Source organism: Vitis vinifera, chromosome 2, assembly GCF_030704535.1.
Source record: "Vitis vinifera cultivar Pinot Noir 40024 chromosome 2, ASM3070453v1".
Lineage (NCBI taxonomy): Eukaryota > Viridiplantae > Streptophyta > Magnoliopsida > Vitales > Vitaceae > Vitis > Vitis vinifera.
Genome location: NC_081806.1, coordinates 5,453,043 through 5,515,398, shown reverse-complemented (window position 1 = coordinate 5,515,398; position 62,356 = coordinate 5,453,043). Strand labels below are relative to the sequence as shown.

At 35.9% G+C, this 62,356-nt stretch overlaps 7 protein-coding genes across 17 annotated transcripts; 5 read left to right on the top strand and 2 right to left on the bottom strand.

Annotated features, from left to right (window-relative positions):
• The first annotated feature begins 3,386 nt into the window (after positions 1-3,386).
• LOC100266068 (uncharacterized) lies at positions 3,387-20,363 on the top strand. 4 transcript variants are annotated; one of them, XM_002267101.4, is made up of 16 exons: positions 3,387-3,795; positions 5,971-7,859; positions 8,298-8,831; positions 9,383-9,541; positions 11,600-11,997; positions 12,202-12,677; positions 13,162-13,214; positions 13,291-13,398; positions 13,478-15,279; positions 15,528-15,636; positions 16,315-16,495; positions 18,125-18,192; positions 18,284-18,399; positions 18,492-19,385; positions 19,762-19,858; positions 20,030-20,363. In XM_002267101.4, exons 2-16 carry the CDS (start codon positions 5,981-5,983, stop codon positions 20,044-20,046), a joined length of 6,891 nt encoding a protein of 2,296 aa, XP_002267137.3. In that variant the 5' UTR covers positions 3,387-3,795; positions 5,971-5,980; the 3' UTR covers positions 20,047-20,363. The 4 variants fall into 4 exon arrangements, with proteins under 4 accessions (XP_002267137.3, XP_019073747.2, XP_059589733.1 ...); XM_019218202.2 differs by having other exon boundaries at positions 11,579-11,997; XM_059733750.1 differs by having other exon boundaries at positions 3,397-3,769.
• A 950-nt stretch (positions 20,364-21,313) lies between these two features.
• Positions 21,314-28,344, bottom strand: LOC100260861 (O-fucosyltransferase 29). The gene is made up of 9 exons (XM_002267149.5): positions 27,830-28,344; positions 26,296-26,386; positions 24,890-24,966; positions 24,635-24,723; positions 24,335-24,524; positions 23,874-24,055; positions 23,650-23,752; positions 23,050-23,378; positions 21,314-22,059 (listed from the first exon to the last, which is right to left on the bottom strand). The coding sequence occupies exons 1-9, from the start codon at positions 28,094-28,096 to the stop codon at positions 21,669-21,671; spliced, it is 1,719 nt and encodes a 572-aa protein (XP_002267185.3). The 5' UTR covers positions 28,097-28,344; the 3' UTR covers positions 21,314-21,668.
• A 7,586-nt stretch (positions 28,345-35,930) lies between these two features.
• LOC100255794 (metalloendoproteinase 4-MMP) lies at positions 35,931-37,636 on the top strand. Its single transcript, XM_059733729.1, has 2 exons — positions 35,931-36,089; positions 36,161-37,636. The coding sequence occupies exon 2, from the start codon at positions 36,442-36,444 to the stop codon at positions 37,504-37,506; it is 1,065 nt and encodes a 354-aa protein (XP_059589712.1). The 5' UTR covers positions 35,931-36,089; positions 36,161-36,441; the 3' UTR covers positions 37,507-37,636.
• A 1,615-nt stretch (positions 37,637-39,251) lies between these two features.
• LOC100854766 (protein NONRESPONDING TO OXYLIPINS 2, mitochondrial) lies at positions 39,252-44,423 on the top strand. Of its 8 annotated transcripts, none has more exons than XR_785303.3 (5): positions 39,252-39,559; positions 40,052-40,170; positions 41,246-41,320; positions 43,780-43,812; positions 44,102-44,263. XR_785303.3 is itself a non-coding variant. In XM_010648733.3 (4 exons), exons 1-3 carry the CDS (start codon positions 39,384-39,386, stop codon positions 43,797-43,799), a joined length of 315 nt encoding a protein of 104 aa, XP_010647035.1. In that variant the 5' UTR covers positions 39,262-39,383; the 3' UTR covers positions 43,800-43,812; positions 44,102-44,263. The 8 variants fall into 8 exon arrangements, 3 of the variants coding, with proteins under 3 accessions (XP_003635355.1, XP_010647035.1, XP_059589708.1); XR_785301.3 differs by having other exon boundaries at positions 39,262-39,559; positions 40,052-40,226; XR_785302.3 differs by lacking the exon at positions 43,780-43,812.
• A 1,736-nt stretch (positions 44,424-46,159) lies between these two features.
• On the bottom strand, positions 46,160-48,308 carry LOC100250609 (putative pentatricopeptide repeat-containing protein At5g47460). The gene has a single exon (XM_003635074.4). The coding sequence runs from the start codon at positions 48,185-48,187 to the stop codon at positions 46,382-46,384; it is 1,806 nt and encodes a 601-aa protein (XP_003635122.2). The 5' UTR covers positions 48,188-48,308; the 3' UTR covers positions 46,160-46,381.
• Positions 48,309-50,207: 1,899 nt separating this feature from the next.
• On the top strand, positions 50,208-54,053 carry LOC100243751 (WAT1-related protein At5g47470). Its single transcript, XM_059733722.1, has 8 exons — positions 50,208-50,833; positions 50,921-50,986; positions 52,003-52,119; positions 52,357-52,570; positions 52,663-52,824; positions 52,918-53,069; positions 53,658-53,797; positions 53,896-54,053. The coding sequence occupies exons 1-8, from the start codon at positions 50,571-50,573 to the stop codon at positions 53,904-53,906; spliced, it is 1,125 nt and encodes a 374-aa protein (XP_059589705.1). The 5' UTR covers positions 50,208-50,570; the 3' UTR covers positions 53,907-54,053.
• An 884-nt stretch (positions 54,054-54,937) lies between these two features.
• LOC100852790 (zinc finger protein ZAT4) lies at positions 54,938-58,097 on the top strand. The gene has a single exon (XM_003635081.4). It carries the CDS (start codon positions 56,810-56,812, stop codon positions 57,941-57,943), a length of 1,134 nt encoding a protein of 377 aa, XP_003635129.3. The 5' UTR covers positions 54,938-56,809; the 3' UTR covers positions 57,944-58,097.
• The last annotated feature ends 4,259 nt before the right edge of the window (positions 58,098-62,356 follow it).

Here is a 62,356-nt window from a genome sequence, read left to right as displayed (position 1 = left end):
AATTGTTGCAGTTTTGAATATGCCGAAAACCATGAAGAATCTCACTGGATAGCCACTGAATAAAGCTCCTCTACATATGATCCATTAAGATTCATTCATCTCATGATTTTATTCTTTACTGCAATATATTTTACGTGTACAAAACGCCAAGATCAGTGCCTAGAGCTCCAGCTCCAGTACTCAAAGGCCACTAACCTCCAGCAGAGTGAAGTTTGCACATGGATAGATTTGTCCAGGCCCTTTAACATTTATGGGTGGAAGCCACCATCTTGCAAAAGCAACACTCTAGTATTATGAGAAAATTTGTAATTATCTCGTGGAAAACGCATCCTTTGTCCTAATATGCAATTACTGAGATCATAGACTCAACACTGCACAACCCATTATGCAAAGATGGCAGGGATGTTGATGGATACCAAACAAAGCCATACAAAAATGGTCATCTGACTTTTAAGTGCCTAGATATAGGGTAGTACCACAACTTCAAGAATCCCATTCTAGAAATGTTTGTCAATACTGGGGGAAAGCTTCATTAAAACCCACCAATAAGAGCATGAAGAAACTTTCTTCTCACTAGTGGGAAGGTGGGCTCAAGAGACTTTCACCATACTCTTATCATGTTGACAATTTTTTCTAATGAAAATGTACCATTAACTTGAATTTGATTCCAGTGCCAGGACCAATGGGGTTCCAGATATGGGGTATCCTTCACTAAACTTGTGCTGGATTTCAGGTCAATTTCATAAAAATCACGTGGCTCCCTTTGTGAAAATGAGGACTAGAGGGCTAAACAGTTAGATAATCCAATCTCCTCCTAACATTATGCCTCGTGGCCCACGTGCTTAACTTCAAGTGCAATATTCAACCTCCTAAGTCCTAACCCTGCATCTTTTTCGTTTCTCTAGTCATGTCGTAACTTTATTTTTCTTGTATTTCTTTTTTGGCTCTACCTAAACTATGAAGAAGGTAGTTTTCTATGATAGCTATAAAAAATACATGACTATTGGAGCAAAGACATAACTATTGGCGCTAAACCAACTGAAATCAGGTTCGTCTAGCTTCGTTGAAGTCAAGTGGACTTATTCCTCACTTCATACTTTTTGAGTAATCCGTCCAATTGTACTAGAGTCAGACGGGCTTCTCTCATGCACAAAATGATGTTTGGACGGGTAGTTCGAGCACGCTCCTTCAAAGCGAATGGATATCTATGTGCGTGCATGCGTACCTTGTTTATACTTTTTGAAGGGTTTATATAGAGTTAATGACACTGCTACTATAGTACTGACTATGTACTCTAACATTTTTTGTAATGATGATTGTCTTTATGATGACTGGACAATCATCTCAGTTAAAGGCGATTGACAGGTGCCAAGATCTCGGACTGTGCAACTGTCTGTTCATTTAGTCTATCAACATCTATAACCAATCACATGATATATGTATACATTTTTATATCATATTATTTGTATCTTAGCCTAATTTATTTGCACGTATATACCTTAATCTTACTTATTTGTATTTTTATATTTTAATTCTATTTATTTATACTTTTATTTAATGAAATAAATTTTACTATACATATTGTCCAAATTTAAGCTTTGATATCTTACCATTTTCCTTTCTCTTATAACTATCTTCCGAGGAGTTTGGATTGTGTCTTAGTCCTAGTGTCACTGCTCTCTCTTCATATATATTTTTGTAATATATTTTACTTTATTCTAAGCACTTTCAAATAAAAGAAGTTTACAAGTTTCAAATCTAAAAGTTCTTTCATAAAACAATGGATGGTACGAAATTGCATTGTTTTTTTTTATACACTTCTTGTTTTATGTTTTCTATATTTTTAAAAAGGAAAATAATGGTAATTTATATATAAAATATAACAACACGTTAAAACTTACTTTGAAAATATAATACTTTTTGAAGCTATTACAAAAAATCGAAACATTAACAAATTTTTATTAACTTAAATGTAAAATAATATTAAAAAAATATAAAGTAATTAAGTTTATATATATATATTACCATATTTTATATAAAAGTTGTTACTATTTCTTATTTTAAGAAAATATAAATCAATCAGAAAACATTCACATTTCTATTTTTTATTTTTAAAAATTGGAAATAGTAGTAACTCTTGTGTGAAATTTGGAAACTCTAATGTAAAAATGTATGAATTTATTATCGTATCCTTTAAAAATCATTTTAAAACTTGAGGTAATAAAAATTTTATCTTATAAAGGTTTTTAAAAACTATTACATTTTTAATACTAAAATTTAATTCTTATATTTTAAAGGGTTATTTGATTAAAATGGTAATTGAAAACCCAATTTTAGAAATCTAACTTTTTATCATTTTTTTGTCATATATCGACAAAAAAGCCCTTATTTATTTCTTGTAAAAATAAGAATTTTTTTTAATTATATGTAAATATTTGAAATAATTAAGAATATTTATTTCAAAAATTGATTATTCTTAAGAAAAAAATAAGAAAAATGTTAAATTCATAGATATGAGAATTATTTTGTTATTTTTAATCAATTAATCATATTTTAAATAAGATTTACTGTTATTTTTGTTTTAAAAAATAAAAAAATAAAAAATCCAAATGACCATTTTTTTTTTTTTTTGGAATAATCTATTTAAAGATACAATAAAACCAATAATAAATCATTACATATTTAAATTTTTTTAAAGATGGACCAAATGATATGACGTAAGTAAATATCAAATAATCATTAAAAATAGAGTCTAAAAAATGAATAAAAATAATCATTAATTATAAATTTTTTCATAAAATTACAATTAATGTTGCTAATGACGTTGGCTGTAGGATGGTTTTAATTGTAACGCAGTGGTTAAATAAATGAATCGATAAGTCGAAATTTCTTATTCACGTACCGTCCTTCGAATACAGGGCATCAGACCCTCTCATAAATCAAAGCTCAAAGGCTAAGAAGACAAGAGGACCTCTGCCGAAAGGCTTAAATACGGGATCCAACGGTTCATAACACTCCAATCATGCTACTTCCTTTCCCTCGATGATTGCCACCTGTGCTTATGCTTTTATGCCACGTCGACTTCAAATGATATGCATCGATCTATTTCTAAAACGATAAAAAGGAACCCACCCTCACAGATTGCTCCCACCATCTCCAATCACAGCCCCATCTCCACCCTTCTTTCCTTCGTTTCACCAAATCAGGAAGTGTAGTGGACGGCGTAAGGAGTGGCTGTTACCATTGCTGTGTGACCGCAGTAGAGTCACACTCAGAAGGTTTTCTCAGTCCGTACTCCTTTCTCCCTAATGGGACGCTAACACGTGTCATATTCCCCAAGTTTATACCCGTCCGATTATATCCAGCTGAGAATGCCCCACTTTTTGAAATTCGATCAGGATCACACATTTTCTCTCTCATTACTTTCCCGAGAGACAAAAAGAAAATTGAAAACAAACCAACCTAGAAAATCCTTTCTCTTTCTCTCTCTTCCTCTCTATCTCTATCTCTCTCTTTCTTGTCGTTTCTTCTTGGCCGGAAAGTCTGTTTCGATCCGCCGGAGAATCTGAGATTCCGGCTGGTACTGTCTCCGTCGACTGTTGACTTTTCCCTATTAGGTCTGGGAATTAGGGTTTCGTCGTACGAGGCTGCGTTCACGTTTTTCGAAGCCCGAGATCAGTCTAACCCTAGGGGTTGTGGAGGCTCGATGAGCGTACGATTGGGGTGCAGTTGAGTCAACTGGAGGGATTTCGTCACCGGATGGAGGGAGGTAGCGTCCTAGACTTACTTCTTCTGGTACTGTTCATTTCCTCTTTTTGTTGATAGGGTTTTTGTTTCCTATACATGTATGTGCGGAGAAGGAGGGTGTGATTAGAGCGAAAAATGAAGTATTTTCTTGTTAATTTGTGTGAAATGGTGTTCCGAGTTCGAAAAAAGTTTTCTTTTTTGGTTTGCACATTTGAATTGGGGTAGATATTGTAATTAAGGCATTGAAGGAGGTTTTTTATTGTTATGCTCTAAAATGATAAGAATATATTGAAAAAAATTGTTTTCTTTTTTTGTTTTTTATAGTGTTTGGAGGGTGGGGTGTATGGGCTTTCCCGATTGGTCCGAATTAGGGTTTTTGGTGCAATATGGTTGCTCTTATAGTTGGAACACACCTGGGGTGCGTCTGATTTTAAGCTTGGCAGTGACAGATTTGCTATGATTCTTGTTTCTCAGCCCTCCCAAACATATTTTTCCTTTGAAAACAAATTTTAATTTTATTGCTAGCGTGTTCAGTTCTCCAATCTCTACTATGATATATGTTTTTTATGCTTGTCTGCTGTTACAGCAGGCAAAGGCCACAAATTGGTATTAACCAGATATCCTTAGTCTGCGAGATTTGAGAAACTTAGTATTAACCTGGAACGATAGAGCTAGTAGTATACTTTATTTGCTGGATAGCACCTGCTGGTTTTTCTTTTTCACGTGCACATTGTATGGTCGATTAGGGTTCTGACCAGCTGTATGGAACACAAATTACCATGTGCGATTGTTCTTGATTTCAGTGACTACAAAATATTTTTTTGTTAAAAAATGTATTTTAAGTGTCATCACTAGTATGTTCGGTTCTGAAGTCCACGTCTTATGCTTATGATATGCATATTTTGTTTTGATTATACTCTTATGATCTGTATTTCTTGTTCCAATTTTATGAGGCAAGTATGAAAATTGGACTGTGCTATCAAATTTCTTTAAAGTTGTAACCTGACCAACTCCAATGCTCAATTCAGCAAATAGAGCTAATTTGTACTTCTTAATTTACTAAATTGCATCTGCGTATGATTGGTCTCATTACTTTGTCTCATGCTCACATGGCATGGTTGACCTAGCAACCTAACAAGCTGTAATGTGGAATGACCTTTCATCTTCCCAATTTTTCAAGAAAGGAGTGATGTAGGTTCACTCTCACAGCATTAGTAAACTTTCGGCAGTATGATGAAAATGAAATATTTGATTATCCAGAGTTGTCCATAACTTTAGTAAATGGGATTATGAAAATCAGATTTGAGTTCAAGATAAGTTCACCCAGCAATTTGTGAATCAAAGACTGATCCGTACTTCTATATATATGCGTTTGTGCATGGCATGTGTTTGTATATATGTATTTATGTATATGTCGCTGTACTTGCTTTGCCTTCTTTAAGGCACTTTTAATACATGTCCTCATTTTGCCTATTTAAAAAAAAAAAAAAAACCTTCAAACATTAATGTTACAGTAATCTGAACCGTTCCCACGCACATATTAAATCAGTAATATGCAGTAATAAAGTATCAACATTCCTATTTGGGTTCATTTCAGATTGATCCCACTGTAGTAGGGATTCTTAGCTGATAATTCTTCTGTTTTTGGAACTGTGATTGAATCTCAGTATCTGATGTCAATGGTTTACTTTGAGCTTTTCCCATGCATAGTACCATGGACCATGGCAAACATGTACTGTTGAGTACATTACTTATAATAATTTATAGATGGAAATAAGTTATGACTCATTAATTTTTGAATATATAATTATAGCAATCTCTGAGTAGTGTAGTGTAAGCTGCATGGTTAAACATTCAATTAGAGGGCGTGTCAATTACATTAGTTTGCTTCTTCCTTTTTGAAGAGATAAATTATGATGGTGGTTCAACATTTATGTCGGTAATAATTTTGACATTATGGTTGAAATGGTTTCTGAAAGGCAATTACTGTTGTTTCATGTTAATAATTAAGAAGTGACATGTTAGCATATAAATCAGTGATATGCAGCAATAAAGTATCAACATCTTTCTTTTGCTGTACACTTCCAGAATTTTGAGATTGACTTATGCATATCTTTACAATACTCTCCATCCCTCTTTCCCTCTATGTTTGTCTCTCACACATGCAAGTGCATGGATGTACCCATGCAAATTTCTCCTCATCTAACCTTTGCTTCCTTGTAGGGATACACCCATGGATTATGATGACAATGATTTTCAAAGCCAAAATCTTCGGTTAGCTGGTGAAGGGAGTGCCAAATTTCCTCCTGTTTTAGGGCCATATGCTCTTCCCAAGTTTGATTTTGATGACAGCCTCCAGGGGCATCTAAGGTTTGATAGTTTGGTTGAAACTGAGGTTTTTCTTGGCATTGAAAGTCAAGAAGACAACCAGTGGATTGAGGATTTCTCTCGGGGAAGTAGTGGGATAGAGTTTAGTTCAAGTGCTGCAGAATCTTGCTCTATATCCAGGCGGAACAATGTTTGGTCTGAGGCCACGTCCTCAGAATCTGTTGAAATGCTATTAAAATCTGTTGGGCAGGAAGAAATTGTTCCAGGTCAAACTACTGTCAAGGACTCAGGTGCCTGTGATGAGTTGGGAAGCATAACTAAGCAAATGGAGCATAATCTGAAACCAGATAATAGCAATCTTTCTAACGTGGGTAATGTTATAGATTCAGGACCTACAATACGCCCAGATGAGTTTCTGGGAAGTTTTTCTGTTCTAAACAAAGATGCAGGAAAAGAACTACCTCAGATTGAGGATACGTCACAAACTCGTGAAGGTGACTCATTGGCTTACAGAAGTTCCACTGACTTACCTGTCACTGAGGGAAATATGTTAATTGATAGCAAAGATGATGATGCAAATCAAGGGGAAATTGATACTTTGGTTAATGAATCCCTGAATAACAATACTCAGGACGATTTTTCTGCTTCTGGGATGCAAGTTGATAATATAATCACCTCTATGCATAATGTCATTACAAGTGCTGAGGAGTTGAACAATCAAAAGGCTCCCCCAGATCATATAAATGATATTAGTCATGGTAGTGGGGATGCCTTATCGAAAGATAATGATGTGGATGGAGAGGAGCACAATGTTTTGAGCAAGGAGGACCAAATGAATGATAAAGTTCTGGAGGGAAATTTAGTTGACAGTGGTGCTGGTAACTTGGAGCACCCTCTCTATTTGGACTCTGAAGAATCTAGGGGAGAAGGAAATGCTGTTGAAACTTGTACTAGTAATGTGGAGGGACCTTCTAGTACGATCGTGAAGAGTGATTCTGAACTGAATGTTGTGGAAGGATGCAGCGAGGGTGTAAAGGAATCTGTTCAGGAGAGCAAATGTGAAGTGGTCTTGTCAAAAGACGCAGAAATGGTTGATCAATTTACAGTAAATATGCATGGGGGCTCACCCATTGCTTCAAAAGGTGAGAGTAGTTTTTCAGGGCATGCTGTTGAGGTCAGCAACAGAAATGCAGAAAATTGTGCCATATTAGAGCAGAAGATGGACTCTCATGTGCAGCTGACTTATGAAAAGAGCAGTTTTGTGAAGAAAAAGGATGATTTGTTGGAAAGTGGGAACCAATTGAATAGTGAGATTTCAACCAGTCACTTGGACACTTCTCTGTTATCTGAGGAAACCAATAAACTTTCTGAAGGTAATTGTGATGGAAGTGGAAGCCATCACGAGGGAGATATTTCTAGTAAGCTTGTGGTATCTTCTTCAGCTGAATTGTGTGGGGAATCACATACAACTGAAAATGTAAAATGTGCAAATGTTGCTTTTGGAGTTCATGGAGAAGATCTAAATGCTGGAGACCATGTTCCAATTTCCACTCCATCTGAGTCTATTCAAATACGCATTCAAAATGCAGTCTCCAGGCAGAGTGGTATTCATAACTTTGATTCAGATGTTCCTGTTGTTGAGGAGGGGAATGTGAAGTTGAGTACTGATTTGAGTAATATGGAACATGAGATTGGTGGATCATTGCCTATTGGTGAATGTAGCAAAGAAAATGAGGTGGTAGTTCCTAGATTACAATCTGATGCTGCTTCTAGGAATGAACCAGGTGCACATGAAATCTTTATTTTTGATCCTTAAAATCTAAGGCTTGTTCGGCAATATTTTCAAAAACAGTTCTTAAAGCACAGTTTTTGAGATCAGTTCTTAGAAACAATTTTCAATTGTTTTGAAGAACAAAATCTTATGTCTTTCTCCATGCAGGTATTGTTGATTTTATGTACAATGCAAAAGTTCCCAAACTCCATATGCCAATTGTTTGTTAGAACACTCTACAAAGGACATTTGAAAAAACCTAAAATTTGTTCTAAGAAAACAACATATTTTCTGCCTTCAGTAAAAAATTTTGTTAAACATGTTTTTAGAATTAGAAAGTGTTTTTTGTTTTAAAAAATAAAAAACTGTGTTCAAGAACAGTTTTCAGACATGCCCTAAATTTGCTGGATCTTCTAACTGTTCTTCTGTTCCTCTTATTTTTCTTCTGCAGCACCAGGTGTAGTCTTGAAAGATACTGACTTGGCATCACATGAAACATTAGATGGTTCTTCCTTGCCTTCTGGTTTAGGTGTTAGCACTATTGATTCTTTTGTCCATAAAGAGGATGGGAAACCACCTTCACTTATAGTGGGGCTTACTCACTTGGATAGAAAGGAAGAAGTTGCAGATGGAGGTTCTGTGGAAGTAAGTTTATCAGCTGGGATCGAGCATTCTCAAGTGGGAAGTAAGACAGTTTCAGCTTCTGATGAAAAAGATGCATGTTGTGACACTGCTGGAGAGAGGCCATCTGAGACAATCGATTCATCTTTGCCAATGATGGAGATTTCTAATGCAGTGAGCCAGAATGAACCTCAAGCAATGATCACTGACAAAGATGATCAAGAGTCTAAGAAGTTGGAAGTCTGCCCTGTTCTGTGTGATTCAACAGTGAAAGAGGGTGATGGTGCTGAAGCAGTACTTGTTAAAATTTCTGAAGAAGCAACCACAAAAGAGGGCTTTGATGAGGCTTCCTTAAAAGTTACAGGTGAACATTTATTTTTATATTTGTTTTTTCTTGTATCATTTTTTCATCTAGTAAATTTGAAATTAAGTTTTTCTGAGATGTGTGGCATCTCTAGTCAATATCTAATAATTACCTCAAATTAAAACCTTATTCCTTACCTATTGAGAACTGCCAGGACATCCTACTTTGCCAAACTACTCCAGCTGTTATGATCCATTCAAGTCATATCCATCCTGCCATTTTTCTCTGGCTCTGCCACATTACTAGTCCTTGTTGCCTTGTTCGTCTAGATATTCTAAACAGCATTGCATTTTTACTTTTAAGTCTTTGTTGCACATGGCCAATCTCAGCTTGCTCTATCTATCGTTTTTAATTGGCACTGTGTTACTTATCCCAAATGCGTGTGGTTATGTTCGTCTATCTGCCCTTCTGCACTGGCCTATTGTGTTTGTTGTTTGAATTGATGTGATATGGAATTTTCTATGGAGAAATATTAGTTTTTCTTCTCAAATTGTTTTCCTTTGTCCTGATATTGAACCTCTGTATGACTGATGCCTACATTTCTTTGTCAGATGTGGAAATTTCAAGAAAAGGACACATGCTTACACCACCTGTGCCTTTCTCCTTGGAGGGTTCTTGCTCTGATATTGGCCAAAAAGTTCAGGAGGAAAATGGAGCTCCTTCAGTGTCTGGAGATAAGCGTCAGCAGACAGCTGTCTCAAGTACTGGAAGTGAGTTGATACATTATGATTTATCCTTCTTATTCATCCTTCTTTAGAACTAAGACTATTAATAGTTTCTGCCTGTCATTTCCTCTGTTCATCTTTGCCTTCATTTTTCTTTACTTTGGTTGTAAGGGGGTGGGATATGACAGAATTTGGGTTTAACTATGTTGATCTTAATATATAAACAGAGACTATGACAAATGCAATCTTTCCACATACACTGTTCATCCATGGATGTTTTTAACCCGATCATCCATTACCAAATACAAAATCTATTTGACCATCAAGTTGAGAACAGTGGAAAGCAACTCTGTCATTGATACAAAATGGGAGAAACAAAAAATGTTCAGTGTCCTCTCTCTGTTCATTGAACTTGTTTACCCATGAATTGTAAAGGGACATAGTGATGACATATTTTGAACCCAATTTCTGTACCCGGTTATATGTCCCATCTCCTACCTAATTCCTAATACAACAAATGAGTACATTCAATTAGTGTAATCTATGTTCATTGAATGAAGGAAACACTTGCATAATATGCTAAAGCTTTATCTAAACTTGAAACTGGTCTATAGACTTGAATCCAGTTACATTTGTTATCAACCTGTTCCAATAAACCAGCCTGGCTTTGTTACCTGATTAAGCTCACCATTGATGTTCCTAGTTTTTCTTAGAAGCCAAATTGGTGTTGCACAATGATGGAAAACTCAGTTGTGGAGAGCTGTGATTTGGTCAATTTATGGACAATTGCAAATGGAAGAAAGGGCTTTTCATCCCTTTTAATTTTGTTTTTGGGGATGTGGGTGTAATTTGACTAAAGTGTTTGACTTAATCATAGGATCTGGAAACCCAATTTTGTGCTATTGTCTATCAAATTTTAATCATTTATGACGCGTATTCCACAAGATAGAGTTTGCGGCACCTTAATTTGTTAAGTTCGTGTTAGTCAAGTTCCAACCAACTTCTGATGACAAATGCACCTTTATGTATGATCTTATTAATAAGTTCTTATTCAAAATTATAACCCATAGCTTCATACAGTTAATTATGAATCGCCTTATTAAATTATTAATCATATTATGATCTAAACATGAAATAGTTATCAAATGGCAGTCAATATCTGAATTGCTCAACTCTATCAAATTACTCAATATTTGGTGTATGTCACCATAGTGGTTTCCTGCTGAAGGGAGGTTCTCTCCCATCTCAAAAAGACTCTCTGGTGCCTATATATATCAAACTTAATTGAGATGATTCCTTATATAGCCTCAGTAGACAGAGTAATGGATCCGTGGATCCCAATAACAAACAGTTTGAAACTATCCTCTTGACCTGTCTACATGCATCCTAGAAAATATCTAACTACCTCTGATATTATTGAATTCTATAGAAGATTCCAGTCAACTGCCATGCAGATCAGTCCATCCCTCTGAATGTATTGTCCATACAAACTCGTCCTGTACTGCATGCGTACAGTGCAGGGTGTGATGTAAAGTCAAAATAATTTATGCAAGGAGCTTCACATTTAGTGCCCTTCGTAGGGGATATTATGCCATTTTGAGCTGTATCTTTTGCTTTGCTGTGTTGATATCTTTTTTACTGTTTTATTTTATGAGATGATTGTCTTTACTGAAACCTGTGATTGGAGCTTTGCTAATTCCATTCACCATCTTGTCGTTACTTAATGAGAAAGGAGAAGGGAAACAAAGAAATCATTACTGTGGAAAAAGAATAAAAAGAGAGCAACACTATGGACAACTTTCGCATGAAAATAGCGGTACTTGGTTCCAAATAAAGCTATAACATTTAACTGGATTAGAGAAACTTAATCGGCCATGGTGGGATTTAGAAAAAGCAAATTGTAGATTTTTTTTTCTTTTTTCCAAATAGGATTCAGATAATGTGTGTGGTGTAAATTCCCTTAGGTAATTGTAGGACTTTAGCAACTGTTTTATTGACCAAACACGTCCTTGGGACTGGGGTAACAATGTTGAATCTCAGCATCAATTGTTCCTTAATTCCATCTTGAATCATTCCAACCAGATTGGAATTCTGATTTTGCAGGTGATGCTTTAAATGGCCATGAAGGTTCCTTCAGTGCTGTGTCAGTCTCAGAACATGATGCTAAGCTTCATGTGACTGAAGGTGGGAAGAACAATGCAGACTCTGATAAGCCTAATTGTGGCTCTCCTACTGTCATTAGTTGCATCGACCTTCCCCAGAGTGAAAAAGAATCCCAGGAGGGAGTCAGGAGTGCTGTAGGTCAGAATGTTCCAGTCCCAGAGATAATTGATGGGGTTCCTGTAAAAGGTTCTTCTATGTCTCAGGATCCTAAAGAAGATGATTCCTCGAAAGATGAGAGAAGCTTCTCCTTTGAGGTGGGTGCATTGGCAGATCTGTCTGAAAGAGAAGCTGGCAAGTGTTGGCAACCATTCTCTACTCAAGCATGCAAAACATCTGTGGTAAATTTCTTTTTTATTTTTGTCGTTATAGTTTTTAAAAGATTGCTTCCTTCGTTATTACCTGAGTATTATCAGAAAATCATTATACCACTTTTCTGAAGAATTAGATGGATCCCATATCATTTAATTCTTTGTTTTACCATTATGTCCTGATTCTTTTCTGATAATCTTCATCAAGAATTTTTTGGTCTTTCTTTTTTGAAGATTGTCGAGGGATCTCCTTCAACATCAGTCTTAGGCCAAATGGATCCTAAGATGGCACAGGAAATTTCTCGTGGAAGCCCTCGAGCATCTGGAGGGATCGCATCTGGCAGTTCTAAAGGTACTGAACGTAAAACAAAGCGCGCATCTGGCAAGGCAACTGGGAAAGAAACTGCTAAGAAAGGCAGCAATGTGAAAGATACAGCTCATGCAAGACAGCCACCAGAGAGAGTGGACAAATCTGGCAATTTGTCTCCAATCCCATCAGGGGCTACTCAGTATGTGCAATCCAAAGAGATGCAACACACTGGAAATATGGAGCGCAGCAGTACAAAATCATGTGGTACTCTTACAACACCCACATCTAACCTTCCGGATTTGAATACTTCAGCTTCTCCATCTGCAATATTTCAACAGCCTTTCACAGACTTACAGCAAGTGCAATTGCGTGCTCAGATCTTTGTTTATGGATCATTGATGTAAGTCATTTTTTTGGTTTTCCATGTATATGATATGTAGCATTAGATAACATTTTGGCATAAAGAGAGCAGGGTTTACCAAGAAGAGTTCTGGGTGCTTTGGCTTTAGATACACCACTGCCAGAACACTGGTGTGCATGAAGGGAGGGAAGAGAACTGGCTGTTTTTGTTCAGTCTATGGGGTCCTGTTATCTTACTCCCACCAAGAGAACTTGATAGATTGATGGCTATTATTATGTGTGCCAATTTCGGGCTGTTTCTATTTTCTTCTTTTTTTTATTGTGTTTTTGGTTGTTGAATAGCATGAAGGGGAAGCTGACCAAAAGTTATAAGATTGTATTTGGGAGGTTGATTGTAATGTTCATCATGATCTCAAGTTACAGATTTGATCATAACAAGGGAATTTTGGAATTTTCCATAGACTATAGAATATATGACTATTATATAAAGAAATATTTAACTGCGTTTTGATTGCCTGTTGCAGCCAAGGAACGGCACCCGATGAAGCATGCATGGCATCAGCCTTTGGAACACCTGGTTAGTTTTTATTCCTAAATTTTCTTTAACTCTCTTAGGCCCCACATGTTGCTGATTCTTGATCTCTTGTGCTCAGATGGTGGAAGGAGCTTGTGGGAGAATGCATGGCATGCTTCTGTAGAAAGGCTTCAAGGACAAAAATCCCATCCCAGCAATCCTGAAACCCCTTTGCAGTCTCGATCAGGTACTTCTTGTTTTAAGGTAAAATTCCCTTTGTGGTTTGCTCAAGTGTCTGACTACATTTTTGGAATTAATATTTGCAGGTGCTAGAACTCCTGATCAAGCATCCATTCAACAAGGTGCACTTCAAGGTAAAGTTATTCCTTCACCAGTTGGTAGAGCCAGCAGCAAGGGTACCCCTTCGACAATTGTAAATCCCATGATGCCTCTTCCATCACCACTTTGGAGTATTTCTACTCAGGGTGATGTTATGCAGTCCAGTGGTTTGCCAAGAGGTGGACTTATGGACCATCATCCGGCACTTTCTCCATTGCATCCTTATCAAACTCCGCCTGTAAGGAACTTTGTTGGACATAACACTTCTTGGATATCTCAGCCTACTTTTCCAGGTCCCTGGGTTCCCTCTCAAACTTCTGGACTTGATGCCAGTGTTCGTTTTCCTGCCCTGCCTGTAACAGAAACAGTTAAATTAACACCTGTTAGAGAGTCAACTGTGCCACATTCTTCCAGTGTGAAGCATGTCTCTTCTGGTCCTATGGGTCATAGTGGAGGTCCTACAAGTGTTTTTGCTGGGACTTCACCTCTTCTTGATGCAAAAAAGGCAACAGCATCCCCTGGCCAACCCAGTACTGACCCAAAGCCTAGAAAGAGGAAAAAGACTCCTGCTTCTGAGGGTCCTAGCCAGATCTCTTTGCCATCTCAATCTCAAACAGAACCAATTCCTGTTGTTACGAGTCATTTTTCTACATCTGTTTCCATCACAACTCCTGCAAGCCTGGTTTCTAAAAGTAATACCGGGAAACTTGTTGCTGCTGCATCTCCTACATTCTTATCTGATCAAATGAAACTAGGGAGTCGAGATGCAGAACAGAGGAGTATGTTGACTGAAGAGACTCTTGGTAAAGTCAAGGAGGCTAAGTTACAGGCAGAGGATGCTGCTGCTCTTGCTGCTGCCGCAGTTAGTCATAGTCAAGGGGTATGGAGTGAGTTGGATAAGCAAAAGAATTCTGGATTGATTTCAGATGTTCAAGCAAAAATAGCTTCTGCTGCTGTTGCCATAGCAGCTGCTGCTTCTGTTGCAAAGGCAGCAGCGGCAGCTGCTAGGATTGCGTCAAATGCTGCATTGCAAGCAAAATTGATGGTTGATGAAGCACTGGTTTCAAGTGCAAATATTCATCCTGGTCAAAGTTCTGATGGCGTTAGTATTTTGGGAAAGGCTACTCCTGCTTCCATATTGAAGGGTGATGATGGAACCAACTGTTCCAGTTCTATTCTTGTTGCTGCAAGGGAGGCTGCAAGGAGGAGGGTTGAAGCTGCTTCGGCTGCCTCAAAGCGAGCTGAAAATTTGGATGCCATAGTAAAAGCTGCTGAACTTGCCGCAGAAGCAGTTTCACAGGCTGGGAAAATTGTTGCTATGGGTGATCCTTTGCCTTTAAGTGAGCTAGTTGAAGCTGGTCCAGAGGGTTACTGGAAAGCTTCCCAAGTATTGTCTGAGCCTGTTGTCAGATTAAACAACACGAACAGAGTACAGGCTGATAATAATGTTGAAGAAGGTCCTGATAAACATCCCAAAGTGACTCCATCTGATAAGAAAGAAACACATATGGTGAACCATGGGAAGCCACTTACTCGAAGGGAAATGTCCAGGGAGTTGGTGGAGGACCACACGAGATTGGTAGATGGCATGCCAAGTTCTGTTACTAGCAGTGAAAAGGATTCTAGAGGGCAAAAGGGACGTAAGGTTTCTGACTTGGCCAAAACCATTGGTGTTGTTCCTGAATCTGAGGTTGGATCAAGATCTAATTCCATTGCTGTCCAGAATGAATATGAAAGGACAACAGAAAATTTGAAAGAGAACAGCATCAAGGAGGGCTCCCTTGTAGAGGTTTGTAACTGGAAAGTGATTAGAATTTTCTACTTGTGCATTGTAATAATTTTGATTGTGGAGTATCATAAGTTCTTTCACTTGACATTGTAGTTTACAAGTGTCATAGTCTTGATTCACTTTGTCATCTCTGAAAATTTTAAATGCATGTTGTTTACCTTTTTTGTTGTTGTGTGTATGGTTTGATGTTGGTTCTACGCAGTTTTATCTTCTCTCTTTTTTATTAAAATAGTGATTTCATGTATTAGGTTTTCAAAGATGGAGATGGTTCTAAGGCAGCGTGGTTCTCGGCAAATGTATTGAGTTTGAAGGATCAAAAAGCTTATGTGTGTTATGTGGAACTTCCATCAGATGAAGGTAAGCTATTGCATTCAATGCACTTTGGGAATCAAATGAATGTGGATTTATATATGCCTGTGAATGCACAAAATTTGGACTATTTTTGATAGGCAAGAGTTAGAGAATTTTTTGCACAAGCCAAATTATAAAGCTGAAAAGTTTCTGTTAGTACTTATGACAATGAGTGGCATGTATTAGGGCCCTATCTTTGTGGGAAGGTTTATCCTGGAATCAGGAAACTCACAAGTCATGTTGTCCTTTTAGATGTTTGTTTCTGGATCTTTGTAGTTATCCATTTAACTGACATGTAACAGTGTGGTTCATTTAGGTCATCCATGTCTAGATCAATTAACCTTGAGGTGCCCATACGAATGGTTTCTAGGTTGGGAGCAATTCAAAGGAGAGCATGTGTATTAGTGCTTCCCTCAACAGCGTTTTGTATGGGCAAATCATGCATATGCCTTGTGTATGTGCAACACCTGTGCTTTTGATCTTCATTGAATATATTACTAAGACAATTATCTTCACTGCTTATGACAGTTTTGGTTTCCTGAGTTCTCCTTCTAGAACATTATCTTCCCCCCAAAAAAAAAAAAAAAAAAAATCCAAATCACTGTTTCATTCATTTGTATCTGTTTGTTGCATTTGATTATTCATTATCAAATTGGCTTGTATGTCTATTTTGTATCTCTGCAGGATCAGGGCAGCTAAAGGAATGGGTAGCACTTGAAAGTGAAGGAGATAAGCCACCCAGAATACGCTTTGCCCATCCTATGACTGCTATACAATTTGAAGGAACAAGGAAGAGACGTAGAGCAGCCATTGGAGACTATGCTTGGTCTGTTGGGGATAGAGTTGATGTATGGGTACAAAATTGGTATGTCAATATGATACTAAATATTATGTTTGTGGGATGGGATAACAATCACAAGCCAGAAATTTCAAGGAATGAAAATCATGATAAATTGTACTAAATAAATAATAAATAAAACATAATAAAAACAAATAAAAGATGATAGAAAAAGAAGCTCCCACTTATTGGGTTTAATTAGGTCCTTCTGCCTGTAGTCCCTGTGTTAAATTTGAAATACAAACTGTCACCAATTGCAATACGAATCCACCTATCCTCTTAAGCAACATTGTAACTAGAAAACTGAATCAATTGTTATAACCCTATGATTGATTCCTCCATTCTTTGAATTGAAAAACATGATTTTAAAGAATCTAGTAGTTATTCCCTCTAAATTATGATGATTGATCCTCTATTATGTCTTCATTAGTAGGATTGTAAATATTACTCTCTTTGATCGAATAAAAATAATAATGATGTACTATTAGTAGAATCAAATGGAATGAGCAAAACATCTATCGAGTGGTTGACCAACAATGCAAGGGATAAGCTATTCTGCCACTATTTAAAGGTGGTTATTTTGGTATATTAATGTGAGAGAAGAAAACAATAATTTTTAAAATGAAAAAAAAAAAAAAGTATTAATAGAATTTTACCTTTTTGTGGAGCAAAAAATATGCAGGGAATTGCTAAATTAAAAGTTTAGTTTAGTTGTCTCGCCAATATCTAGTTACATAGAAAACAGTGACAGTGGATGTCCATGCTGCTTTTTAAAAATAAGTACAAATGTAAAAAAGAACCATGTTCACAGCATTAAATGGTAAATGCAAAGAAAAACAAGAAATCCTTCCAAGATTTTGATTTCATTTCATGGTGTTTAGGATCCATGAAACCTTTATGGTTGATTTTTTTTCTTAATTCTTATTTTTTACTTCATTACTTCTTTGCTATCTCTAGTTCTTATGCATTTTGCTGCATACTCTTTACAGCATGCTTCAAAAAGTTGGTAAAATCTAAGTTTGGTCATATTATTTTTATTTACCCATCAAAAAAGAAAAAATCTAAGTTGGGTCATGAACTTCTATTTTATCATTTATTGATTTTATACTTGATAAAGATAGAACTTTTGAGGATTTTTAGGTCCATGTTTACATGAGATATATCTACTTGGTATTATGTTACATATATATTACTTACAAAGAATTCCTCGGGCCTAGTTTTGTTATGAAAACCTTATTGCCCAAATCTGAGATGAGGCGCAAGGCTTGCTATAATTCCTTATTTTTCTTTTTCTCTCTCTTCTCTTTGCCCTTGGTTATGAAAACTTTATTGCTTACATCTAAGGTGAGGCATGGGGCCTAACACAGTTCTTTTTCTTTCTTTTTCCCCCACTTTTCCCCTTATTCTCTGATAGGGACTCCTTGGCCTTGTCCATTGTTCTTATTTTTTTCCTTATCTATGGTATTTCCATGTGCAATAAAGTAAGTGAGTCTTCTTATATATTAAGCACCTAAACAGAAGTTTACTTCAATGGATATGTTTTACACCAATCATAATCATTGTTTGAAATGGTCTGGTATCATCTACTGTGTCAACTTTTAGTTGTATATCTTCTTCTTTGTATGTTATCTCATTTCTGTTAGCACTATTTGTCAGCTGGTGTGAAGGAGTTGTCACGGAAAAGAGTCGGAAAGATGAAACTATGTTAACTGTCCGTATTTCAGGTATGAACAATTCTTCAACTTCTGTTTCATGAACATTTACACACTTGTTACTTGGTTTTAAAAAATGAATTTTTCTCTGATTCTTTTGCAGCTCAGGGAGAAACATCAGTTGTTAGAGCTTGGCATCTTCGGCCATCTCTCATCTGGAAGGATGGGGAATGGATTGAATGGTCAAGTTCAAGAGAAAATGACCACACTGTCCATGAGGTGTTATATCTAGATGTGCTTATGCTTGAATTCCTTTTGATGCTAGATTGAAACTTCTTAGTTGTTTATTAACTTCAATATCTGGTGCCCAGGGTGATACACCACAGGAAAAGCGATTGAAGTTGGGCAGTCCAGCAGTAGAGGCCAAAGGAAAGGATAAGATGTCAAAGAATATTGATGCAGTGGACAATGAGAAACCTGAAGAGCCAGGATTACTGGCTTTGTCAGGCAATGACAAAATATTTAATGTTGGTAAGAACACCAGAGATGAGAATAAGCCTGATGCACCCAGAATGATTCGGACTGGTTTGCAGAAGGAAGGGTCAAGAGTGATATTTGGCGTTCCTAAGCCTGGAAAGAAAAGGAAATTTATGGAAGTCAGCAAACATTATGTTGCAGACAGAAGCAATAAAATTAGTGAAGCAAATGATTCTGTTAAATTTGCAAAGTACTTGATACCTCAAGGATCAGGACCCCGTGGATGGAAAAATACTTCTAAAATTGATTCCAAGGAGAAGAGGGCGGTTGAATCCAAGCCCAAGGTTATTAGGTCCGGAAAGCCACAGAATGTTTCAAGTAGAACAGTTCCTCGAAAAGACAATCTTTTGGCCTCTGGAACATCTGCTTCAAATGACACCAATGTGACAGATAATCTTCCAAATATTAAGGATTCTGTTAGCCATGATGAGAATGCATCAGGGAAGCAGAATGTGATCGAATTTGAATCCTTTTCTAACACTGAGGGGCAAGCAGAGGGTCCAATCTTGTTTTCTTCTCTACCTCTTCCATCCGACGCTCCATCATCTAAGAAAATGCCCGTATCAAATGTCAAATCTCAACGGGTGAGTAAGGGGAAACTTGCACCCTCTGGTGGTAAGTTGGCTAAAATTGAAGAGGAGAAAGTTTATAATGGTAATCCTGGAAAATCAGTTCCTGAAGCTGTTGAGCCCCGTAGGTCTAATCGCAGAATTCAGCCAACTTCAAGGGTAAGATTTAGACCTTTTAACTTTTTATTTCCTTCTAGTAAATGTTTATATGACACGGTGTACGGTATTTATGCTGCCTCTTGTTGCATCAAGTGCTCATGACTGGACGTGATTATTATTTCATAGAAACAATCATGATGTAAGCATTAGCCTAATTTCTATCACAAAAATAGGCCATGTTTAAAAAAACATGTTTTCATAATGAAATGTATCAATCTTCATTAGTAACTATTATTGCATGGATATAAGATCAATCAGAGGCTTATCTTTATATTTTCTTTTATGCGAAGTTATTTTGAGATTTTGATACTTATATCTTCTGTCTACTCTAATTAACTTTCAGTATAGCATACTTACTGATCTTTTTTGTTGACAGCTATTGGAAGGACTGCAAAGCTCATTGATCATCTCAAAGATTCCTTCTGTTTCACATGACAAAGGACACAAAAGCCAGAACCGGAGTGCTTCTAGAGGTAAGATCTTAAAATTCAGTTTTTTCAATTGGGTCTTGTCCAAGTGCACAGAAATGCTTAATTGGTGCTCGGCCATGTGGTATTCATGCATGGACACATCTCCGAAGCACATGTACCTACTTGGTTGTAACAGGGAATGACCCTGAAATTGACTACTGCTTTGTTTAACAGGAAATAACCATGGTTGAGGGGAGCTTCACAGTGAGGGAATCCAATCTGAAGAACTCAAATGGGAACTTGATGACAAATACACCCACCATAGTTTTCCTGTATATTTAAAATAGAGGAGCAAACAAACTAGGAATGGAAATTCTCACTTCCTTGGGCTTAAGTTGTAAAATCTAGTTAGCAGATGTTCATATTGATTTTTAGTTAAAACAATTATGATTTGATCTGCCTTAGGTTCCATCCTACTAGGTTGTATATGGAAACATTCCATGTAGGCTTCAGATCTGTAGGCTAGCTTTTCAGATAATCCATCATAACATTTGCTGCTTTGTTTTCCCATATTCTTGCAAATCTCTTCCCCCCCCACCCCCCCGGCTCTACCTCCGTGCTCAATTTTTATTTTCTCCAAAGTTCATGGCAAGGCCTAATATTTAATCTGCATGATTTATTGAAGCCCATGGCAGGTCACACTGTTATTCCTATGTGGATACAGAGACTGAAGGTGGCTCATTTTACGCATTAGGCCAAAAGAAAAATTAAAGACTCCCGTTTTAACTGCTATAGGTCCGGGTGAATAAAATTGCAATTGTGTATTCAGCCATACAGTTGCTAAAGGAAAAGGAGTGGTGAATGACTGTCGGATGGTGGATTATTTTGTCAAAATGGCAAGAACCGCACCACCGAGCGGCATAGAAACTAGCAGGCATGACTATAGTGGCGGTTACATGGAGCTGGATGATCATCATGAATGACAATCTGCTCGGAATGCTGTGATGTGTTTTGTTTAGGGATTGTTTGGGTGGGGTGGGATGGGATGGGGGGAGGTCGAATGAAATAGAGCTATAAGGCATTGCTGATGCCATGAAGTTCATTCACACCCAATAACCTGGCTATCAAATAAAAGGCTTTATTGATTCCAATTCACCATTTTTCCGAGGAATCAGAAAACGGCATCATACAGCATACCCTATGAGATCCACATTCTATATAGGTTAGAAAGATGGCCAATTCGATTGGCTCTTTCCTATATACATTGCTTACAAGTTACACCAAATTGCCTTATAGTTGACACAAACTATAGTATGTGCACAGCATTAACCAAAGGTGGGTAACAACTGGCGCTTGGCCAGTTCTACAGCCTTTGTGTTTCAGTAGCACAACTGATGCGGTCTGTGTCCCGAGTATCAGCGCCAAGACAGACTGCAGCAGATTAATAGTTCATTTTCAAGAAGACATGCGTGGTAATCGAGTATGAGACAACAAAGCACCTATCGGAGGCCAATGCAATTTCCGGAAACAATAATATGATTTAAAATTAAAAATAAATTAAAATAAAACATCCCAATTGTTTGTTCGACGAGAAAGAAGCTATTTTGGCATACCTACATAGCTATGTACTAAGCAAAAATGTTTATAGACAATTGAAGCTGGGTAGAAGTTTCCTTCTTTTCTATACACAGATTCAGTGATCTAGCCAGATATATTAAACGAAACCAGAGTCCACTTCTTGGTCTGGCTTCACTCAAATGCCACAGCTGAGTAAAATTTTGTGCTACCATTAACACACAGGAGCCTCAATGTCTGAGCCAACACTGACTCAAATAAGAAAACATATTCTGGCCACAGCATTACCTGAGGATTTTCAGTCTGCCAAAAAGCCATCATCGTTAGTGTCGCCTAAAGTCACTGGTCCTTCTCCTGGGTTTTCTTTTAGTCTCTGCAAACTGTTTGAACCTTTATTCTCCCATTCAGATCCAGATCCAATATATGCTCTAGAGACTAGAGTAACTTGTTCGTTATTATTGTTTTCATCATCAGGGTATTTGAATGGTTTGTGGCAGACACAAGAATATGGAAATTCATGGAACTCGCCTCTTCCTGATCTCATCTCATCTGGCTCTCCCATGAATCCTCTCTGGTATGATTTTACCTTCTTGGCAAATGTATCCCAGTCCATCTTATTCCGAGCCATGAACAAAGCACTGAGCTTTTTTGCATTTGGCCTGATGGTCCTCTTATGCCCCATGTACCTCCTTTAATCAATAGCAAGAATAAACCGATTTAATGAAGTGGAACAGTCCCAAAAGAAAGAAGAAAAAGGGTGCATATCATGAACAGAAATGTCCAAAAATAATAATAATGATAATAAATCATTGAGTTCTACATGGTCACGCATGGGAAACCATCCAGCAGAGGATTCATAGTTCCAAACAGGACTAATTTTTATACTTATCCCATACAGTGCATAATAATTACAAGATAACCTTCCCGGTGTTATGGACTTTCAAATGGTGTTTAATATGATCTTTCCTGGTGCTTTTATCTCATCTCTTATCCAACATAAACTTTCCTGCATGTTGTTACTACTAGACATACCAAAATTCAAGTGATCTACTTTATTCAGGACTCCACTACATCTCCATTCTATGTATGGTCACTTTCCCATTTGTCGTTTAGACCACATCCACCATACATAAGAGTAACAGAGAGTATTGAGGTTTGAAGTGAATATCAAATGGAGGTATTTATATGCTTCCAAGGAGCAAAGATCACCTTAAACCTCAAAACTCAAAACACTCCACCTAAAAAGAGGATTAACAAAGGATTTAACCCAGAGGAGAATCAATGAAAAACGTTGCCAGGGGCCATTTTAATTACTAGAATTGAAATAGAATGCAGCATAAATTTAAAATTTTCAATCTCATAATCTCTATCCTAAATTTTGTAGATCTTTCTCTAAAATAAACTTTAAATGACCCAAGGTTATTTTGTATAACAAAAAAGTGAGGGCAGTTGTTTAGTTAGTTTCTGTGGAGTAAATTGTCATTCCTTGGGTATGTCAATGGTGTCCTGTCCATAACTCCCTGCTTAGTTAGCTTACTGAACAAAACCAGGATTCCTGAGATGCTAAAGATTTAGATGAAAAATTATTTTCTATGCTTTTATTCTTGAAAAATTAAGATGTTTGTTCAAACTTCAACTCATAAAAGCAGTTTTAGCAAAAGAGTGTCTGGATTTATTACCTTCTTCCTGCAAGAATCTTGGCCATATTTCCGTTATTATTGGTGACAAACACATCGCTCTCATCTGAGACAATGTAATCAATGGCAGCAAGGCGAGAAGAGTAGGGAAGGAAGGGTTTGAGTTCTTCACTGGCAAGCATCTCCTTTGTATAGAAGTTTGGGAAAAGTTCTCTGAGAGGCTGCAAAGTCTCTTCTCCACCATATATTTCTCCTGATGCAACATAGAGATATGTTTCATTTCCAAAGCCAAGTGCCCGCAGCATCAAACCCACCTCATGAGGAGTCAGTGGACATTTTCCTCGCTTTCGTTCCCCCTCAGGGGTTAGATCCTGTAAGAAGAAATAAGTAAAGGGGAGTACAAAATTTGCTTCTGGTTGCAGGATATATGGTTATAATGACTATGGTTTGATCTTCATAAGCATGGCACCTCTTTGGAAAACAAATACAGGGCATATAATTTCAAACAATAACAGAATGTATATTTTATCAAGAAATTTGACTTTTATGTCATATAAAGAGTAAACTTTTGCCATCTATTTGGTTGCTTGACACGAACAAGAAATCATGGTAAAAAGACGTCACTAAGGATAGGATTCTCACAGGTAATGTTGCCCAGCGTTTCCTTATTTCACCAAGCTCATATCTCTCCTTTTCACCCCCACCATAGTAGCATCCAGAAAATGCTAGCATATCAGCTTCAAACCTGTCATGAAAATGGTTTCATATCATGAACCCAAAAAATGAAAGCATTATTTCATTTTTTTTTGTGAATTTTAAATAAGTTCTCAGTTCCATTCTCCCCTTTTTTGGTGGAAGGTACAAACCTCAAGTGAACTGCAATAAAACGATTTGTCATCTTTCGCATTCTTAATACAAGTTTCTGACCCAGTTCTTGTATGGGCTTTGTGAATCTTAAAGCATGATAATTGACCCGGCAACGCAACTTTTGCAGCTCTTCATCAATGTTATTTGCAAGCCTGTAATCAAACTTTGTCAACTGTACAACCTGCAAAATTTTCAAAGCATTAATTGCCTCATTGAAAACAAATTGGAAGGTACAAAATAAAAAATAAATACATCACTCTAGCTTGAAACCAAGTTACATCAGGGATTCAAGTGACTATAGTCATCTAAAGCTGTGTCTTGACAGTTTTAGTGGATCAGAGGCAGTATCATTTAATAAAGTATCTCTATTTTCCAAAACTCAAAGAGGCAAGTCAAGGAGTGTACAAAATTTAATAGAATAAAAAAGCATAAATCACACAAATGAACCACATCTCCTTACACGTCTCCTCAAGAGTATTGGCAGAACTTGATCCAGATAATATTCAGGAGTGGATTTCCTTGGTACACGCATGGTGTATGGAGGTTTTTCCATTGATCTCATGACTTTATCTGGAACTCTTTTAACAATAGTCACGTCCTTTGCAAGGGAAGAAATGAACCAATCAACATCAAAAATGTTGACAAAGTCACTGCATCGTAAATAACAGAACTCAAGTGAGAGAATGATCATATGGTTAATTCTCATTATTGCAACCAAGTTAAATGTCACTATGACTAAGTTGATAGAATCTCAACTCACCTATCATCTTTCCAGAAGGAATGATGATCCAACTCTGGTACAACTAATGTAGCATTAAGAATCCGAGCAACTACTACAGCCTCGGTTATCTGAGTGCAGGAAATGGATTGTAAATTCCATGCAAAAAGGATAAACAAGTAAATAACTGAAACAAGTTTATAATATGTTTATGAAGTTGACACGGCAACAGCATATCCTTCCACTATATATGTTTTAATGAACATGTAGCAGCTACAGAAGAATCTTTATACTTACTCCTGTTCTTTGTTGGTTCAGCCCTCCACTTGCTGCAATAAGCAAATAGCCATTTGACGACTTCTCGCGTACAGCAGCTAGATTTATTCATAGCATTGTGAGTAGGATTGATATCCAAATATATCATATTAGTTTGCTGAAAATAGAAGAATAAAGTGAACTGGCTCTCTAGACATTGGTAGTTCAGAATAACACAACAAATGATACAGAACAGGAAATACTTAAAAATTGGCTCTCCTACGAAAAGATAATCTGTTCAAACTTCAATAATCCACCCTCTGATATAATCTTTCCTAACACCTCAAATTGATGCAGTGGCAGCATGCTAGACACACATTTGCTAAAGCAAAAATGCATCAGCAAGGTTCAGTTGAGTGATTACAGGGATATATTTCATAAAGAACACACAGAAAAAGAAAAGAATTTCAAACCAAGAAAAGATTTCCCATAAAGAACAAAACTTTAAAGAGTGCTAAAGCGATTGCTCAATATATACACATGGTACATAAGTGGTAAAGTGCATAATGGTTCAACTTCTGGAGAAAATTCGTCCTTGGAAAAATGCTCAACTCATTTATTAAATCATAGAAGATAAGTACTGCCCTTACCCTGGGCCAACATAACACAAACCCATGCAAGTACCAACCTTTCATTCCATTTGGCAACATGAGTGATCTAAATGAAGCTATTTTGTACAATACAAACTTAACTATAAAAAAGCAGAAAACCCACTAAGAACATTAAACCATTTGAGTGAGATCAACAGCAGGAAAAGATTACATTCAAATGCCCTTGTGTAAAAACAGAACCTTACAAAGAAATTCAAGGAAATGAAGGTAGAATAATATATACAATAAAAAGAAAAAGCAACTGCAACAAATAAGCAGTAACACGTTCATGTTTTCCATTCCTCTTCCAAGATTCTTGGATGGGAAATCCACAATGCAAAAATCCTCACAGTTGAGACCTTGGAAGCTACATATGCCGATGTCATATATGTTGACATCTGTAGCAACAATCTTTGCAAACTCAAGTAAAATGACAACACTAATTAGAGTAATGGATATAACTACTATAGTGTCACATGTAGGACAGCAGTTTCAGCACCAGTAATCTAATTCAGAATGTAATTGCCAGAAGTGCAGGGCATTCCTCTACCCATTGGTTACTGTTCTACAATGAGATGCCAAAAAAAAAAAAATTAATTAACAAAGAAAATAAGAGTGTTAGTTTTAATTGAACGAAGTGCCAAATCTTCAGTAGTGCAAACAACATACAAGAATAGCATATACAGTCATAAAACAAATGATAGCAAAGATAATAGCCATTGTCAATATATCAAAAATTGAGAAAATACATGCCAAAATTCTTTGAAAGAAAATAAAGGCACTGCTAAATTAACTTACAAGCAAAATGACGGCCTTTTTTACTGCATCCATAGTAGAACTTTGAAGACTCTGATTTCCAAATATTAATTGATGCACGACGACCCATATCCTACAATGTGCAAATCAAACTTACTCTATGAATATAGAAGTCAAAGCAAGCATATTTCAACTTTTTATGCATATAAAGAGGTAGAGATGAATGTGAAAACATGTACAAAAACATATCAACTCAGCAGAAAAGAAAGATTACAAGTTCACGTTATTTTAAAGAATCATTCTCTTCTCATCAATGAATAACGGGTGGAGGACTTGAACCCAAGACCCCTGGCAAACCTAAGTTAGTATACCATGTTGAGTAACTAATTTTCCTAAAAGCTTAAACTGGTTTGTTTTGGGCCAACAATATATATCATGACCCAACACTATTGGTTTCCTAGGGGACTAGTCACAGCAAAAGCACATGATGCACCCATCATAAAGAAAAGTCATCAACTAAGAGTATTTCACTTCCAATTGGTTCTAAAATTGATTTTACTGTTCTCCTTATTGAAAAGCAGTGACCACAATAAACCCAAAAGCTATCAGGTATCAAACAGCAACAACAGGGGTAACAATTACACAGTGTGTAAGATATTTTTATCATGGATTATTGGTAGGAATTTTCTTGTTGAGATCCAAGTACAAGTTTCATTCACCCTGCTTCATCATCATCCCCTTCAAGAGGTGGAGAGAAAAAAGTCTCCTACCACAAATACTAACCCTCCTCAAAACCTCAATTAATCATTCATATTGGCAACAAGTTAAACAGACAATTTTGTTCCATTGCCTAAGAAGATTATTTCAATCCATAGATAGAACAAGGCCAGGGGGCTGGTTCACTTAAGCTTGTTCCCTATTAACGAGTTTTAGCAGCCAGTTGCAATCACTACCCTTCACCTATTCTTGAACACTTTTGACTATAAGGGCATGATTGTGAAGCAAACTCTCCGAAACCCAGTTGTGGTCAACCAAAATCAACCATCCCTTCCAAAAATGAGAGTGGTCACCAGTTCATCCATGCATCAGTCAGGAAATTGCAAAGTCGAACATTGCTTGTGAAAATTTTGCTTTTGTTGATTTTGGTAAAATGAATAAATGAAAAACATGGTTAAAACAAAAAGGTTTCCTTTCCAATTTCCTTGTCCATGGAACTACGAATTGAACTCCTCAAAACGCAAAATTCTCTCAAAGATTTGGTTCCAAAAGCAGAAGGCAATAAAATTTTCCAATCAATAAATTTTTTTTTTTCCAATTTTCTGAAATTGCCCCAACTAAGGACGTTTTCGCCATCTTAAGGACAATGATGAAAAAGCGAGACCACAAACAACCGATCACATCCATACAGATACAGAAACAATCTCTTCAAACCTATGCTTCCAAACTCCAAGCCAAATCCAATTGCATAAAAACAGCAACATTTCACCCCGAAACTCTAGGGAGACAAACTAGAGAGAGAGAGAGAGAGAGAAAGAAGAGAGTTCTCAAAAGGCTAAAAAGTAAAAATAAAGATTACCAGTTTGGAGTATAAACTCCGCTTGACCAAGCGCTGCGAGTACCATTCAAGATCAGAAGCCACATGTCCAGTGAAGAGCGAAATCAAACCCAAACAAAACAACATCAAACCGCAGATGATCGACCACGAGATCGGCCTCTTCTGTGATCTCCAGCACACATGCTTATGCTGCTGCTCCAAAGCCAACTTCGCCGAAAATGTGCTGTACCTCCAAGCCTTGGCTATGCCCATTTCTCCGCAACCACCTCCACCTCCACCCCCACCCATCTCATTGCATTTTCTTCACAAGAGCCAATGCCTCAACTGCTATAAATTCCCACATTCAAGGTCAGACACTCTGAAACCCTAATTTAGGGTTTTAATTTGGCCAGGTGAAAAAGCTCAGAGCCTCCATACCCAGACGCGCTTGAGTATTTGTAGGGGTGTTTTTTTTTTTTTCCTACAGGGGGAGAGAGATGCTTTTCGAATTTTTCCCTGTTTTTTTCTTTTAATAACCTGAGATTTGTTTTTTAAAAACAGAAAACACAACGTTGATTTTGAAAATTAAGAAAATGTTGCGAAGATACATGCCTTTTTACCGGTTTCCAGTGAGGCGAACGTGTAACTACCCTAACGGCGAGCTACAGCCGATTCCGTTAATGGCAACCTGGAAAATCCTGATTTCTTCGAGGCTAAATATGGAATTTCACTTCCACGCTTTTGCATGAGTAATTGAAGGTGGTTAATGGTTGATAGTAAATTTAATTAAGCCGGCCTCCTGTCCTAGCTGTCGTACAACTCCCAAATCAGCCAATCAAATACTTCCACGTACTACATTCACGGTTGATATTTTAATCTTCTTGAGTCTGACCGCTGAGATTCAGCTTCATCTGATGACTTAAAATTTGGAAAATTTATTAATAAAAATTTTCAAGTTAATTAAGAGAAGATGACAGTGACTAAAATGGAAAATTCCATGGGACCCACTAAGATTAGTTCTACTAATTTTGGCATTTGTTTTGATAAAGATGTTAATCATTACCACAAGACAAAGTTGATGTTTAAAGAAGCGAATTTTTTTATTCTATATTTATTTATTTTTTAAATAAATATTTTTATTATAAAAAAAATTATATTAAATTTTATTATCTTTTAAACCAAAATATTTATTATTAGCTCCTTTTCATAATAAATCTATAAAAAAAATTCTACTAGTTGATTTATTGGAATTATATTTAATTAAACATTTATATTAAAAATGAATTTATTTTAAAATAATATCCTTTATTTTTTGTAGCCTTAGACTTTAGTTATATAATATTTTTCAATTTGCAGCCTTAGCCTTTATTTCTTTATATTAAGTTTGACTTTTGATAGAACAAAAGAAGCACCTATAAAATGCCTTCTTCTTCTTCTTTTTTCAATTTTCCATTTTTTTCAAATATTTTTCACCTTTAAATGATTTATAAATTATTTCTAAATATTAATTAACCATTTTTCATAATAAATTATTTAAAATCAAATTTATATTTATAATTAAATAAATCTAACCCTCGTCTGTTTGAAAATGATCAAATATATGTTCATCGACTTTTGAGTCTAAATTCATAGATTTGTTGTTTTTGAACCTTCGTCCAATCTAACGCTCCAAATGCTTTTACGTATATTAGAATTATTTAGGTAAATGTATTAATAGGATATAGGGTCGAGTATAAAGCGTGATCTTAAAGTTCTAATAAAATGTAAAAGAATAATAAATGACTTGAAAATCAATATCAAAATCTAAGTTTAAATCATAATCATAACAATTAATTTCAAGACAAAATATTATAAATATACCCATCACATCCTCTAAAAAGGATAATAATGAAATATGTAACAATGACTTTCCTTCTTATTTCCATATCTCAATTAAAGAATTATTTTCAGTCTTAAGTATGCATGATGCATTAAGTGTTAGCAACATTCTATAAATTCTCAAAATAAATTGAACATGACATAGGATGTGTCAACAACTTAATTGAATATTAGGACACTAATGTATGAATTTTCAAAATAATACATTCAAATATATTTGTAATTGGAAAAGCCATTTAAGGGCATGTTGATAAGACAAGGACTAGTTAGATAAGAACTAAAATAAATGCAAGGCTATGCCAACATGCCCTACTTACCATGCCAAGCCAGTCAGAGGCAGAGCTGCTTCCATAAATTTGGACTTCTGATTTACAACTCCTATCTTCTTTCTCTTTATCACTACCAACCAATTTCTATCATTCAAAAAGTTTAAAACTTTTCTTAATGCTTATATATATATATATATATATGTTTGGTTCTGAAAAATGTAAAAAAAAAAAAAAAATAGAGAGAAAAAATAAAAGGAAAGAAAAAAAAATTAAAATCAATAAATTATTTTATATGTTATTTCAAACTTATTTTAATTATTTTTTTATATATAAAAATAAAATGATTTTAAAATGTATAAATTTCTAACTAATTTTAATTATATTTTATTTTCTTTCGTATTTTTCATATTGAAACCAAACATAAAAAAATTATTTTTCCTAATATTTTTTTTTCTTTTCCTTAGCACTTTTCAAGAATCAAACATAACCTACATTTTTAAAATATAGAAATCATTTTATTTTTTTCAAAAGTAAGTTTTGTTATATTATAAATTACCAATGTATTTTTTTTCATTTTATATTTAAATGTAATTCTCTTTAAAAATATTTTCACTATTATTAACAAAAATGCTATAGAGTTTTATCCTAATCATACTCCAATAGACTTTGGTACTTCTTAAACTCATTCTATAATATCATCTATAGAGTTGAGAGAAATTTATACATATATAGTATCAGATTCAGTGTCATGAATTTTTTCTCTTATTCGATATGAATTGAGTTAAGGATTGATTTTGATATCATTTGTAATGATAAACTCCACTCCTAGTCGTGTAAATATTGTCCGTTTTTAACCTAAAAAGCTTTCATGACTTTAAAATTATCTATATAAAGTTAAGAGAAGTTTATACATATATCATACTAAAGACTTTTTTCCCTATCCAATATGAAATATCACACAATCATCATTCTATCTATTCATTTAATCGTTAACGCATATAAGAAAAAAACTACGAAAAAAGAAACGAATATAATACAAAAACCAGACAAAGAAGAAGGAGAGCGATATATAGTGGTTCCCACCATTAATAAATCACACAATTAATATCACATGCAAGGAGAAGTGAGTGGAATGAGATTCCAAAATGGGTCATTTTCTTTAGATTCAAACATAGGCTAAAGACTTTTCCTTGTTGGAAGTCAAGTGATTGGACACAAGCCAGTGGTCCTTATAATTTGAATTTTCTAGTAGTTAGTGTGTAATGTTATGTAGATGGCTCTAAAATAGGCTACTTAAAATGAAATCCTTGTTGATGGATACTTGCCCATGTTAGGTCTCATGACCCACCCACACTAACATCTAAAGGCCATGGTCCCTAGCTTTTAAAGATGTTTGAGTTGATGTTATGTTAAAAGCATTAAAAAAATATCAAAATTTGATAGGAAAATAAAAGCTTGGTTTCATTGAGACCAAGTGAATGTACTCTAGTAAAATATAAGCTAGTACTATAATTTGGGATTGTGTTTTTTGATACAAAAATTTAATTTCCCTCTAATTCTTTACCAATGACCGGAAAATTATTATACCTCAATTTTTATAGTAAGAATTTGATGTGGATAGTGTTTGTTCCCTCAAATAGGGGAAATTCAAGACAAAGACAAAATCAAAATTTGTCCACCATCTAAATCCATGACAATCAAGACAACCTAACTTTTATCATGTTTGGACCATTTGGATTATTCTTTGAGAAATCAATTTTTTTTTAAGTTTAATAAAAAAAAAGACTAATTTTATTCAAAAAGCTTATAGCCTTAAAAAATTAATATAAAATTAAGAAATTATTATTTTCTTATGGAAACTAGATTTTAACTTATGGAATTTTTTTCATATTTATTATATTACCTATATTACCCTTTAAAATTATTAAATTAACTTCATTTTCATTTGTCAATTACACCAAAAAATAAAAATCATGGTCCAAAAAGTATTTATTCTCCCTTATAAACATAAGTCTCGTACTCACATACCTCCAATTTAACCTAAGGTGGGGCACACAAGTCCCCATCATTCCTACTTTAGACAAAACAACCATTAAAACAATTTTGTCGCATTTTGTAATGATCCACATCAAATATTTTATATATTGTATGCTCTAGGTCCAAAGGAATCATTACGACTTTAAAAATCATCTTCGAGGTTAAGAAAAAAATTTCATAGGATTGTCAAACCAAATGGATAGATACATCCTCACAAGATTAAACAGACCTTATTTCGGGATCGAAGATCGATTTTGATATCATTTATAATGGTTTGCATCTAACCATATAGACATTATTCGTTTAAGTTTCAAATGACTCTCATGATTTTAAAATGCATTTATAAGATTAAGAGAAGTACATATTTACATAGCAATATACGCTTTCTTCTAAATCTGATATGAAACATCACATATTTTCCAAACACTTAATTCAAAAAATAATGGTAGGATTTTAGTATTTTACTATTAAATCCCCACCATTTCTCCTAGAATGAATAAATTTATCATTTTTTTTTTGTCATTACTTTTATTTTGTATCAATGACAAAGCCTAGGGAAATGTAAAATGACCTTTTAAGGCTTATAAAGTAAGATTGAGGGTGAAATTTTAAAACGGCGTTATCGCAGGAGTTGCTGGGTTGTTTTCACAGATCAAGAGACGTCTCCAACAGATGATAGTTTGAGGGATTGATTCCTTCCTTAAAAGATGCAAAATGTGACTTTTGGGAAGCCAAAAAAAATGGACCCATCTCGATTGTTACGTCTAATTAGCGCACCCATTTCTCAATTGTCATTAAATTACAAGAATTCCCCTTTATTATAATAGGGTGGTGGTACTGGTATCTTTGGTCACTTGACACGTGACTTCCACGTGACAACTTATATTACCTCGTTTTTTTTTTTTTTTTTTGGATTTATCCATAATTAAATGATGACATGACACCCCTCTGATCTATGGAGATAATATCAGAGCCGTACGACCAGTGGAAGCCTTTTGCCTTTGAATTAATTAGTGCTGATAGTGATGAGTAATGAGAATTTAAGTTTGGTACCATCACTGATAAGCTACGTGTCTGGCGAAGCAGGCGGCATCAAATGGGTTGACCCCCTGAATTCCAGAGTAAAATGACAGGGTGAAAGCTGATTTTCTGGTCAACCAAATGGAAAAGCAACAAAGTGGTGAGTAAAATAAAATGGAGGGAAAGGAAAAATTAAAAAAATATAAAGTATAATGGGGATAGAAGAGTATTGAAAGATGGGATTGGAAAGGGATAAAGTGGGTTTTGGAGTATGATGAGTTTTGACCAAATGGAATTAACTTTTAGGTTGGATTGGATGATGATAGATATAATAGAGACGAAAGACGTTGAAATGATTGCCCGCCTACTGCCCAAGCAAACTTAATGGTCAGTGTTTGGGCTCGTGGGTGTTGTTAATTCGGGGATGGATGTTATTGTAATGGGATTTTAGAGACATGGGCCAAGTGGGTGCCGTTGGGATCTGGCAATGGCCCTGGTTGGGAGACCAAAATCTACCCTATCAAGCTAGGCCTTAATTCAAGTGGGGTGCAATGTTCAATAGCGATCTTTGTATCCATTTGTTCAACAATGAGAGGTAGGTATTTAGAACCACATGACATCAATTGGTCGTTGAGACATAATACGATTGACTACAAAGAAAAAATTAAAATCGTGAAAGGATTTTGAATGAACCACCGGCCACCATGCTAGAGTTGGTAACGAAATTTTGAGAGTTGTAGTGAAGAAAGGTGGTGCATTCATGCTGATAGTTTGTTTGATTAAAGTAGAAGAGTGAATGAACTAAATTATTACTCATATCAGTCTCTGTTGTAGATTGGAGTAGATCAGCTTAATTATTGTTTACGGGATGCAATGCAGGCTACTGTCAGTGGTAGCTAGGCCTTTTAATGTGAACGGCTCGACCGCTCGCAAATAAGGCCCACTACCTAGAAATAGTTGGGCTGGCCGATCAAGTGGTCCATTATATATTTTATTGATATTATTTTGTTATTACAAATAAAATATATTTTTTAAAATATTTTCTTTTAAATTATGTTTGTTTCCAGAAATTTTGAAGAAAAATGGAAGAGAAATAAATAAAAGGAAAGAAAAAGTGAAAAAGGCAAAAAATAGACTTAAAAGTTAATATTTTTTTATACAAAGATCAAATAATTTAAAAATAAATAAATTTATTACCAATTTTAATTATATTTTACTTTCCAACTTATTTTTCATAATAAAATCAAATAAAAAAACTTAAACATATTCTTAGAGCGTGTTTGATAATAAATTTAGGAATTATTTTTAATCTTTTTAATATTTGAAATTTTTTATCTAATGGTATTTGTTTTTTTGTTTACTTAATTATAAATAGAACTTAAAACTATAGTGTTAACTTAAAACTAAATAATGTTTAATAGTGTTAAGTATTAAGTTATTTGTTTTTGTAAGATTTTATTTTTATTAAATACTAAAAAGTAAAGAAAAGCAAACATGTTACTTTTTTCATTTCGAGAAAATAAAATATTTTAGATTTTTATATATATATTTTTTTTACAATAAGTCATAAATAAATAAAAAACAATGTAAAGTCTATAAGCAAATTATTTTCAACAAAAAATTAAAAAAACAAACACCTCTTAGAAATACTAGAAACACTTCCTAAAACCATTGCTAAGTGTGCTCTAAGTCGAGTTATGAAAAATGACCAGCAAATTTTTAAAAATAATATCATCAATATGAATTGGACTATTAAAATTTGATTTTTGTTTTATCCACTAGCCAAAAATTGGGGGTAACATACCTCTGCAGTGTTATAGACCCTTTGTGGGCAATGAATATGAATTCAAGCCCAACATAACCCATTCATTCTTTCAAATGGAAAATGAAACCCATAACATGGTTTGGGCATCACTTCCATTTGGGGCCTACTTGGGCCCAACAAAACCCAATACCGCTTTCACTCAGCCCATCAAATAGCCTACTTGGGCCCAATAACATACCTCTGCAGTGTTATAGACCCTTTGTGGGCAATGAATATGAATTCAAGCCCAACATAACCCATTCATTCTTTCAAATGGAAAATGAAACCCACAACATGGTTTGGGCATCACTTCCATTTGGGGCCTACTTGGGCCCAATAAAACCCAATACCGCTTCCACTCAGCCCATCAAAATGCCACGTGGTAGGAAATAAGAGGTGCACCAATGCACCATTGGGTAACAAAGTGTGCTACCCACATGGGTGAAAGTGAAATCCATTGATTAAATTAATGTTGGTGTGTATACGCATCATCTAGTTTTCACATGACGTCATCATCCCTCATCCAAGGGCTGTAGGAGATCCATATCTAGGCTTTGATTTCAACTTTAAGATGTGTTAAAAGTGGTTCATCTTCCTTTCTTGCAGAAATGGAGTACTAGGTTCTGAAGACATTCTTTAAGTATGGACCTTGTTTTTCTTATGCTACCTCCCAAACTTCCATCTTCCCATTTATTTTTTATTTTTTATTTTTTTTTAAATCCAAGAAAATAAAAGGAAAAGGGTGGTCAACTTGGGTTGGCCGCCAAAGTTCCACCATTTATCCCAAATGCTCCACCCACAATTGTAGCTAATCATTTGGCTCCCTCAAACTAAGTAGAATTTCAATTTAAAATTCAATCTGATTAATAAAAATTCGTTAGCCAAAATCAAGGGTTTGGCAAGGGTGGTTGTGAAGCTATCTTACGTTGCTATCTTTCTTGTCGAGAAGTTACTGACCCATTAAAAAAACAAACTTAAAAGCATTTACAAAATTAGAATGAGGAGTACTCATCTTGGGGATATTCTGGGCAATTAAGGTGGCAGTGACGATGAGGTTTCGTTTGAATTCTTGGGAGAAAGAAAAGGTAGGCCCCTTGATACAAGCAAAAAATTAATTGATGACGAAGCGTGGCTCACCCATCTCATCTAAATATACAATTATACAAACACATCAATACATGCTGAAAGCGAAGTTAATTAACGAAGACTTGTAGCCAAGACGGCCTGGTATGCAACCTGCGTGCAAAATATCACCTCAGGGTCCCCTCTTCAATATTCCCATCATAACGAACAGGTATTGTTAAGCCACCTTAATTTAGACCAGGCTTTTCTATCTCGTTGATTTAAGTTCTACCCATCTTGCAGTCATCTTTCTTGCCCTAAGGACTGGACCCGGGTCAGACAGTGTGGTTCACGGTTCACCCACCATTAGGTCATCACCAAAAGTCAGAATCTCAAATGAAAAGGGGCACAAGGAAGAATCTTCTTAGCTTTCTCACCATGCGTATATTTGCATCGATCTTATCTCAACTAAGTTGTTGGATTAATTTAATTGTTTTACGTGACTCGTTTGAATCAAATAAAGCGTCCCCATAGTTGGGCAAGTTGAAACGGCACAAATCCTAAAGAGATTGACTAACTGTATCATGTTTCCAGTTTTCAGTTATGTCACCTTCTTCTTTCTTCTCCTTTCCTTCTCTTGCTTTCCCGCCAGAATCATACCGGACTATTTAACTGAATTAACCGTCGATGGCCATAACGACACGTGGCGCTTTTTCGAGAGGTTCCTCGATACCGGGAAGGGAAGCCAAGTCAGCGGCATGTCGGAGCTCAAAAAGTACTTTCAACGTTTCGGCTATCTTCCGGTGCCCAATACGAATTTCACCGATGTTTTCGATTCCCGGTTCGAGACCGCTGTCATCATGTACCAGACAAAACTTGGCTTGCCGGTCAGCGGAAAGCTCGACTCGAAGACGATCACCGCCATCGTGTCCCCAAGGTGCGGCGTCAGCGACACGACGCCGCTGGAGGACGTGCACGAGACGCGCCACTTCGCGTACTTTTACGGAAAACCCAGGTGGGCTCGCGTGCCTCCTATGACCCTCACCTACTCCTTTTCGCGGGAGAACATGATAGAATCCTTGAACTCGTCGGAGATGAAATCGGTGTTCGAACGAGCGTTCTCGCGGTGGGCATCGGTTATCCCGGTAAACTTTACGGAGACCGAGGATTTCGGGTCAGCGGACATAAAAATAGGGTTCTACTCTGGGGATCACGGCGACGGAGAACCGTTCGATGGCGTGCTTGGAGTGCTAGCGCATGCCTTCTCGCCACAGAACGGGAGGTTCCACTTCGACAGAGCTGAAACGTGGACCGTTGATTTCGAATCTGAAAAGTCAAGGGTGGCCATAGATTTGGAATCGGTGGCAACCCATGAAATTGGTCATATACTGGGCCTGGCCCACTCTTCAGTCAAGGAGGCAGTGATGTACCCAAGCTTGAGCCCACGGAGAAAGAAAGTGGACCTCAAGCGTGATGACGTGGAAGGGGTCCAGGCTCTCTACGGACCAAACCCGAACTTCAAGTTTAGTTCTTTGATGGAGTCCGACATTTCTTCAAATCGAGCCGTTGGATTACAAATCCGACCATCAAGGTGGGCCACCACCTTGGTGGTAGTGGTGGCTTTAATATTCTCTTTGTGGACACGATGACATACATAAACGCGTGATTTATATATATATATATATTTTTTAATTATTTTTCACTTCTGTAATTGTAAAAATATTCACACAAAAAGAATGTAAAAGTATTTTTTTATACTAAACAAATAATTTGTTTGATTATTATTTGACGTTTTACTGTTTTAGGCGGACTTGTGGGAAGTTTTCAAGGGCACGAAACAATGAAACAGGACGAGGACTTGGAAAGGTAAAAGGGGAAAGTGGAAAGCGGTTGACCCACATTGATTGCTAAAGAGACTTACAATTGAAATGGGCCGGTATGAGGCCCGTTCAAAGTGCTCCAATTACTTTCATTCGTTTTTTGATTTGAAGTGAAGTGGACAGATCCACTCATATTATTTTGAAAAGAAAAAAAAACGTGATTTTAACAAATATTTTTTAAAAATATAGCAATTTACCAAATATTTCCGATTCTACCGCGATGAATATTTTTATTCTCTATAAGTAATTATAGCTTTTCCTAATTTCTCAATTTCTTTATATTTTCATAACATCAATTGAAAACACGGTTTTCCCAAAGTCTTATACAAGAATATGAAACATTTTCAATTTATTTTTTATGTTTTTAAGTATTTTTTTTAAAATAAAATTATACTTTTAAATAAAATATTTAATTGTCATACTTTATTTTCAAACGTTCACTTATTTTTTAAAATAAGTCACGGAGACAAAGGAAATAATCAATATATATATTTAATAAAAACATCATATCTATAGAATAAGCTCTCAATAAACTTTTTTTTTATCAAAAAATTAACTAACCCATTTTTATGCTAAAAAACGTTTTCAAGCAAATTTTAAAGACATATAACTGTTTTCGAAAATAATTATGAAAAATATTATTTGAGAATTTTAATTTTTTTGAAGAACAAATATTTATTTAGAAACTTAAAATTTTTTTAACTTATTTTTAATATTTTTAAAAATAAATTTTTTACCTAATATTTTTTTTAATTATTCTATATATTTGTATAATTATTTTTAAAATAACCCTAAAAAATAAATAAAAACAACTAAATAATATTTTTTTAAATACCATGTTTTTCTATTTTTAAAAATAAAAATTAGAAAATAGTCTTTACTTACCAAATTTGTAAACAAACTCTAATATTTTGTTTTCACATCATTTGTTTTTATCTTTTAGTTTTAATTTTATAATGAATAATCAAAAGAGATAATATTTATCTTAAATTATTATGATTACTTGAATGGATTTTTTTTTTCTTTAAGGCGATGTGATTAGATCATTAATTTATTTACATTTTTTAAAATACTTGTATAATATTATTCATAATATTTATAGAATTATTCCAACAAATTAGAAGTTTTTTAAAATCTAAAATCAACCAAATCCAAACTCTCTGAAATTAAGATTAATAAAATTTACAAATTTCCCATCTAAAATTAATAAAATTAGCATTTTTTAAAATTAAAATTATTAAAATTGAAAAGATTTTTTAACAAAACATAAATAAAAATTTATTTTATTAAACCTTATTTTTAATAAAATTAAATTTCAAATTTATTGCAGGATCCATGAAATTGATGACGACAAGGGCTAATAAAATTTATTTTTAATAAAATTTTAAAAATTATTTTATCGGTGATCTTGGGTTGATAAAGTAATAAAAATGAATTTAAATTTAGTTTTGTATTAAAAAAACATTGGGGGTAAAATAATATTAAAAGGAAAACAAGGGACCCGTTTTTAAATTTTGTCCGAGGCCTCTCATAATAGTGAGCCGCCCCTGTTTCTGCTAAAACCCTAAACCCTAACTCGTTTAGCCGGAAGACTCAATTGGTGATTGGAGCTTTGAAATTTTTTTCAGATCTTCTTCTGTCCTGTAATGGCGTCTTCGTGCAACAGATTTGTTAGCAGAGCATCGCTATCGGCTGTCAAATCCGCTATTAGAGCAAACGGTCGAACAGCTTCAGTCAATAGATCTGCCACTCCGACATCTTCACCATTCCCTCTTCCAAGCAGATCCACTGTATCTCCTCTCCGTCGATTCTCTTCATCCAGGTCACTGAACCCTAACTCTCTCTTTTCCCCCTTTTTTGCTCGGTAGTCTATCTTTGGTTGCTCAGAAAACGTGGGAAACGGATAGGAAGCGAAGTTTTGAGTTTCCGTTATAAGTTGTTTTCAATTTAAACAAGGATTTAAGATCCTTTTTTTTTTTCATTTCTCCTTTCCTTATATTTTCATACATTTTCTCAGCAACAAAAAAGCACAACTGAAAGCGCTAGATTCTGGAAATCAAATCTCTCTCTTTACTTTTGCTTGGTACTTGTTTCCCCTGTCCAATCTTCTCTTCATGTTCTGTTTAAAAAATGAAAAATTTGCTCCGGACTTAGTTAAGTGGACAATTTAGTTTCTAGTGTCCCAAACAATGAAGAATTTCAGATCTTGTTACCTTTATTTGACAACCAAAATAATCAAAGTATTAAATTTGTATGTTTTCTGGATTCAGCCTTAGATATTGATTTTGTAGCATTTCGTTTGTTTCATCAATAGGACTAGAGGGGAACTCGGATGCATTCAGTCTCTGTTGCCACTCCACAGTGCAGTTGCAGCAGCAAGAATGACATCATGTCTGAGCTCGACATCAAGGAGTTGCAAAGCTCTTTCTCAGGGTACACTCTGCCGTACCTCTCCCGGCCTCTAGTAGTGTTATTTTATTTTTTAGAGTGTGAGTCTTTGCTTCTTCTCTTACTGTAAATATGCTTTCGAATGTTTAACTTATTGCCTAGTCGTTATTTAGAGTGTTTGTCCCATGGAGTGTCTGATTTCATGCATTCCCCACAGAAATTAAAGGCCTATAAATAAAACGTGGGTTGAAAATAAGGCTGTTATGTACTTACATATTAAAGTTTGTTAAAATTTGATTATTTGAGCAATTAGTCTGAAGCTAGTAAGAGTGAGTTCCGGAATTTTTTAGTTTGTTAGGGGAAAAATACTCAGCAGTGAAAAATTGCTGGAGACACATTATGTGTCATCCTTCTTGGCGGGGTAATGCCAAGAATTGTGTTACTAACTTACATTCTCTTGGAGGTTCTCAGAGCTGTGCATTAGCCATTAGGATGGATAGCATCAAGAAAATACATAAGGGGGAAAACTGACAAGTTGGGACTTCCATCTAAAACACAATATAAAACAACTTGTAAAAGATATCAATTGTGTAAATTACTGCTCTCATACTACAATGGGTGTTTTTTGTTCCAATCTCAATGTGGGCAATTGTTCATAGTAAAAAATAAGGAAGTTATGCTACTTGTAAAACTGTCCAAGTTGATATCTTTGTCTATGTGCAACATTCCTAAACCTTTGATTAATGTTGATAAAGTCATTCAACTTAGCCATGATATTGAAGCAAAGTTGAAGTTTCAAAACCTATTCTAATTAGTTTGATGCTTAGGTTTTAAATTTCCTTCATCTTCCTTGAACTAAGTTGCAGATAAATGTGGCAAGGTTTAAAACCTTGAGTACTCCAAGCACAGACCATGCCTATTATTAAAAAAAAAAAAAAAAAGAAGAAGAAAAGAAAGAAAAAGGGAAAAAGCTCCAAGCATAGACCATGACTTGGGTTTCTTATTCATGTCCATGCAATACAACTGCTTCACAAGTAAACTAATTGGGAAATGGTTTGGGGTAAAAGTGCATTGGTGGGGGTATCTAGCAGAATCTGATTGGACTATTTGGTTCCTGCAGGCACATGAGTTCCCCATTGCTTGAAAGAAATAAACTGGGATTTTACAGGACCTGCCAATTAAGCGTCAATATCAAGTATGAATATGCCGTTAACAATCTTAAAAATGTTTTTTATATTGGATGGAGGAAGCCAAACTTGTATCTAGAGTTTCTATCAATTTCCATACATTTTAGTTATATTCTTTATGCAATTTATCAGGAAGAGTACAAGGCACTCTTAAATGTAAAACATGGGAATTTCTTTTGCTTCTTGGAAATTAATGGCATGCCATGAGATGCTCTACTTTATTTTCTATCTTTTGAATTATTTATTTATGGTATTAAATCTCAATGCTCATTCAGGAGAAGTTATTAGTTTTGGTGCTGGATGGACCCTCCATATTTTCTGTTTTATCAATTTCAACTATTATATCAATAATAGATACACATTCTTTCATGAGAAAGTTCAGGAATACTATGTTCTCTGTATCTATCTTATTTTTAGGTGTATTTGTTCCAGAATTATTGAAAATGTGAATCTTCAACTGAGGAAGATAAAATAAGATTAAGTTTTCATATTCATTATCATTTGTATTATAAGCTTTAAATTTGTGCACCTCGTAGTTATAGGTCTAAATCAGCTCGTTCAAGATCTTGTTTGAGCTTTGGTAAGATAATATTTTAGGGAGCTGGGTGGAACTTGGAGAGGAAAGCTCATCTTGTCAAATGGGAGGTGGTGTGTGGGGATAAGGAGAAAGGGGGGCTTGGAATAAGGAAGCTAACCCTTGTGAATAAAGCTTTACTTGGCAAATGGATTTGGAGATTCGCTTGTGATAAGGAGGCTCTATGGAAGCAAGTGCTGGTGGCAAAGTATGGTCAAGAGGACTACGGATGGAGGACCAAAAAGGCTGTGGGTGCGTTTGGGGTGGGGGTTTGGAAGAAGATTTTAAAGGAATCTGGCTGGTGCTGGGAAAACTTGGCGTTCAAAGTGGGGAAAGGCAATAAAATTAGGTTTTGGACTGACACTTGGTGTGGGGATATAGTGCTGTCCCAAAGGTTCTTGCACCTCTACATCTTGGCAGCTCATAGAAACGCGACAGTTGAAGAAATGTGGGACCAGAATTTTGGAGAAGGAGGCTGGAATTTGAGATTTATTAGGGATTTTAATGATTGGGAGGTGGAGATGGTAGGCAATTTGCTCCAGGTGTTGAGGGGATTCAGGATTACTTGGGAGGAAGATTCGGTTTTTTGGAAGGGAGGGGGAAGTGGGCAGTTTAGAGTGAAGGAAGCTTACAGCCGGTTGGATAGGCCTTTGGAGGTCGTCTTCCCGAAAAACAAAATTTGGGTGGAGAGAGTTCCAACTAAAATTATGTTTTTTGCGTGGGAAGTCACTTGGGGGAAGATATTGACTCTTGATAGGCTCCAGAAGAGAGAATGGCAGCTTCCCAACCACTGTTTTTTGTGTGCTTGTGAAGAGGAAAATGTGAACCACATTCTTATACATTGTACAGTGGCCAGAGTGCTGTGGGATTTAGTTGGGGTTCAATGGGTTTTTCCTAAAACTGTAAAGGGGGTTTTATATAGTTGGGGGGGGGGGTGCTTTTGTGGGGAAAAAAAGAAAAAAGCTTTGGAATTCCATTCCGTTATTTATTTTTTGAATGGTTTGGAAGGAAAGGAATAGATTAGCTTTTAAAGGGGGGGGGGAGTTAGCAATTCAGAGGCTTAAATATTCTTTTGTATGTAACATTTGGGGTTGGGCTAAATTGTATATGGGTGAGGAGCCGCATTCCCTTATAGGATCCTGGAGTGGTTAGCCTCCAGTTAAGGGGTGGTGAGTTTTTGGTCCTTTTTGCTTGTAAGGCCTTAGCTGCCTTGTATACGTCCTATATACTATGGGGCTTTTTTGCCTTCTTTGAATGAATTCTGTGCTTACTTATAAAAAAAAAAATATGGGATAAGCATTAATAATGTATTGGCCTTTAGAGCAAAACAGAAAGTGTCAGAACGTTTTTATGTCTTCCTGTTAGGTAACCTTTATCATGGTATGATCCATATTGTCTTGATAAATCTTTAGATGTCTGGATTCTGATGCAAATGGTGAATTTTAAAGGGATGTTACAACTCTACACTGGCATCTTACCCAATAACTGCACTTTTCCTGATTATTCCTCTTACTTAAATGTTCTAAGGGACAAAAGGAGACTGTAACAAACAAAAACATTAAACATTATACCTGTATCTGCATATATCTAATGGCATTTTATGTGAAAAAGTGAAAATATGACCTGCTTCTAAACCTTTATTGGATGCAGCAATAGAATCTTGTGTAGTTTTCTTACTATACAAATATGATATTCTATTGATCATTACAAACATTCCCATTAAATGCTGAAGGGACGTCTTGATTTGTACAGTGGCTCAGGTTTAAAGAGAGCTTATGAGGCAATAAGCCAGATTCTTGAAGTTCTTTGTTTTAGTTTTAAAATGTTGCACATTGAATAATTGTATGTAAGTTAAAAAGAATACTATGGTAACAGAACTACTCCTTTTCCCAGATGGAATTGATGGTACGTGAGACATGCCTGGAGGTGGGCCCTGTCATTTATCCTCAACATGCCTTAGAATCATTTCTACAATCTTTAGATCATATTTCATTATTCATCATTAATAGAATACCTTGTTTAGCCATCTATACAATCTTCTGGAGGCAAATTATATGAATAATAGTGAATTAAGGTTTAGGTTTAAATATGAATCACATTGTGTGTCATTGGTTTGTCAAACTGCTTTACCAATGCAGCTCTTGTTTTTATTTTTAATTTTTTTGATGAATCATATTTTCTCTGATTTGAATCTTTGTATTGTTTGTTGCATTAGAGCTTGGTCTGTCAGTTCCGAGGTGACTTTGACCATTGCGTGAAGGAAAGTTAATCCTGCTGTGATTGGAAATGCAAGGTTTTGTAGTTCTTCCTGACAGATTTCTCCCAGTTTATAGAAACTGCTCGAATCCTAAGAGGCAGTAAACCTGATTTTTGATTATTCCCGGATCCAAGGAAGATGTTCCATGAGAAATAAGTGGGGGTGAAGGAATTGCTTTGTTTATTACTTAAATATGTTTAATTGGCAAAATTTTCTACATTTTCTTCCATAAAATCCTGTTATATCTGCCTGATATATTTGATTTTTCCTTTTGCTTGGATTTTTCCATTGTGGGTGTGTTGCAACAGATGCCTACTCCCCACCGCCCTGCGCCCACCCCTCCCCCGCCCCGCCCCGCCCCGCCCCCCCCCCCCCCCCCCCCCCCCCCCCCAGCTGAAACATTTAAATACTTTTGTTTAAGCAATGCTTGATATTGAGGCCTTTGACCAGAACTGGCAGTTGTTAGAGCTTGATTTCAATAAAAGATTAGATGCCTTAGGGCATACCACTTCTCCAAATCCCACCATTCTGTTCTAAACCCTGAGCTCAGTATTTGCTTTTGATTGGAATGTTCAAAGAAATTCATCTTTGATTTTGGTCTTTGTCCCAATGTTTCTGTATACTACTTACCACTGAAGTATAATGTCACAGACAAAGAGGCCTTCCTAGATCTTCACCAGTTTATAAATTTTATTCCTTTTCTCTTAGCCCTGTAATGATTGGAGGAAGATTACCATGGTTATATCAAACTTTAGGTTGGCCAGGCATTATGGTTTTGCTATAAACTCTGATGAATGGTAAGTGTTATGAAACCCAACATCTGAAACATGCTGTATCTTATGGTTTCAAGCACTTCTTAGGGCCTTTTTTTTTCCGTTTAATCAACTCTAATCATATAATCTCTTGAATTTTTAGTAATTATAAGAATAAATTTGTTTTTTCTCTTATAGAAGTTTCTTTATACATGAAATTGGATTTGATGAAAAATAAGGGAGCTCTTACTTCTAAGATTCTGAAAGCTCAATTCAAATTTAGATTGTTTTTTGGCCCTAAAGAAAAATTTTGTTGAAAGCTAAACTTTCACAGAAGAAAATTTAGTAACTTTGGTACCTTGAGAAAGTCAAAATTGGGCATTGGGAGTTCACCCGTTTGGCGGTTTCTTGTCCTAAGCGTTGTTCTTGTTCAAAGAGTAAGGACAGCATGGATTTGTCCGATTCAATGTCTCCAAAATCAAAGGCAGTGTGGGGGATTTCTCCATTGCAACACAGCGCTGGTTAGTGGTTTGGGTGGCCAAGCATTGGATTTGTGGTCTATATCTCTCAAGCATCAGCATGCTCCATTTGTTGTCTTTTAGAGGAACAAATTACAAGAATACCATTTTGTTTGTTTCAAAAAGCAAAAGACGGCATTATGCATTTTCTCCATTTCCTAGTGTCAAGCCTTGAAAGCCTCAGCTTTGTCTCAATGACCAAAAGCATTGTTGGCCTTTCTCCATTCCTATGTCTTTTACTCTGCTTTACAACCTCTGTTTCTTTGTCTCATCATCCAAACAAACCCTTGTGTTTATCGCGCTTCTTGGCTCAAGCATCTAACCATAGTGCTGCGTTTATATGCAGCTTTCGGCTTTCTTTGTTCCTACTTCCCTTGTTTCCATGCAGCAAGAATCAGCATTTACCTCCTAATTGTCCAAACATAGATGAACCCTCCTTTTGGGTTAGGTAAACTCTTCACTTCCCTTTTTTTTTTTTTCCTGAATTTACAAATGAAACCATTTTCATTAACATTGAACATTTGATAATAGAAGTTTAAAGTTACGACTAAACTTAATTCTCTCCATTAAAAACACATTTGATTTCTGCTCTGCCAATTTCTGCGATGGTCAGTCTCCTCACGGAGCTCATCATATGGGGATGGTAGATTCTTGAAGGTTATGTTTGTTTATGGAAAATTTGAAGAAAAATGCAAGGGAAAGAATATGGAGAAGAAAAATAGAAGGAAAATAAAAGAAATAAATTATTTTTATAAACTACTTCAAATTCATTTTATTTATTTTAATTCTTCAAAAGAAAAATTAAATAATTTGAAAATGTGTAAGTTTTTAACAAGTTTTAATTGTATTTGGAAAGTAACATGTCCCATTAAGCAGGGTAAAGTAAAAGCGCACCCAACTCATTTTTCACACCCTTGTAGTTGACCATGTTGGCAATTTGGATTTTATAGTAAAAGAGATGCCGGTAGTCATTCCATCATGGATGAAGCTGGGATCACATTTTCCACCTCAATCCAGCTGCAGCCAGCTCCTTTTCTCACCCCTCTCTCCCTCATCAGCTTCCTAACTACACTGACATCTCCCCATTTCCCATAACATGCATACATGTTAGACATCATCACATACACAAACTCATTATGACCCTCCAATTCAATCACCTTCGCAGCTGCAACTTCTGCAACGTCCAAATCCCCACAAGCTCCACATGCACCAAGCAAAGATCTCCAGACCAGCCCATATGAGCTGAATCCCAGTTCGCATATCATTCGCTCTGCCCTCCAAACCTCACCTCTCTGTCCCATAAGCCGAATCATGGAGCAACAGTGCTCAGCTGTTGGTTCAATCCCATGGTCTTTTATCATAGACTCAAAGTACTGGATGGCAACCTGTAATGGAATTTGATTATGTGAACATGCCAATAGAACATTAAGGAATGTAATCCCATCGGGTTTCAAGTCCCTTTCAGTTTTCAACTGCTTAAACAGTTTGATCACCTCAGTGAAGTTGCCATTGTGAGCAAAGCCAGAGATCATTGCATTCCAAGTTACCAAATTCTTTCTGGGTAGTGACTGAAACAACATTTCAGCATTCTTTACCTGCCCGCATTTGGAGTACATGTCAATGAGAGCACTCCCAACAACTATAGACTCATCCAAGCCACACTTTATAGTGCAACAATGGATCAACACCCCCCATTTTAAGGCCGCCAGACCTGCAATGCCACTCAAAATGCTTGAAAATGTGAACCGATCCATTTCAATGTCTTTCGACTGCATTTTGCTAAAGAAGTCTAGAGCTTCCCATGAAAGATCCCGGTTTACATATCCGGTTATTATTGAATTCCATGAAGATGAATTCGGGCTTGGCATACTCGACAAAATCTGAATAGCATCTTCTATGTTGCCAAACTGTGCAATGCCATTGATCAATTCATTATATGAGATTGTATCAGGTTCAGGCATCTGCCTCAAATAACTGAATGCTTGTTCAAGTTTTCGGTTTCTGGCACTTGCAGATATAACTGTATTCCATGAAATAATGTCCTTATCAATTATGCTATCAAAGACCCGAATAGCCTCTTGCACATACCCACATTTTCCATACATGTCAACCAAGCAATTCGCAACAACGACACTCCACTCTAGGCCAGACTTCACAATTTTGGAGTGAATTGACTCGCCAAGCCGCAACAAACTTAGATGGCCACATGTAGCTAATGCGGCAGTGAATGAGAAGGCATCCGCGCAAATATCAGACCTCTCGAGCTTAAGAAACAAACCCAGTGCCGCGCGAAACTGCCCAGCATGTGCATACCCAGAAATCAAAGAATTCCAAGACACTACACTGGGTTCAGGAATTTCAACAAACACATTGTGCGCGTCTTTCAGTGACTCAATTCTAATGTAAAAATTGAGGAGGGCTGTGGAGACAAAGACATTGGAACCAAACCCAGATCGCAGAATATAGCTATGAAGCTGCTGGCCGAAAGGGATCAAGCCCAGGTTGGTTGAGGCTCGGACCAAATGGAGTAGAGCATAGGCATTTGGTTTGGTGCCAGAATTAATCACTCCAGAGGCCTCGGATAAGGCAATCTCAGTTCTGTTGCCACCTTGGGTGAGTGCCCAAGTGAGATTGCTCCATGCTTCAGACTCTCCCTCTTTTTGGGGGGAAATTCTATGTACATGGTTTGCATGACTGTGCCTAAGAATAAGCTGATGGGACTGGTTTTGATTTTGCAGGCACTTTTGGACTAACTCTGAGAAAGATCTTTGCATAGCTTTGGAAACCTTAACATTGTAACATTAGCTACGCTTTCACTATCAAAAAGACTATGTTTATTCTTTCATGCATTCATTTTTGTGGGTTATGGTCAAAATGTTACCCTAATCCATCAAAAAAATAATGCTTGCACATTTTTTCCCTTTTTAAAGTGTAATAGCATCGCTATTAAACCACGGGTTGTGTTATTGATTGTCATAAAAAATTTAATCTATCCTTATGAACAACAATTAGTTTTTAAATAAGATAATCAAACCCGATTCAACAAATAATATTAGAGTCAAGGTCATCACAGCATCATCTTAGAGGAATTATTACAATGTCACTTTTAAATCAAAGGATGGAGGATAGGCCCATAGAGTCGGGACCAACGTTTGCCCATCCTCAAAGTCGGAACCAACATTTGTCTTTTTCTTGACTTTTTTTTTACTTCGTGGATACTCAATTGTAATTAGCCATTTTAAAATGCATTGTCTACTCAACCAACCAAGTTTTAACGTGCCCTGATTAAACGTGAACAATCAGGTAAACAATCTGATTGCTGGGAATTCAACGAAACTAGTTGCGTTGAAGCAACCTTATGAGGGAGAGACATCATCACCTACCACTCAAGGCTAACAGTCCACCGAGTCTTGCACTCTTGCCTTCTAAGGAAATATCGATGGGCGTGGTGCATCTAGATTTTGACGGTCGGCAAGAGGTGAAGATAGATACAAAATGAAAAGAAAGGGTAGAGTGTGGAGACCATGTTTCTTGGTTTACCATTCCTGCCTTCCAAGTCATTGCCACTTCCATGGTGCTTCAAAGAATGAAAAGCATCCCCCTTTTCTTCCCCAGCCGGGCAACCATTCCTTTTCAAGGGTTTGGTTTGGGTTTTGAAAAATATACCAAAGGTGGTATCCTCTATATATTTTTCGGTCTCATAATTTGTTTCCTTGTCAACTGATGTAAAAGTTTGATAGATACCAATTCGATATTTTAATATTTTTCGATGATTAAAGTTACAATAACATCACTACATTTTCAAATACAATTTTAATTTATTAAAAGAATTACCTTAAAGTCAAGGCCTTTTTATTATAATTTAATGTTAATATTAAAGAATTGAGATGGGAGATAAGGGGGAAGGAAAAAAACAAGAGGTGACGTTGGACATTTAGAAACTTCCATTTGATTGTGCACAATAAAGGAGCCAACTCAACGTGACTCATGTTACCTCCTCCCACTACCTTGCTTTTTGCTAGTGTGATATTTGGAGGATACCTTTTTTTTTTCCTTCCATTTTCCTAATGCTTTTTCTTTTAAAATGGTTATATTTCATCGTCTTATTTATCACATTTTCTTTTGCTTAAAAAAGTTTTTATTTTTTTAAAAATAAAATAATTATGTTTTTATAAAAGTCTAACTAGCTTATAAAAAGGAAATATAAACCTTTTTTTAACATGAGTTAATTCTCTATAAGAAAAGGAAAAGATAAAAAGATTATTCTCGATCATCATAAACGCCTTCATCAATGCAATGTGATATGTTTATTTATTTATCTTTTGACTCAAAATGAGAACATATTTGAAAAAGAATCTTGATCAAAGTGTTTAGATTTCAACCAAAAGGATTTCTTAATGTTTTTTTTTTTTTTTTCATCATAGTTATTTCACAAAAACGTATCACAATAAAGAAGACGGGGAACAATCACACCTTCTAAAAATAAATATCCATTTCCTCTTAGTAATGGTAATTAATTTTAATTAAAAAATAAAAAATATTTTTTAGACTATACAAACTTCCCATTCTTAAAACTCCCAAATAAAATAATAATAAAAGATCAATTACAAGAGTATCATGTTGCCTAATGGGTCTTTAAATCATGCATGTGAAGTGAAAATTTAATTAGGTGACATGAGGTTAGAAGTTATGAAGTTATTGTTCTTGGTCACGTGCGAGTACGGAATTTCCCAAAAGGCAACAAGTGGCATTGACCTCATAAAAACGAAGATGTCATAGTGCTGATTTTGAGGGTGAGCAAAATAAATAAATAAAGGAAGAAGATGAGAGAGGAGAACGGAGGATGGGAGGAGTAACGGGGGAAGGTTGAAAGGTGAAACCAAAGTTGAATGTAAGACCCCACCAAACATTGGTAAATGGCAACCTTAGAAAAGGGGGCAGGAAGCGAACGGGAGGGCGAAGACTGGTAGAGAGGGGAAAGAGGTGCCACGAGTATTAGTTCTACTTCAAAATAGAGAAAGGCAGTTGGATATTGAAATTTGGCGCACAGGACAAACACGACTCCCCAATAAACCTTTCTTATTTCCTTGCAAACCCACCATAACCCAGAAGAAAAAAGGAAGGAGGAGGAGGAGGAGGAGAGGGGTAGCGTGTTGCATGCATGCAAAGACCAGGGTAGAAACAAGGAAGGAGGACTGGGTGGGTGGGAAGAAGAGATTAGTGATGGAGCTGCCAAAGAGGGAGATGCTTGAGGACTTTGCAGTGATAGGGGGTTTGGTGGGGGTGCAGGTTGTGTATGCAGGCAACGCATTGGTGCTGAGTTATCTCATGTCCGTTGGCCTCAACCCCCTCTCCCTTGTTGTCTATTCTGCTTTTGCCACCTTCATTGTCCTCACTCCTCTCTCCTTCTATTTTGAAAGGTACCCTATTCCCTCCCCCTTTTTCTTTTCCATTTTCCCTCTGCAAAATGTTTGAGGGAATGGGATTAATTGATCTCCATGATGCAGGAGTAAATGGCCCAGCAGAATCAGCTGCAAGTTATGGATTCAGCTGATCTTGATTTCCTTCACCGGGTATGGGAATTCCGTGTTTCCCTACATTTTGGTGGATATATTGGGAATAAAATTGATGAGTTTCTGTAGTTTTGTCCAAAAATTTGTGGAGAAAAAACAAAATCCTCCAGGACCTTTCAATCTTTTTTCCAAAAATAAAGGTATTTCTTCTGTGGCTTCATTGTCCTAAGGAGGCATGGGAATCTATAAATTTCAATTTCCCCTGTAATTTATTGGCTCAATGGAAGTAAATGGCTTCAAATGCCAACAGGGGGAGATGGATTACACTACCATTTCTCTATTTTCTTGCATCTTTCTAAAATTGATGCTATATTTACCCAAAAAATAATTTGAAAAAATTGATTGAAAGTTAGGTATCACTCCAGTTCTAGACTTCTAGATCCTGTAGGTACTGCCTTCTTTCAGTGTGGTCTGAAAAGAGAAAACTCCTGTGACTGCTAGAAACAAATATTTCAAGAAATTGAGGAAAAGGAAGCACAATTTCACATGTAACTCAGTCTAATCACAACCCATCTGAGAGACACCTGGTTAGTCTTAGTTCACCTCACGTATTCTGTAGAGGGAAATTTTCAACCAGTGGGGGCCCAATTTGCTTTCTGATGATTTCATAATTGTCTTTTAACTGGTAATTTTTTGCCTGGAGTATGGGCCATTATGCCAAGCCAGGTGCCCAAATCTCAAGGTTCTCAATACCTGCTTTCCTCTTCTTCACAATGGACAGATAAGACAACTTGTTTGGTTTATGGGAAAATTGCCGGGGAAATAGCAAAAAGAGACTGTCAAATGTGCATATCCATAGATGATGTCATAAACATTAGAGAAGAAATCTTGAAGAGATTTTCTTAATTCCCGGCCTTGTTTGATTGCCTAGAAACTATAATTGTGAATATTGTGTAACTATTATTGAAATGGTTGTAAAACATATTTAGTTGTTCCATCAAACCAATGATACTGATTTAACAGTAAGAATCGTAGCACAGCATGAGGCTGATGTTTCTATCGTATTTGATTTTCAGGGTAACTTTGTTCCAATCTCTCTTCTTAATGGGAATTGAGAAAACCTCACCTGCAATTGCTACAGCAATGCCCAACCTCGCTCCTGGACTCATCTTCATCATTGCTTGCAGTTTTAGGTATTGTATTTAACTTTCCATTCATGGTAATATGAAACACTAGCTGAGCCCCTGAGGATGGGCCGTTTGCCTCTGATTTTTTTTCACAATTTTTTGTAGCTTAATTAGTTGAAACTACTTTCCTAAAAACAAACTTTGAATTCTTCTGTATGTTATACATATAAGCCAAAATAATTTTTGCTGTGGTACCATTTTATATCCATAATGGCATAACAAAATCTGCAATGTCTCATGCAGGCTAGAGAAAGTTAACATATCTTGTATGTACAGCCAAGTCAAGATCATAGGCACTCTTTTGTGTGTGGTTGGTGCTGTTGTGATGAGCCTTTTGCACAGCACCACAGAAAAATCATCAAAACTATCAGAAATAATCTTCAATGAAGAAAAGATTGTCGGTTGCTTGTATCTCTTGGCAGCCGTCTTCACTTTATCTAGTAATGTTGTGTTGCAGGTAGCTTGACTAAGCCATGTGATGATGAGAAAAAGGTCTAACTTTGTAATTTTTCTTAGTTCTTTTTAATTTCCAACTGTGATGTTACACAGGCTACTACTTTGGTTGATTTTCCCGCACCGATCTCCTTGTGTGCCATAACATCGATAATCGGCGTGTTTCTAACTATGATCGTTGAGTTCCTGCAAAATCACAAGTTTGATACTGGCTGGCCCAACTTGAGTCTTCGTGACATTGTCTTTTATTCTCTACTGGTAATTTCAACTTCCTCTTCAACCCCCATCTCCTTTTTGCTTTTTTAGGATTGTATGTGTGTGATCAAAGTTTATTCATGTTTGGATGGACAGGGAGGCAGTGTGAGTGGACTATGTGTGAGCTTCAATGGGTGGGCAATGAAGAAAAGAGGGCCAGTTCTAGTGTCCATGTTCAGCCCCATTGGAACAGTCTGCTCTGTAATCCTCTCTGTTATGACCCTAGGAGAGTCCATTTCCATTGGAAGGTATACATACATATTTGGGCTTTCCTAAATTTCCTTACTGACTCAATTACAAGTAAAAGTGATAAAGTTCGATACGATTCACCAACATGACTCGAACCCAACACGCTTTCATGGGTTTGAGTTGAGTATAATCATATTTAGGTCAAATTTATGTCGACATGTATAACCCATTTAATAAATAAGTAATTTTTGGGTTATCATACATAACACAAATTTGATCCGAATTGACCTATTTAATAATTGTATTGATTAACTTAACTATAACTTTAAACTATTTAACCTATATTTGACTCATTTTAAATTTGTTTTCAAGTAAATAGGTCAATTGAGTTCTAAATTTGTTTGATGGAGATATTAATCATGTAGATTTATATAAGACCCAATCCAACCTGATTATTAAATGGGTTACTAGGTTATGACGTATTACATGTTTAATGATTAAGTAGTATTTGAGTTTATGTTTTTAATACGATTATTATTTGTATTGAGTTTGTGTTGCACTATATAGTAGAATGCTTCGACACGAATCCTCTTTCACAAATTACCACCCTTAATTACAAGCTCTAATTGCTGATTCTGTTGGTGCAGCCTCTGCGGTATGTGCCTCATGTTCACCGGCCTCTACTTTGTGCTGTGGGCTAAAGGGAAAGAAGGATTCCAGGTCGGTGAGACCTTGGAGCCGGAGCCGGAGCCGGAGCTGGAAAATGATGTAGAGAAGCCTCTCTTGGGTTAGAATTCTCATCACTTGTTGGCCTCAACCTTAAGTTTCTTGACTGTTGGATTATGAAATCTGAACAAGGAAAAATAACTTTGTGCATGAAAATAGACCATACATAATTGGTTTCAAAGAGTCATGGGGCCAGTGCAGACCAGCGGTCCTTCCAACACGCAAGATGGATGAAATTGATTGGCTTTGAATGTTCAAATACTCTATGGAATTGGAAGTTGGTTCAAGTGTTATGTAAATATTTCAAATTTCTGGTATTTGAAAATCTTAATAACCAAGTAATCAAGAAAATGATTGCAGACTTGTGGGGTGGGGTGGGGTGGGGTTCATAGGCGATAACACTACCAACATTGCCACTATTGAAGAGATTCAGATACAAAAAATTGACAAAATTTAGGGAAAATACCACCGAGATATGAAATCTTATACAGTAATATGTCATTTATGATTGAAAGAAGAAAAAGGCTTTTAATAAATAAAAAATTAGGAACTTGGTCATGATAAATTCTTAGGTCTAGAAATTCATTTTGGACCACCAAACCTTTTCAAACTATATATATATATTTTTAAGAATAAAAAAACTTGTACCAAATAATAGATGTCCGGAGATATTGGGCTGTTTGGTGACTATTTTTTAAAATAATTCTAAAAAATTGATTTTTGAAAACTGTTATTTGATTTTTATGAAATAAAAGTCTATTTAAAAATCTAAAATGTTTTTAATGAAGTGTTTTTTATTTTTAATCATTTTATATGTTTATATAATTATCTGTTAAAATCATCATAAGAAAACAAGTGAAAAGAACAGAAAACAAGTAAGAGATATTTTTTGAAAACACCTTATTTTTTATTCTTAAAAATAAAAGATAAAAAATAGTTTTTGAATATCAAACATGTTTCTTATGTTTTTTGTTTTGAAAAATAAAAAACTATTCTAAAAAATTGTTCCCAAAGAGACCCCATTATTTCTGCTCCTCTTTTATCAAATCATCCATTTTATTTTTGTATGTTTTTGCCCATATATATTTTAATCCCAATAATTAAATATTTTAAAATTTACAAGAGAATTATATGATATATTATTTCATTTCTTTAAATTACAATTTGAAATTTTAAGCTATGGAAAAATAATATATTTGATTATGACAGGAAACTAAAGCCTAATAATGAATTATTTAGCTTATTGGTTTAATAATGAGTCAAAATCCTAAATTTTTTTCTCGAATTTTGGCTGGTATCCTCTTCACGGACGTTGAAGAGTCGTTGTCCATGTGAGCCATGAGATGAGACATGGGCTTTCGAGCCATAAATAATGAGCCCAACCCATTCCACGAAATGGGCCCAATCCACCAGAACGTGAAAATAGCGTTGGTGGGTTGTGCAGCCGAGTCCGCGTGGCCCACCCCCAAAAGTCCTTTTCTTTTGGCCATCCATTGGAGTAGAAAAGTGGAGTCATCTGCACATCCCCTCACCCTCCATACATCATCATCTTCTGATAATGCCTTCTCTTCCCAAACCTCAATCATGTCAAATTATTTTCTTGTTTTTCAATTTTCAAAACCCATTTCACCTTCTTCAATCACGTCATTTTCACTTATTCCCCCCCATCCCTTTTTTTTTTTTTTTTTTAATTCTCAAAGTAAAAATAAAATAAAATAAAAAAAAGTACTTATTTGTTTTTGAAAAGTATTTTCAGAAATATGAGAGTGGGCAAAAACTCTGATGCTTTGGACAAAAACAACTTTACAGAGGTGACCCACATCTGGAACAAGCCAGAGCAGCTTAAATTGGAATGGGTTTGCCTCCCAAATCTGTTTTTTTTTTTTTTTTTTCAAAAATGCTTTTTATCATAATTATGAATTAATTTTTAGATACTTTTCCATGCCTCCATCATTTTAGTATTGTTCTCTGTCGGCACATTGGGCCCTCCTATTCAAAGATTCTACTTCCGAGCAGGGAGAGTAGAGTATAATGATATAATCCACAAAGTAATTCAAATTTAAATTCCAATTTAATAATTAAATCATACATATTTTTTATATTAAGAATAAATTGGAGAGGAAGGAGTGGATATCATTGGGAGAAACGAATATCGAGATGGCGAGGAAGCGCGTGGAAGAGGGGGGAGGGGCGCGTGGGGGAAGGGAGGGAGATGGCTCTCCATGCACACAGATAACGTGTAATATTGAAGCTAAGGTACTCACCACATTGTACTTGCAATTGTGCTGCGCTGCTTGTACCTTTCACGTTCTCTCTAGTCTCAGCCTCTCCCCTCGAGATGCGTGTACTGCAGTCGTTTTTCCTATTTTTCTTTTAAAAAAAATTGGGTTTTAATTTTTTTTAAAAAAAAAAACTAATGTGGATGTGTGTGTGTGTGTGAGTGCGTATTTGTGAGTGGATCTGGTAAATGGGCTCATTCTACAATTAGTGGGTTCTGATCGGTCACAATCACAATCACCTGCCATTTTGGCATTTAATCTCCAGCCCACCCTTTGTTTAATTAATGGTAGTAACCGCTATCGCGAATTAATTTCCAAATTCATATCTATTTCTATTTTTTAAATAAAAATAAAAATTGAAAAGAAAAAAAAAAAAAAAAAAGAGATGGTATTAATTATGGGCGTGACAAAAGGAGCGTGGGTGAGTGGGTGGTGGTGTGCTATAAACTAAGCCATACCAAAAAGCACCGGCCGGCACGCTAAAGCTTCTTACTCTTACAGTTGGCGCATTTCAAATATCAGTAAGTATTCCTATGTATTTTTATTTTTTTTATTTTAATTTTTGCTTAATCTAAAAATGGTATATCCAACTCAGAAAATGGTCATGGGAAGACATATTACTGAGATAAACCGGGTCTGGCTGCATGTTGCCTGTCTGTCTTTCTCCCTTCATCAACTCACAGATGCATTTGTTTGTTTTTGGAAGTATTTAAAGCATTTTAGTAATTGATTTTGAAATATTTTAAATAAATATTTACAATTTTTATTTTTATTTTAGTTTATTGTTTATATTTATGTATATATATATGTCAAAAGAAAAGCATTTTTGGGTTGTGTGTGTCCTCTGGTGGTGGAATGCTTGTCACCTACTCCTTTTTAAGTTCCCAAATCGCTTGATACTTCTCAAGCTGTGTCTCTTTTCCCCCAGAGACTGCAAAGCTCTGATCTTTGCTTCAATGGAGAAGCACAAATGCAAGCTCTGTTCAAGGAGGTTCTCCAGTGGCAGAGCTTTGGGTGGTCACATGAGGTCTCACCTAGCCACCCTCCCCATTCCTCCGAAGACCCCGCAACACAGTGACCGGACCGACCCTGTTTCCTCTTCCTCTTCCTCTTCTTCCAGTGAGGAAGAAGAGGAGGGGGAGGAGCAAAGATCAGAAGGAGAGGAGAAGGCTCTGGCTTATGGGTTGAGGGAGAATCCCAAGAGGAGTTTTAGATTGGCAGATCCTGAGTTTTCGTTCGCTGTGGATGCTGGGTCTGTGGTCCAGGACCGCGAGAGCGAGACCGAGTCCAGGAACCCAACTCGGAGGCGATCCAAACGAGCTTGGAAACTGGGTGTGCCCAACCAGGGACTGGATTTGAAGAAACCTAAATTGGGAAAATCGGAGACCACCGAGTCGCCGACTGAGCCGGAGCCGGTGAGTTCAGTTTCCAACACTTGGCCTGAAGAGGATATTGCTATGTGCCTGGTGATGCTTTCGAGGGATACGTGGACCAGAAGCGATGAAGATCAAGACATTAAAGATGAAGAAGAAAGATCAGTTGATGAAACATGCAAGAAGGTGTTCTCGTCCTTTGAAGCATCCCCAGTTGAAAAAGTCGTGAACAAAGCCAGTAAGAAGAAGATCAAAGCCTGTTTTGAAGACGAATCAAATCCAGAAAACGGAGGTAATGTGAAAATTTATGAGTGCCCATTTTGCAGTAGAGTGTTCAGGTCTGGCCAAGCATTGGGTGGGCACAAGAGATCACACCTCCTCAATAATTCAACCACCACAACTGCCGCCGCTGCCGCTGCCGCTTCTGCGAATTCTGAGAAATTCCAGAATGGGGTGATAGATCTCAATCTCCCTGCTCCACCTGAAGATTATGCCTTTAGTCAGCACTCTGCAGTTTCATATGCAGAGTTCATTGCCAATACCATAAAATGTTGATGAAATTGAAATTCATAGGTATTGTTAAGATCTGAGACTCTGTTTCTTAGTAATTCTTAGATATAATTTCAATCTTTTTTTTATTTATAGATGAAGGGAGTTGAAGTTTTTTGGTGGGGTGTTCTTTCATTAATTGATTCCACTTTTAGTCACAGAGATGATTGTTTTGTTCTTGGGCCTCCTCATAGTACCAGTACCAAACTGTCCGCCTGCATTTTCTGTTTGATTAATTCTGCTACTGTTTCCAGCTGTTATTGCCTGCTAACCTTCCTCTATGAACAACTCATGAAACTTTCATAATTTATTTTTTATCCCATCATAGCCTTTGTTTGTCTAGTTGGGGAATGGAATGTGGCATCTCTCTCTTGCTTTTAAGCTTATTCTTATAAATATGCAATTTTTTTTATTTTTTTTAACTTTTTGTATAAATACCATCCACCTGCATGCAATGGTATTACTATGCTTCATGCTCTCTATCCCAATGGGTTGTAAAGTAGCATCAAAATGCTTCACAAAAATTTTGCTTTTAACTACTAAACAGTACTCAAAATGGGTGGAGGACTGCATAATTGCATTGCCAAATTGTGTGGTTAAAAACACAAAAAGTGTTTTTGTTTTTAGTTTTTAGTTTTTTAGTTTTTTTTTTTTTTCTTTTAATGTTGAGCTGGAATAACAAGAAGAGAAGGAGATGCGGGCGGAGATGGCAAAGCCATGGCCCATGATTGAAAGTATCAATAGAAAAGGGGCATTGCCATATTCATCCACACGCCGGATCAAAACGACGCGTATCGTGGGGAGTCAGGCGGGGCATTATGGTCCAAGGCACGTGACTGGATTCATGTAACAGTGTCTGGCATGTGTGAGTGGAAGGGTAGAAATGTAATTAGGTGGGACGTGGTCAGCGTGAGTTGTGGCACGCTTTATGTAAAATCTGGGAAGCACAAGAAGCAAAGAGACGGGTGAAGCGGCAGAGGCAAGGCTTTTGGGTCAACTTGTGCTTCTCTGTTTTTCAAGTAGGACCCTTTTCTAAGCTGTTTTTGTTTCTCTCTATGTCATAAATTTTCCTTCAATTTTCTCAATAAACCCTTCTCCTGTTTCTCATTTCCATTCCATCAAATGTGACGCACATTCGGTGGAATGGGAAAGAGAACCGACAAATGGTCAACAAGTATGTGTGCGGCTGGCCGTTCTGACTGCTGTAGAGCGTGAGAAGAAGAAGAAAGAAGAAAAAAGATGGATGGGAAGATGAAAAGAAACAAACAATGAGGTGGCAACGCCGGCTTAGAATGGATATGTGCCGAGGCAAAAGTTCAACAGAGGGAGTCCAAAATGTCTTAAACTTCCCTGTACTTTCCCTCCCATTTCGCCTAACTAACTCACCATGGTCTCACCATCTTTATTAATTCCTGCTTAGTAGTTGCTTACTTGTTATCTTCTTCTATGGCTTGTACCCGTGATGGCTGCCCTTTTGGTCCCTTCAAACTTTAAAAATCCACCACAAATCCTAATGCATGAACCCCCGTTTCTTTGACTCTACACCCTTATCTTAACGTATCTCAAGGACTATAGGAGGAAGTTTTAGGGAAATAACATATAGTTTTTTGATAGCTAATTCCAAAGGGTCCTTGTCTGATACTACTAGAAAGAGGAAATGTTGACGAGGACCACTATCTAACAACCAATGCCCACAAACAGCTCATTTTTGTTACACAGTGAATACAAGTGTGTGGGATTGGACTTTTGGGTCACCCCCAGATCCGGCTTTGAGAATCTGTAGATCCCCAGGTGGGGTTTCTCTGCAACAGGGCTACTAGTCTTTTGAGGTTCATTCACATGATGAGTGACTCTGTGAACACATGTTAGGTAATTGGGAATACACACTAAAAGGGGTTTTGTAGGCTTTGCTTTGCTTTCAGATGATTCAAAGTATATATGCCAAGCTTGTAACATTACCTTCACCTTCCAACTGGGTCTTCACTCTTCACTCTTCACCACCTTCATCCCTGATCCCACCTTTTCTAGTTTTTCTGTTTTACAATTAGCCCACCACTTTTCTTTTCTCTCCTTCTCTCCTCTCAGAATTTTTAAGGGATTAACCTTGATTCACGCCACAAACACCATGATTCCATTCCCCATTCTAGCTCTCGGCATGCCAACTAGTGCCTCGCATGTGACTCACGAGGCTGGAACAGGACCTATGTTGTGGTACCCCCCAATACATCCTTTCATTATATTATACTCTTCTTCCATCAACTAATCAATAATCACGAGTGTCCACTTCAATGAATCAAATCTATAAGGAGAGAGTTCTAGGTGTGGAAAACAACCTCTATGAAATGTATTTTAAAAAAATATATATAAATGTTAAAAACGACATATAATATTTCAAAATAAGATGATTACCTGCCACATTGGCATTATGAAATCATGATTCGAGGTAGGGAGCTTCTTTTTACATTTGGTTCCTGCAATGATTAGTTGGATGGGTTAATTTTGTCAAATAACTTCTTTAGAATAAGATTTATAAAAATAAAAAATAAAATAAAATAGAGGAATTCACTCTAAAAAATATTGTCTTCCCTATCCACTCTCATCTATCCCACATGCCTTTTATCACATCACGATTGGGGAGGAAGTCCAAATAGAAAATCATGATAGAATCATAAACAGAAATATTTTGAAGTTACAAAGATGATTATCAAATCGTTTAATACTATAAAAACTTTTCTCCTATAAAAAAAAACTTATTTGATTAAAATAATATTTGAAAATCCAATTTTTGAAATTTAACCTCCCATCCTTTTTTGATTTCATTTAAATAAAAACGTACTCATCAAAATTTACATGTAAATACTCGAAATGATAAATAATATTTATGTAAAAAAATAGTTATTTTTCAAGAAAAAAATCTTGTAAGGGTTAGATTTATTATGAATTATTTCACCATTTTTAATCAAATATTTCTAAAAAAAATAAGGAGCTATTTAATGAAATTTAAAATTAATATGATTTGGAATATTTAATCAAAACATCAAAAGAAGTTTGAGTAGGCATATGACATAATATTTCTTAATAATAGTAATATTATATTTTTTTATTTTTTTTTATTTTTACATATAAACATGTTACCATATTTTGAAATCATTCCCAAAAATTATTAAATTTCCAAAAAATAAAATAAAATAGTGTGGTTTAGAATTTTCTCCTCATTAATATACTAATATTCATTATTTGACCACCTTCAAAGACCAATCAATAAGCACCCATCTTAATTCAAAACCAAACCAATATTAATATTTCCCATCTTCTAGAATTATTTGGTCTAAAGTCTTCAAAACATAAAAACTAGGGGCCCAATTCCCCATTCCAAACCAACACTGCTAGGGATTTAGAGATTTACTTTTCCAATTTGAATGAGTCCAAAGAGTGCCGAGACACCCAAGACGCTCTCTACCTTATTTAAAATAAGGATGTTTGGTTGTTCCTTGCTTATAAACTCATTAGAATATATGACATGTCTTCCCTCATATCTTATTTTTGTCTCTCTCAATTTGCATAAGACCATCTTTTGCGAAAACACTTGCTATTGTACTAACTACAAATCAAATAAGGTGATTAGATTGAAGATAAACTCATGATTAGATTGATGTACTGACCCACTCTGTGCCCAAGTGAATCATCACGACTTTAAAATGCATTCGCGTGATTAAGAAACTTTTATGTATATAACGTTAGATATCTGATGTGGGACATCACGATTATATTCTCAAATAAAATTTAATCTCATTCTAAACGAAGGTGTGCCACAAAATTAAATTTCCTAGTATTTAATATGTCATTGAAAATTTTTAGAGCATTGATTTAGCACCTATCGAAACCGTGATTTAGGTTGTTAAAAGTACGGTGAAATTTCGTTAATTGAATGATGATACAAATAAATGATGGTAAAATACAAATAAATGGAAATAAGGTACAAATAATGTGATCAAATTTGAATACAAAACATAAAACTTAAAATATACAAATAAGTTTTTTTTTTTGTCTTTTTTTTTTCAATGTGTCAATTTGATGTTATAGAGAGCCTTGGAGATTAAATTTCTTTTCAAGTTGCATATTCTAGATTAATATGAACTCGTGTTACATGTTTGTAATTGTGGGTTGGTTACTTTCACACTTCATATTTTGCCTAACTTATTTTCTCATAATCATATGTTGATTGCAATGGAAGTTAAGTCAACTTGATTGATGTATTGTTACTAAAATTAAGTGAATGAAGAGATTCTTTCTCCTCCATTTCTTGCAACCGCTTATAACTTTTTAACTTAATTTTCATTAATGCTATTAAGTTGACATGAAATAAAGTGGTAATTAATTTGCTCCACCATAAATATACAAAATAAAATTATAATCCAA

Coding starts and splice junctions, on each gene's coding strand:
- LOC100250609 (XM_003635074.4), bottom strand. CDS start 48,187: ATGCAAAGATCTTTCTCAGAGTTAGTCCAAAAGTGCCTGCAAAATCAA.
- LOC100260861 (XM_002267149.5), bottom strand. CDS start 28,096: ATGGGTGGGGGTGGAGGTGGAGGTGGTTGCGGAGAAATGGGCATAGCC. Junction 24,525..24,634: donor TCCTTCTGGAAAGATGATAG/GTGAGTTGAGAT, acceptor TTTACGATGCAG/TGACTTTGTCAACATTTTTG. Junction 23,753..23,873: donor TTTATTGCAGTTCACTTGAG/GTTTGTACCTTC, acceptor TTTTCATGACAG/GTTTGAAGCTGATATGCTAG.
- LOC100243751 (XM_059733722.1), top strand. CDS start 50,571: ATGCATGCAAAGACCAGGGTAGAAACAAGGAAGGAGGACTGGGTGGGT. Junction 50,834..50,920: donor CTCTCCTTCTATTTTGAAAG/GTACCCTATTCC, acceptor TCCATGATGCAG/GAGTAAATGGCCCAGCAGAA. Junction 52,571..52,662: donor CTAGTAATGTTGTGTTGCAG/GTAGCTTGACTA, acceptor GATGTTACACAG/GCTACTACTTTGGTTGATTT.
- LOC100255794 (XM_059733729.1), top strand. CDS start 36,442: ATGTTTCCAGTTTTCAGTTATGTCACCTTCTTCTTTCTTCTCCTTTCC.
- LOC100266068 (XM_019218202.2), top strand. CDS start 5,981: ATGGATTATGATGACAATGATTTTCAAAGCCAAAATCTTCGGTTAGCT. Junction 9,542..11,578: donor AGCTGTCTCAAGTACTGGAA/GTGAGTTGATAC, acceptor CATTCCAACCAG/ATTGGAATTCTGATTTTGCA. Junction 18,400..18,491: donor ATGACCACACTGTCCATGAG/GTGTTATATCTA, acceptor TCTGGTGCCCAG/GGTGATACACCACAGGAAAA.
- LOC100854766 (XM_059733725.1), top strand. CDS start 39,384: ATGGCGTCTTCGTGCAACAGATTTGTTAGCAGAGCATCGCTATCGGCT. Junction 39,560..40,051: donor CGTCGATTCTCTTCATCCAG/GTCACTGAACCC, acceptor TTTCATCAATAG/GACTAGAGGGGAACTCGGAT.
- LOC100852790 (XM_003635081.4), top strand. CDS start 56,810: ATGTATATATATATGTCAAAAGAAAAGCATTTTTGGGTTGTGTGTGTC.